This window comes from Hypanus sabinus, chromosome 14 (assembly GCF_030144855.1).
Source record: "Hypanus sabinus isolate sHypSab1 chromosome 14, sHypSab1.hap1, whole genome shotgun sequence".
Classification (NCBI taxonomy): domain Eukaryota; kingdom Metazoa; phylum Chordata; class Chondrichthyes; order Myliobatiformes; family Dasyatidae; genus Hypanus; species Hypanus sabinus.
In genome coordinates, this window is record NC_082719.1 from 21,200,342 (window position 1) to 21,272,061 (window position 71,720).

Below are 71,720 nucleotides of genomic sequence, written 5' to 3' on the forward strand. Positions count from 1 at the left end.
CTAAGATTGTCACAGAGAGAGTACTGTGGGATGGAATCAAAGTCACTTCTACAAAGACATAGTTGTAATTAAGGAGGTCTTTAAATGGCATAATTTCTTTGTCCTTCATAAGCTTTCCTTTATTTTTTTGCCTCTCAGCGGAGGTAGGTTTGGTCCATAAATAATCATAGTGAAGAATCCATGCTAATTTTTGGATCATCTGTGCTCTTTCCAGATACAATCTGCTTTTTAGGTCAAAGGTTTATTTTGGATCTTGGCCTTGGCTGCCTTTAGATCTATAGATTTTTTCCCCTGAGATGTGATCATGTTTCCAATCCAAGAACACCTTGCATTTAGAATTAATTAGTTAATGGATTTCCTGGACTGTTCTCATGAAGACATTTCTGATGTTCTCTGGTGGATGATAATTACAGTGGTCCTCAGGGCAGACCAGGCAGCACTGTGGAGACATTGTAGCTTGTTTAGGTTGAAAGTTATTCGGTTGTGTGTGAGGGACTGATAAGGCTGAGTTTTCTGCATTAACATTTTTAGTGTCATCACCTAGTGGCAGGTTGATGAATGGTGACCAGTTCTGCAGTCATTTCCACTTTGAATAATGTGGACGTCATTATGCTCCCTCAGTCTCACGATGATGATAAGTTAATTGGCTACTGCAAATTGTCCCTAGAATAGATGGCTTGTAGGAGAATAGAAGGATTTTACGAGAGAAAAGCATATTGGGAAATAAGTGGGAGGATAAGTTTAATGGGTTTGTTTTGAAAACCAGCATGGACACGATAAGCCAAATAGTCTCCTCTGTGTCATAATCATTGAGAAATGTGAGAAATAATAATCTAGCTATTGCCATTTCTTGGATATTGGGTATTGCTATCAAGCATTACATTTATTTATATGACAAATTAGGCAATTGTTTTTGACAAAACAATGTTCTGGATTTGGTGTTGGCAAGGATTGCTGAAATCAGAGTCCTTGGTCATTCCTGTCACCTGTTGCTTAAGGTGTTAGAACATTTATAATGATGGCTCACCTAGAGTGAACTGGATTTCTAGAGGTGATTGTGCCTCCTACTAGGGGAATTGCTGAGGTAGCAAGCTTCTCAATTCTTGACTGAGAAAGCAACCTCAGAGGTCTGCATTCCTCTTGTCCTTTCAAAAGCTGTATCTGTCGTTTTGCACTTTGAACCAGCTGTCTTCTGCCCAGTATAGCCCCTTCAGGATGTCAATGTCCATATCCAAGCTCCCAGCATTGACTGAAGAGCCACACAGAGGGCCCTCATAGTCATGATTTTCCAGTTGCCAAGCTTCACTGCGAGCAATGGTTGTTACATGTCTGTGATTTCTTTTCATTCAGGGCCACTGTCAGACTCGTTGATGTCATGGAGTAACCTTGGCTCCTCTTTGTCATTCTTGCTCTAATGGTAAAGAATGCTAAGACAACAGAGTCAGGACTCTACTGCGCAGGTTAACATACTGACAATAGTGGATGCATGCACATGTGCCTACTGGTACTTGTACCATGCAGACTGACCTTGGCCACTCACAGACCCATTCCGACCACAAATGAACCCATTGTAGCCATACACAGGCCCAACTTGGATAAACATAAGCACATAAGATGACAGTAATGTTGTCAATTAAGCACAAGATAAAACATATCAGACAGTGACTTTGCTTAACAACTATACTTTATTAATCATGCTTGATTAAACCTACTCAAAGATTTACTAAGTCGTTATAACAAGAGTCATTAACTCTTCATTTTCACTACTATTTTAGTTACTTATCACAACTCTTTCATTTACTTTCACATCTTCCAAAAATGCTGAGTTTTAAAAGGTGTCAGCCAGAAACATTGACTGTTTATTTCCCTCCATAAAGCTGTCTGGCTTGCTGAGATCCTCCAGCAGTCTCTGTGTGTTGCTCAAGATTTCCAGAATCTCTTGTATTCCAAAACTCACTGCTTGTATTCAGGTACTACCCACTCTTGAAGAATCTGGTCAGGGTATGATCTTAGTGAGGTTTACTCTGAGTCTCTGACTTGGTCTTCCATGGTTGGTCTCTGGAATCACTGCTGCTGGCCATCTCGTTAAGTAACTTTGATACAACTCTTCACATAACTCCCAAAGCATCAATTCTGATCCTATCTATATGAGCTAGTGTTTTCCCAGCTTCTTCAGGTTGCCATTGGCGTTATCCATTTGTTTCCGAGATTACCAGACTGTTTATCTGTGATCAACAATATATCAAATGTCCCTTGCACCAGGAAGTCAGGTCCCAAACACTCTCATCTGCTTCCTCTGACTTCTAGATTGCTCACAGAGGAATGTTTACAATGGAGTAGTCCACAGAGCTGCAAAGCTGTCTCAGCTGTGATCACAGTGGAGACTGACCAGGTGTTGAAGACATGAGCATAAGGCATGGGTGGAGAATTAGGCCACTCAGCCCATCAAGCCTGCTCTGTCATTCATTATGGCTGATTTATTATCACTCTCAACCCCATTTTCCTACCATTCTACCATCTGGCTAAAGGAATTCCTCTGCATCTCTGTTCTAAATGTATGTCCCTCTATTCTGAGGCTGTACCCTCTGGTCCTGGACTCCCCCTCTATAGGAAACATCCTCTCCACATCCACTCTATCTTGGCCTTCAATATTTAATAGGTTTCAATAAGATCGCCCATCATTCTTCTAAACTTCGGTGCTTACAGGCTCAAAGCCACCAAATGATCCTCACACAGTACATTAACCCTTTCATTCCTGCAATCATTCTTGTGAACCTCCTCTGGACCCTCCTTCACTACACCTTTGTTCCATGGTCCTCAACAGCTCTTCCTGGCCAGCTCCTCTCATAGCTTGATAGGATATTTGTCATCGCTATGGTTGCTATGTTGGCCTGCTGACGATAGTCCACATTGCACTTTCAGAAACACTCAGCAAGTCAGACAGTGATGTTAATATTTCATCAGAACCCACAGTCAGCATGACAGAAACAGCTTTTCTCCTTTCTGCCATGAGATTCCTCAAAGGTCTTGTACATTACTGCTGCCACAAAACAACAGATTTCATGGCATCCTCTAGTCATTGATGGTTATCTTATTCTGAATAAGTTGAGTGTTTCCTGCTGTTTCTGGTTTTATTTCTGATTTCCAGCATCCACAGTATACTTTTGATTCACTTTCTGGGGAAAGATTGGAAGGGCTTGGATTTAGGGGAGGGTGGACAGGTCTTGGACATTGGCTAAAGAGCTGCTCTGGTATGAAGAAGCAGCGATGGGTGGAAGGTGCAGACTCACCTGGGGGGGGAGTAGATGACTGGCCTTTGGAGAATGAGGTGGGCCACATTCTGCGGGGAGAGTTTAGAGCTCATGCTGGGGGGAGAGTTCACGGCTGGCAGTTGCACAGTGAGGGATGGCATCCCTCCAGAAAAGAGTGCACAGCTAGCTACTGAAGAATAGGGATGGAAAGGGAGAGCAATTGGAAATGAAGACAGAAGAGGAATGCAAAAGGGAAGTGAGGAGAGAGAGTGTGAGGGAAATTGAGTTGGGGAGGCTGAGGTAGAGGGAGCAGACAACGACACGAGAGTGTGCAACTGTCTCCCACAGTGCTGCACTGGCAGTAGCTAGGCTTTGCTCAGGTCTCTGAAGTGGAGACCTGCAAGATAGATCAGATGAAAGGCTGATAGGAATTAACCAAACTTGAGCATTGTCTACACTGCAAAGCATCATCCAGTAGAAAAGGGCTTTCATTCTTGCATTTCATACAAAGCAGAGGTGGAATAATATAAAGAAAATTGAAACAAGTTGCTGAAGAGTGCATTAAAAATTAGACTAATTTTAGTCAAAACAGAGATTCAACAAAATGATTTCCCCCCCGTTTAGAGCACTGTTGCAGATGGTACCATGGCACAATGGGGAGGAGTGTTATACCCTCAGGTCAGGATCATACATCAGCTCCACCGCCAGCACAACATCTTCAGAACCTGCATATACAAAACAAAGGGTAACCTTCTTTAGACATTCACTCTCAAGCACAGTCAGTGATTTAAATGAATTGTAATGGTTATGCCTGTGCTCCTGTTTCTTATCATCTTGTCCTTGTGTTAAACAAACATTACTGTGCATTCCACTTCTTCCATCTGGGCTTTGCAAGCTGTATAATTCCTTTAAAATGCTCTTCTGCTTCCTTTCCTGTACAGTCAGAGAGTTGAATGTTGTTGTCATTCATTTGATTTGTTGTATCTGATTTCATGGCTGACTTGAGAGTAGCTCCAGCCAGGACTGACTATATAGTGCCTGTGATGTTTTCAGTGGAGGAGCTGCTTGTGAGGACTTTGCTAAGGAACCAGGAGTGGGAGGAGAAATGATAACAAGCTAAGAGAGGAAAACACTTCTGTGCTCAATTATGAACATGCGATTCTGCAGGTGCTGACACACTAAATCGGGGGTCGGCAACCCGCGGCTCCCGAGCCATTTGTGGCTCTTTCACCTCTGTGCTGCGGCTCCCTGTGGCTTTGGGAAATAATTGGTCAGTATTTAATTAAAATGTATTTTATGTTAGTTTGTTAGCTTTTGAAATGTAATTCTAAATTTGAAGATTATGGTGATCTTGTACAATCTAAGTGTGGCGACACATTTCCTGGCACATCCGAAACGGCTCACAATTAGCCAGCATTCCGGCTAAGGGAGATAACCTACGGGGGTTTGTGAGTACGCGTCTTTTGCAGCATCTGCGTCCATGGGGGCTGGGTTGAGGGAGGCTTAAAAGCAAGGCTGTTTAGTTCGAATAAATCTATCTTTGACTGCAGTTTACTGACTGCCTGTAGCACACCGCTACAACGTGTTTTTATCGCTGGCTGTCCAGAGGGGAGGTGCTGAAATGCTTTGTCGCGTGTCTGGAAGAAGTGAAAACTTTCCTGGGCAGCAAAGGGCTCACCTTTCCTGAGCTGGAACAGCCAGAGTGGCTGGAAAAGCTACACTTCATGGTAGACATGACAGCGCACCTGAACACACTGAAAACAGCTCTTCAGGGGTAAGGACTTACAGCCCTACACATGTTGGAGGATGTTTTGGCATTCGAGCGCAAGTTGACAGTGCTTGCCAGAGATTTACAGAAAGGCACATTGTCTCACTTCCCCAATTTGAGAGAGTTCAAACAAGGTCACGACATGATAAATTCGGAGTATTTACATTCTGCAATCATCGCAATGCAAACATCGTTTGGGAAACGCTTCTGTGAGTTCAGAGAGGAAAAAAACACATTATCCTTCCCGGTCACTCCCCTAAGCATCGATCCATCCCTACCGAATACGACTGCATTGTCAGGTGTGAGTCAACCTGACCAAGTATGATAAATATTTTAATTGCCTATTATTTTACGTATATTCATATGTTTTCATTGTTCAGTGAAATAGTCCTTTTATTTTTCAGGTTGACAGCTGGCTGACGTTATTTTTGGTTTGCTGCTGGCGGCAAATTTAAGTTTAGCGTTTTTCATAAACACAAGAAGGACTCAAATAGACGTTGAGTATTTTACTTAAAAGTAACCTTCAACCCAACATCTTATTTTCGGAGTTCAAAATGTTTTTGTTGCATGCAGAAATGTAATTTCGTTTTCTCTGCAGGAGCTCATCAATTTCATAAATGCAACACATTATAGTTTGTTTATACATAGCATAAAGGCAAAACAAAACGTTGTATGCAGTGTTATTTCATTTTAAATGTCAAACGGGTTTTGCGGCTCCCAGTGTTTTCTTTTCTGTGGGAAACGGGTCCAAGTGGCTCTTTCAGTGGTAAAGGTTGCTGACCCCTGCACTAAATGCTGGAGGAACTCAGCAGGTCAGGCAGCATTAATGGAAAGCAATAAATGGTCGACATTTCAGGCTGAGACCCTTCATCAGGTCTCAAAAGGGAGGGAGAAGAAGCCAGAATAAGAAAGTGGGGGGACGGGAGGGAGTACAAGCTAGAAGGTGATAGGTGAAACCAGGTGGGTGGGGAGGGAGGATGAAATGAGAAGCTGGGAGTTGATAAGTGGAAAAGGTACAGGGCTGGAGAAGAAGGAAGCTGATAGGAGATGAGAGAGGACCATGAGAGAAAGGGAAGGAGGACGGGCACAAGGGGAGCTGATAGGCAGGTGAGGAGGAGAGATAAGAGAGGCGCCAGAGTTGTTAAATGAAAAAGAGGGAAAGGGGAGGGGGAAGAATTACTGGACATCAGAGAAATTGATGCTCATGTCATCAGGTTGGAGGCTACCCAGTTGGAATATGAGGTGTTGCTCCTCCAGCCTGAGAGTGGCCTTGTTGTGGCACCAGAGGAGGCCATGGACCAACATGTTGGGAAGGGCATTGAAGTTACAATGGTTGACCATTGGAAAATCCTGCTTTTTGCAGACAGAGCAAAGGATGCATGATAAAGCAGTCCCCCAGCCTATGTCAGGTCTCACCAATGTAGAGGCCACATTGGGATACTGCAGACTACCCTTACAGATTTGTAGGTGAAGTGTTTCCTAACCTGGAAGGACTGTTTGAGCCCCAGAATGGAGGTGAGTGTGGAGGTATAGCACTTCTTCTGCTTGTAGGGGTAAGTGCCAGGAGGAAGATTAATGGGGAGGGATGAATGGATGTAGAAATCATGGAGGGAGCAGAAAACAATGAGCGTTGGAGAGATAATGATGTGCTTAGTGGTAGAATCCCATTGAAGATGATGGAAGATGCAGAGAATGATGTGCTGGGTGGTAGGTAAAGACAAGAGGAACTCTATTCCTGTTAAGGTGGCAGGAAGATGGGATGAAAGCGGGTGTCTGGGAAATGGAGCAGATGCGGGTGAGGGCAGCATCAATAGTAAAGGAAAGGAAATGCCTTTCTTTGAAGGAGGACGTCTTTGATGTTGTGGAAAGGAAACTTCATCCTGGGAACAGATGTGGTGTAGAGAAAGGAACTGAGAAAAGAAAATGGCATTTTTATAGGAGACAGTGTGGGAGTCGGAAGCTTTATAAAAGATATCAGCAGACAGTTTATCTCCAGAGATGGAGACAGAGAGATCAAAAAAGGGGAGAGCATGAATTTAGGGGCAGAGTGGAAGTTGGAGGCAAAGTTGATGAAATTGACCAGCTCAGAATGGGTGAATGAAGCAGCATTAATGCAGTTGTCAATGTTGCGCAGAAGGAGTTGGGGAGCATTACAAGCGAATGCTTAGAACATGGACTGTTCTACGTTGTCAACAAAAAGGCAGGCGCAGTTGGGGCCCATGCAAGTGCTCATGGCTACTCCTTGAGTTTGGAGAAAGTGTGAGAAGCCAAAGAAGGTATTGTTGAGGATGAGGACTGGTTCCGCCAGATGGAGGGGAATTGAGTTTGTCATCGATTAAGAAGCAGAGAGTTTTAAAGCTGCCTTGAACAGGAATAGAAGTGCGTAGGGGTTGGACGTCCATGGAGAAAACGAGGCAGTCAGAGCCAGGGGACTGAAAGTTGTTGAGGAGATTAAGAGCAGGTGAAGTGTCACGGATGTAAGTGGGAAGGGACTGAACCAAGGGGGAAATGGGATCAAGGTATGTGGACATGAGTTCAGTGGGACAGTGGGTTTACCTGGACAGTCCAATTTGTGGATCTTGGGTTGGAGGTAGAAATGAGCAGTGCGCCATGGTGGAGCAGGCTCGACGGGCCAGATGGCCTACTCCTGCTCCTATTTCTTATGATCTTATGAACTGCAAGGTTGGTGGCAGTGGATGGGAGATGTCCAGAGTTGATGAGGTTAGTGATGGTGTGGGAGACGATGGTCTGATGGTCCAGAGTGGGGACTTGTTGAAGGGGTAAGAAAGAGGAAATGTCTCAGTGTTGCCACCTGTCCTCAGCAAAGTCTGCCCTTTGCCAGTTAAAATCTTCTAAGCATATAATTGAGTTTTTATGGACACATACTGGAATGCAGAAGAGTAAAAAACTTTGTTTTGTATGCATTAGATAATTTCAAAATGTTACTATGTACAACGAATCGAGGTAGTACAGCGCAATGCAGAATATAGCTACAGTTATAGAGGAAGTGTGGTGCAGATAGACAATAAACCACAAGGCCATGGTGATGTATGTTGTCAGGTCAGGATTTCATCTTTATTGTAAAAGAAATCCATTCTGTAATCTTACAGTAATGGAATAGCATGCTTTTATATCTTCAGCCCAATGGAAAGAGAGAAAAGAGAGGATGCCCAAGTGAGTGAGGTCTTTGATTATATTGACTGTTTTTCCGAAGTATCAGAAAGTATAAACAAATTTAATGGGGGAGAGCCTGTTTTTTTTGTGATAGATTTAACTGTGTCCATAATTCTCTGAAATTGCTTGCAGTCTTGGGCAGAACAGTTACCATACCAAGTTGAGTTTCATAACAGGCTGAGTTCCACTTGTGACCTAGATCATCCACCAGGTCTGATAAACCCTAGCTATTAAGTATGACCAACTCTCAAAAAGCAGCTATACGTTTCCTGACAGCAAGGTTGCTTCTGTTTGTCAACTGTCTGGTCTTTCAATTTGAATGTGAGAAACAAAAAGCAGAGCTCCCACTGGGGAGGTCTGGCTATCAGTGCAAGCAGAACCATGTTCCATTAACGACTGCCCTGTAGGAACAGCAACACTATTTATAACTGAGGTGCACTTCAAGTACTGACTGAAGGTAATGTCGTTTTTGCTCTGTGTAAAGTCCAAGGAACGCTTGGAGATGGCTCCCCCAAAGCTCTTTGATATGTTATCAGACAAGCCAGACAATACAGCAGTTTCCACATTTATTCACAGAGGCTATAGCACACAATACAGTCCTCAATGTCTGCCATAGGATAGACTGGGAGCTATCATGTCAACTTCCATGTCGCTCTGTCCTAACTTAAGCCGGTTAGTGCCTCCACAGTGAATACACGTTTCATTTCTCGCTAGATTTGTTATGTTATTATTTTAGCTGGTGCTTGATGCTTTGGGTCTTCTTCCTCCTTCACCTTCTCCTTTGTGGAGTAATGTTCCTGCTCAGGAGGACTGGAGTTTAATGGGCTGGAAGGCTGAAGTGTCCTAAGGCACAGAGCATGCTCATTGTCAGTGTACTAAGGATCACTTGGGATTTCGTCATGGGTTACAGAATAATGTAGAGAGTGGTAGGAAGACTATAAGGCCAGAAGAGATGGGAGCTGAATTAGGCCATTTGGCCCATCAAGTCTGCTCCACCGTTCTATCAAAGCTGATTTATTTTTGCTGATCAACCCCATTCTCCTGTCTCTTCCCCGCAACCTTTGACACTGTTGCTATTGACTCCACATCTGGCCAAAGAAATTTCTGCTCATTCCATTCTAAAGAGATGTTCTTCCATTCTAAGACCATGCCCTCATGCCTAAGACTCTAACTATTGAGAGAGTCTTGGACCATCTCCATGTCCACTCTATCCAGTCCTTTCAATATTCAGTAAGTTTCAGTGAGATCCACCCACCCCATTCTTCTAAACTCACAAGTACCGGATCAGGCCCATCAAACGTTACTGATGTCAGTATTTTGGAAGGTGTTGGAGTCCATTAAGGATGAGGTTTCCGGATACTTGGAGGCACATGACAAAGTCAGCATGGTTTCCTTAAGGGATATATCTTGCCTGACAAATCTGTTGGAATTCTTTGAAGAAATAGCAGGCAGGATAGACAAAGGAGAGGCAATAGATGCTGCTTACTTGGATTTTCAGAAGGCCTTCAACAATGTGCTGTACATGAGGGTGTTAAACAAAATTAGAGGCTGTAGTATTCCAGGAAGGGTACCAAAATGGATAGAAGATTGGCTGACTGGCAGGAGGCAAAGAGTGGGAGTAAAGGGGGCTGCTGGTGACTAGTGGTGTTCCATGGGGGTCAGTGTTGGGACCACTCTTTTTTACGTTATATGTCAATGATTTGGATGGCTAAATTGATAGCTTTGTGCCTAAGTTTATGTATGATATAAAGATAGCTGGTGGGGCATGAAGTGTTGAGGAAGCTAGAACTTTGACAGATTAGGAAATCAGTCAAAGAAATGACTTATAGAATATAGTGTATAGAAGTATATGGTCACACACTTTGGTAGAAGGTGTTACGAACCCTGTAACTAGGTGTCTTACCAGCAAAGATAGGAGTGTCCGTTGGAGTCTGGTGATACTATTTTCAACAATATTTATTGGCAAAAATATACAAAATAATATCAATGCGAATATACAGAGAATATACGTTAGCAATACTAAACCTAAAAGTGTGGGTATAATAATAATCACTAATGAAACAAGCTCTATTGTTGTCTAGGGGATAATGAATTGTCAGATGGAAATATAAAGTTCAGTTTAGTTCATGCAGGCTGCGGTAGTTGTTTGTTGATGTGTTGCAATTGTGTGTGTGTGTGTGTGTGTGTGAGAGAGAGAGAATGTGTGAACAGTAACAGCTATTATCTTGCCAACCTTCCTTTATGATTTTGATCCGTTGATGCATTGTTGTTGTGGCCATTCATGTATGACCTCTCCATCCTTTAGCTAGACCATTTTTCCGTGGTGGACTTGTCACACACACAAGCCCCCATCAGTCTCGCTACATAACACTGTGAGTTAAAATTTACCGACCCTTCGTTCAGTCTCTGATCTCCCACCCTGTCTCATGGGGGTTCTGATGCTCACTAGCATTTCTCCTGGTGCATCTGAGGGGTGTTACCCCAGACCTCACTTTTATCCTCACTCACGGGGTCTCAGGTGCCAATCAGGTTGGGATGATGTAACCCATCAAACCAGCCCACTCTGGTTGCCCCCTGAGAGGTTTCAATGAATAGAACAGTACCAAGTAAACAATCCTTCTCCAAAAGACAATAGTAGGAGCCATTCCACCATGGGGTACCTTTTAGCTGTGTCTCTCTCTCATTCTCTTTCATGAGCTGTTATCAATAACAACTGCCCTGGCAGATTTCCTTTTGTCTCTCTTACTTCCTTCAAAATAGTAGCGATTTGCGATTCTCCAAAGGGGGGGGTATGGGCAACTCTGCAACCTTCTGCTCATCAGAGTTGTTCATCCTTCGTAACACCCCCATCCTTCTAAGGATTTTCACCAAAGGGGAAAATTAACTAATACAGAGTCTTACAGGATTACAGAATCTAACAAAATACAGAAGAGTTTTTTAACTACAGAGTAATACAGATATACATTCAACTTAGCATCTAAACAGTTAGCGATTACATTGTCACTTCCCTTTAATATCTTAATATCTTGTACCTTAATAAGTTCCTGTAGCATCAGACTCCAATTTAATAATCACCTATTTTTATTCCTTTTCTTCAGCAAAACAAAACTAAAGAGTTGTGATCTTAGCTTAAGTGTATATTACAAAATGTGAACCAATACATGTGTGATTATTCTGAGTGTTATGGATTTAAGCAACAATAAATATATGAGTTAGGCAGGGTTTTTTTTAATAACAAATAACACGTTTATTAAACACTGAAAACAAACCCCCAAAAGTAAACAAATCACTAACGTAACCAGAAATCAGCTGCTGTGCGGCTGCTTAAACAGTTCATAAAGCAAGGAAGCATAAATAGTTCTTAAAGCGATGTTGCAAAAACAGTTCTTCAAAGTAGTATTGCAAAAGTTCAAAATGCTCACACTCCATTTAAGGGAGAGACTTTTTAGGATGATTTAAATTCTCTTTCACATCGTGTTGCTTCAGTTCCCAAATCGAACTTTTCCCACAAAGAATTTACGTAGATGGACAAATGGAACAGCTTAAAGGCATTGACCTTTCCTTTATAGAACTGTTCCCAATCCTTTCTGCTATTTCACAGGGATTAACACGGGGACAGTCAACGAATTCCTTCCGAATGAGGATCAAACAAGGTTGAACCCGTTTCATTGTCGAAATTGATTCTCCTCAATCTTTTAACTCCCGAACTCTGATCTTCACTCTCCACTGATTCTCAACTAGCAGTGTTATAAAGAAACTGCTGGCAAATACCTTTTAAACTTTAGGCATTAAATAAAATTTCATCTTTCAACTAAACTGCGTCATAACGTTAAATCACGCAGTGGCATGAAGTCAACATGGCAAATCCAGCCATGAACTGCCCCTCCTCACAGGGAGGGGTCCTCCTTTTATACCCTGTAAAACAAACCTGTCACATGATCTCTACTGGCGGGAAAATGATGTCACTCCACCATCACAAGACCATTACCTCAAGTCCAGTATAGCTTCAACACCTGTCACGTGACAAGTACACCACTGTCACGTCACGGGTATGTAACACCTCCCTCCAAAAAAACATTTTTGGTCTGACAAGAACAAAAATTTTAACAATTATTTACAAGAAAAACAAATGTATAAATTTTATAACATACACAATATACAATACCATCATATAACATCTTACAACTCACAATACAGTAGGAGTGTTACAATTGTAAAAAAAAACCACTCCATAAAAAGAATTACATTGTACATTCAATATAGAGATAGACAATCAGCAACCACATTATCTTTACCTTTAATATGAGTTATCACAATATTGTACTCATGTAACATCTAACTCCAATTTAATAATCTTCTGTTTTTGTTTTTCATCTTAATCAGAAAAACTAATGGATTATGATCAGTGTAAACAATAAATGGTTTTTGAGTTGTACCAACACATACCTCAAAATATTCTAAAGCTAAAACAAGAGATAACAATTCCTTCTCTGTTGTCGAATAGTTTCTTTGATGCTTATTATATTTCTTAGAAAAGTAAGCTACTGGATGATCAACCTCATCACCCTCATTCCTTTGCATTAATACTGCTCCTGCAGCCTCATCACTAGCATCTACAGCTAATGAAAAAGGTTTTTCAAAGTCAGGTGCCTTGAGCACAGGTTGTTGACATATCATAGTTTTCAATTTTTGAAATGCTTCTTGACAAGGCACTGTCCACACAAACTTCACATTCTTCTGCAAAAGGTTAGTTAATGGAAGGGCAACATTAGCAAAATTCTTACAAAATTTTTGATAATATCCTACCATTCCCAAGGATCTCCTGAGAGTTTTTTTCCCCATTGGAGTGGGAATCTCTAAAATTGCCTGAACTTTTGCCTGAACAGGAGCTACCTCACCTTGACCTACAACATAACCAAGTTAAGTCACAGTGGTGTGTCCAAATTCACTCTTAGCTAAATTAATAGTTAAGTTAGCTTTTGAAAGCCTTTCAAACAATTTCTCCACTGCAATAATGTGTGCTTCCCAAGTATCATTTCCTGTCACTAAATCATCAATATAAGCATCAGTATCTTTCAATCCCTGAATCACAAAGTTAATCATCCTCTGGAAAGTACCTATGGCATTCTTCATCCCAAATGGAAGAACATTATATTCATATAGCCCAGATGGAGTTACAAATGCAGAATTCTCTCTACCTCTGTCCGTTAATGGAACACACCAATACCCTTTCAATAAATCAATCTTTGTAAGGAACTTTGCTTTTCCAACTTTATCTACACAAACACCTACTCTAGGAATTGGATATGCATCTGCTTTCGTTACAGCATTCTCCTTCCTATAGTCCATACAAAACCTAATACTACCATCTGGTTTTGGCACCATAACACAGGGTGAGCTCCAATTTGAGTTAGAATGTCTAATAATATTATTCTCTAACATATATTTAATTTCTTTCTTAGCGAGTTCACATTTTTCTATGTTCATCCTATATGGGTATTGTTTAATAGGTTTGGCATCTCCAACATCTACATCATGTGAAGCTATAGTAGTCCTTCTCGGAACATCTGGAAACAAATCCTTATATTTAAAAATTAATTCTTTCATCTGCTGTTTCTGCTCTAGCTGTAAATGTGCTAGTTTCTCATCAATATTTTCCAGAATGGTTGAATTTGGTAACCTGACAGAAACAATGTTGGATTTAGAATGAAATTCAGATGAATCATCTATCATGTTCCTCGTTAAATCAAACTCATTCTCCTTAACCACAACAGTCACAGTATCAGATTGTTTCCCAAAATATGTTTTTATCATATTTATATGGCAAAGTTGTGTTGACCTTCTACGATCTGGAGTTTTTATCACGTAATCCACATCATTGATTTTAGACACAATTTCATAAGGACCATGAAATCTAGCTTGTAAAGGATTCGTTTGCACTGGGAAAAGAACCAACACCTTATCTCCAGGCGTAAACATCCTCATCCTAGCTTCTTTATCATACCAGGTTTTCATTTTCTCCTGAGCCAATTTTAAATTTTCCTTGGCTAAGCTACAAGCTTTACGTAACCTGTCCTTAAATTTCGAAACATAGTCCAACAAATTAGTGTGTATTTCTTTACTAATCCACTGTTCTTTTAATAAAGCTAAAGGTCCTCTAACTCTATGCCCAAATACAAGTTCAAATGGACTAAAACCTAAAGATTCTTGTACCGATTCCAATGTATACCCTCATCCCAATCACTTTCATTTTCCACACAATATGTCCTAATCATATTCTTGAGGGTAGAATGAAACCTCTCCAAGGCACCTTGCGATTCCGGATGGTATGCAGACAAAGTGATTTGCTTAGCTCCCAATTTATAAACTATCTGTTGAAACAATCCAGACATAAAATTACTGCCTTAATCAGTTTGTATTTCCCTAGGTAATCCAAAATAAGTAAAGAATTTTATAAGGGTCTTTGTCACAGTTTTAGCTGTTATATTCCTAAGTGGTACTGCCTCTGGAAACCTCGATGAAGTACACATGATAGTCAACAAGTACTGATAACCAGTTTTTGTCTTTGGTAATGGACCAACACAATCTACAATAACTTTAGAAAACGGTTCACCAAATGCTGGAATAGGTTATAATGGAGCCACTGGTGTAACTTGATTTGGTTTACCCATAATTTGACAAGTATGGCACGTTTTACAAAACATCGCCACATCTTTTCTTAAACCAGGCCAGTAAAAATGTTTTAAAATCTTGTCCACAGTTTTCCTTACCCCTTGGTAAGGAACACTAAAGGCACACTATGAGCTAAAGTTAAAATCTCATTTCGACAAATTTTAGGGACAACTACCTGGTAAACAATATTCCATTCCTCACTTGCAGGAATTGTAGGCGATCTCCACTTCCTCATCAACACTCCTTTTTCCAAGTAATATCCTACTGGCACCTTCTCAATTTCACTATCTAGCAGAGCTTGTTCTCTTAATTCTATAATCTCAGGGTTTCTATTCTGCTCTGCTATCATCTCCTTCCGAGACAGAGATAAATCTTCACAGTCAGACTTACTCCAAGAATCTTGTTCAAACAACGAAGGTAAGAAAGTCTCTGACACATCCTCAAAACTCGAATCCTGAGTTGAACAGTCATGAGTAACAACCTCATTCTGCATATCAATCTTTTTAGCCATAGCTCTAGTCACAACACAGGAAGAATCTGTGTTAGAATTCATCTCCGGTTCCTCTGACTCCATTGTCAAATGCACTTCAGGAAAAACTTGTCCACCTGCCAAGTCATTACCTAACAATAAAGAAATATCCTTCATAGGTAAGCTCGCCTGTAATCCTACTTTAACAAATCCTGTAACTAACCCTGACTTTAAATTTACATTATACAAATGCACAGGCATAAAATCACTCCCAACACCTCTTATATAATTTACCTCATCAGAATCAGACTCTTCATTAAACTTCAACACACTGTCTAACATCAGTGATTGAGAAGCTCCAGTATCCCTAAGGATTTTTATTGGCACCAGAGTAGATCCTTCTTTCAAGGATACAAACTCTTCAGTTATAAAATGATCATATCCCTTTCTAACTTGGTCAGACTCTAACAAAACCTCATTTGTGTTTATCAAACCCTGTAATTTTACAGGTGCTTCAGCATGTTGCACACAAGCATCTGGAACTGCGTCCTTCTCTTTCTTTTTCAATCTGAAACAGTTAGCTATTATATGGCCAAGTTTCTTACAATAGTTACAAATAAGACCAACCTGTCTTTCCTTCGCAGCTTTTCCTTCCTCCTTACCTTTCTCATTAACTTCTGATTTAATTTCTGATTTACCTTGAGTCACCGTGTTATTCTTCCTCTTAAAAATTCTGCCCTGAGGAAATTTATTCTTCTGGATTAAAACATACTCATCAGCTAATCTAGCAGAGTCCTGCAATGTATTAGTATCCCTCTCATTTAAGTAGGTCCTTACTTCAACAGGGATGCTTCTTTTAAATTCCTCCATTAAAATCAGCTCTTTCAATGTATCATAGACCTCATTTACATTTTTAGAAGAAACCCATCTCTCAAAACACACAGCTTTATCATAGGCAAATTCCACATAAGTTTTTTCCACAGACTTCTTCAAACTTCTGAATCTTTCTCTATACGCTTCTGGGACTAATTCGCATGCTTTTAAAATATGCTTTTTCACAATATCATAATCAAGTGCTTGCCCAGCATTTAAAGCTGTATAAACTTCTTGCGCTTTGCCTTTAATTACACTTTGTAACAACACTGACCATTTATCTTTCGGCCACTCTGAAATCTGAGCAATCTTTTCAAAATGTTGGAAATATCTTTCCACTTCTGTTTCACTAAGTGGAGGGACCAATTTAATTCCTTGACTAGCAACAAACAGTTTTCTAGAACCAGAAGATTGATTCCCAGACCTTAATTCTGTCATCGCATATTCAAATTCCCTTTATTTCTGATCAACGCTCCAACTTCATTTGTTCGATTTGCAACTGTATCTCCAGATTACTTATTGGAAATGACTCTAAAGTTGATTCATCAAAATCACCCGAATCCACATACTGTGACGCTATTTTTCTCTGTATTAAAGCCTTTGATGTAGTCTTTAAAATACCTTTAAGTTGCAATCTACTAGTTATCTCAGACACCTCAGTTTTTTACACCTCCACTAACAATTCTGCATCTGGCGAAGCCAGAAACTCAGCAATATTAATTGTTGCTGAATACCACTCACAAGCCAATCAAACAAAAGAATCAAGTAAACCCCATTTCCAAAACACCGATTCAAAATTTAACAAGCATATAAACTCAAATGATCCAATCCGGACGCAACCCCCATATTTATGTTACGGATTCAAGCAACAATAAATATATGAGTTAGGCAGGGGTTTTTATAACAAATAACATGTTTATTAAACACTGAAAACAAATCCCCCAAAAGTAAACAAATCACTAACGTAACCAGAAATCAGCTGCTGTGCGGCAGCTTAGACAGTTCTTAAAGCAAGGAAGCATAAACAGTTCTTAAAGCGATGTTGCAAAAACAGTTCTTCAAAGTAGTACTGCAAAAGTTCAAAATGCTCCCAGTCCATTTAAGGGAGAGACTTTTTAGGATGATTTAAATTCTCTTTCATGTCGTGTTGCTTCAGTTCCCAAATCGAACTTTTCCCACAAAGAATTTACGTAGATGGACAAATGGAACAGCTTAAAGGCATTGACCTTTCCTTTATAGAACTGTTCCCAATCCTTTCTGCTATTTCACAGGGATTAACACGGGGACAGTCAACGAATTCCTTCCGAATGAGGATCAAACAAGGTCGAACCTGTTTCACCATCGAAATCGATTCTCCTCGATCTTTTAACTCCCAAACTCCGATCTTCACTCTCCACTGATTCTCAGATAGCAGTGTTGTAAAGAAACAGCTGGCAAATACCTTTTAAACTTTAGGCATTAAATAAAACTTCATCTTTCAACTAAACTGCGTCATAACGTTAAATCACACAGTGGCATGAAGTCAACATGGCAAATCCAGCCACGAACTGCCCCTCCTCACAGGGAGGGGTCCTCCTTTTATACCCTGTAAAAAAAACATGTCACATGACCTCTACAGGCGGGAAAATGATGTCACTCCACCATCACAAGACCATTACCTCAAGTCCAGTATAGCTTCAACACCTGTCACGTGACAAGTACACCACTGTCACGTCACGGGTACGTAACAGTAGTACATTACAAAAGTTTATACAAATACTAATCTTTATTTTACTTTTAAACTCAACAGTCAATCTTCCATGGTGTTGTCTTTATTATTTACATGCTTTGTCGAAATCCCTCAAAACCAGATCCTGTTATTTAAAGTGGCATTTTGTCAACCTTTGCCTCTTTTCCATTTAACTCTCACGTGGTTAGCTTGCTCACCAGTGTGGAATAGGCTTTCACAAACTCCTTTCATAGGAGTTATTTTATCAGCAATGTTTTCCAAACTTAGCCCATCTTTTGAACTTCCACACAATTCTTTATTTTTAAGCAAGTCATTAGTTTTATCTTCAGGACCCTTCATTCTATTAGTTTGCAGTTTAACATCTGCAAGTTGTTTACCTTTAAGTTCCAAAACAAACTGTAATTGATTCACAGGCACCTTGTTAACAAGTCATTGTTCCTTCAGCCTGGTTACTGCTTCTGAAACCAATCCAGACTTTAAATTTTCTTTATTCAATTTAAGAACTACACTTTTCCCTTCTCCTTCAATAATAATATTCACATCACCAGCTCCCATCTCCTCACTAACTTTTAACACACCTTCTAGCACAAACAACTGAGAATTCTCACTTCCCACCAGTACTAAGGTTAACCCTTTCTTCACTGAACTGAGTCCATCTGACCCAATAGGACTGCATTCCTTTTCAACTAAATCAGATACCTCAGACTTTTCCTGAGTTTCAATACTAGGTTCAGTACCATGTGCATCCACATCTTGAACACACTCAAACAGGACATCTACCTCTTCCAGGCTTTTCATCCCAGTCCCTTTTTCAAATTCTAAGTTCCCCTGATCCTCCCAGTTACTCTCTGGGCAACTCCCATCTGGACTAAACTCAACCCTGCGGGTTAAAACAACTTCATCTGCCAACCCAGCAGACTCCTTCAAGGTAACAGCATCCTTTTCATCTAGGACTGCCCTTATATCATTATCAGGAACGCATTTCAATTTTTCCACTTCTTCAAACAGTTTCGTCAAGCCAGACAGATCATCCATGTCCAACCCTGGACCTTCTAAATGTCTCATCTGTTTCTCATCTTTACTCTGTGCCTCTATAAATTCCCTCCTGGCTAAGGGTAGGTCTACCTCCTCTCCTTTACTCTCTTTCACCTCCCTATTCTCCGTTTTACCATCCCAATCCCTCTTGGTACAGGGTCGGTAAAAACGTCTCAGTCAAATCGACATTGGAATGGTTTAAACTGGTCTCTTTCTCAGCTGCCTTTCTCGACATGCTGTGAGTGATTGCGCATGCGGGATAGAGCTTGGAATCTAGGGGCGGATCCTCAACACTTACAGGCTTGTTCGTCAGCTTCACGGTTGAACACACCTCACCCCCGCTAAATCATTGCCAAGGATGTCCACGCCGTCTCTCAGTAATTCTGACCGTACCCCTATTTCAACTGATCCAGATACCAGATCACAATTTATAATGATCCCATGCAAAGGTAAAGCTTCTGTCCCTTTTCCTATGCCTCTCAAAACTACCTCTCCAGTCTCAGGACCAAAATCTAGTACCTTACCGAGAATCAATGACTGCTCAGCTCCAGTATCTCTCCAGATCCGCACTGGAACTGGTGTTTCTTCCTCTTTCACAGACACGGTCCCTTCTGAAATAAATTTCTCACACCCCTCTCGTATTTTATGTACCTGGGCCTTTCTCGTCGATTTGCTGATTGACTCAATACAGCCTGTAGGGACTGCTGCTTTCCCTTTTCCTGTCTCCTTCCTCGGAGCAAAGCACTTAGATGCAATATGACCAACCTTTCCACAGTTAAAACAGGAACCCTCCTGCCAGCCTGCCTTTCTTCCTCTAGCTCCTGGCTTATTTTCTACCTCAGCCGGCGGGCTTTCTCTACCATCCCTACGGTCTTTCTGGTAACTCTTACTTGAGGAAAACTTTGTCTTGTGGGTTAGGGCATATTCATCTGCGAACCTGGCAAATTCTGATATAGACTTATTTGGCTTCTCATTCAAATACGTCCGGATATCACCAAAACACAACCTTTAAATTCCTCAATCAGAATTAACTCTGAAATGCTGGAAATCCTCCTCCACCTTTTCTGCTGCACACCAACGATCCAAGAGCACACCCTTCTCATAGGCAAACTCTGCATACGTCTGATTCCACACTTTCTTTAAATCTCTGAACTTTTGTCTATATGCTTCAGGGATTAAATCATAGATCCGAAGGATGGCTCGCTTTATTTCCTCATAATCTGCAGACACGTCCATGGACAACGCCGCATATGCCCGTTGAGCCTTTCCTTTTAACACAATTTGTAACAACGCCACCCACTGATCTCTGGGCCACTTCTGATTCACTGCCACCTTTTCAAAATGCAAGAAATAACTATCAACATCTGTCTCCTCTAATGGAGGTACTAATCTAAACTCCCTACTAACATTAAACTTCTCCTCTTGATCTGCCCCTTGGACTCTTCCCTCTTGCTTTAACTTCCCCATTTCCAGCTCATGCTGCCTCTGTTTGTCCTTCTCCTCATACTTCCTCTGTGTTTCAGCTCTTTCCTTCTCCCTTTCAGCTCTTCTCTCTTTTCACCTCTAACTCCTTTAGCTGGAGCTCATACTCCCTTTTCTTCTGTTCTGCGTCCAGCCTCAATTTTTCCAACTCTACCTGAACCATCCCAATAGCTGGTACCTTTTCAGGGATATGTTCCAATACCTCAGCTGAAAACACATCCTTCTCAATATAATACTGAGCTATGGCCCTCCGCATCTCCCACTTTTTCATTGACGACTTCACCTCTGTGAGATTTAATCCTTTTGCAATATTTACCAAGTCCGTCTTTGTGGCATCCTCTAGCGCCTTCAAAGTCGGGTTTTGTGTAAATTCGTCTACGTCCATCTTTGCTGGTTTCCCACACAACCAGATCCAAGTCTGGACTTATAGCCTGATTCACTGGCCCTCCAATTTGGTATCAAATCCCTGATGAGGCCCCAATTTGTTACGTACCCCGTAACTGGGTGTCTTACCAACAAAGATAGGAGTGTCCGTTGGAGTCTGGTGATACTATTTTCAACAATATTTATTAGCAAAAATATACAAAATAATATCAATGCGAATATACAAAGAATATACGTTAGCAATACTAAACCTAAAAGTGCGGGTTTAATAATAATCACTAATGAAACAAGCTCTATCGTTGTCTACGGGATAATGATTTGTCAGATGGAAATATAAAGTTCAGTTTAGTTCATGCAGGCTGCGGTAGTTGTTTGTCGATGTGTTGCAATTGTTGGAGAGAGAGAGAGAGAGAGAGAGAGAGAGAAAATGTGTGAACAGTAACAGCTATTATCTTGCCAACCTTCCTTTACGATTTTGATCCGTCGATGCGTTGTTGTTGTGGCCAGTCACATATGACCTCTCCGTCCTTTAGCTAGACCGTTCTTCCATGGTGGACTCGTCACCCAGGTAAGGGTGGACACACACACAAGCCCCCATTGGTCTCGCTACATAACACAGTGAGTTAAAATTTACCGACCCTTCGTTCGGTCTCCGATCTCCCACCCTGTCTCAAGGGGGTTCTGATGCTCACTAGCATTTCTCCTGGTGCATCTGAGGGGTGTTACCCCAGACCTCACTTTTATCCCCTCTCATGGGGTCTCAGGTGTCAATCAGGTTGGGATGATGTAACCCATCAAACCAGCCCACTCTGGTTGCCCCCTGAGAGGTTTCAATGAATAGAACAGTACCAGGTAAACAATCCTTCTCCAAAAGACAATAGCAGTAATCTATGGTTCCGCTCCTCTTTTGTTGGTAGGAGCCATTCCACCATGGGGTACCTTTTAGCTGTGTCTCTCTCTCATTCTCCTTCATGAGCTGTTATCAATAACAACTGCCCTGGCAGCTTTCCTTTGTCTCTCTTACTTCCTTGTTATCAGCATCGAAATAGTAGCGATTTGCGATTCTCCAAAAGGGGGAGGGGCATGGGCGACTCAGCACTCTTCTGCCCATCCTTCGTAACAAAGGAATAAAGGCATATACTATTTTCTAAATGGGGAGAAAAATAAGAAATCATTGGTGGAAAGGGTCTTAGGAGTCTTCGTGCAGGGTTCCCGAAAGTTTAACTTGCAGATTGAGTCAGTGGAAAGGCAAATACAATGTTAGCATCTATTTTGAGAGTTCAATTTCAAATGTAATTGCCATTCAAACATATGTGTGAATATAGACAAATGAAACATCGTTCCTCTGAGGCCAAGATGCAAAAAACAGTACCCACAGTCTCACACAGCACATACAGTTATGATAAACAGTCACAAAAAAAATACAGCTCAAATTCCTAAGTATCATGGCTTGTAGATTTTTGGTGCATGGGATGTTGTCCTGGAGCCGTGTTTCTGCAAGAACAAGCAGGCAGCAGTTCCACATCTCGCTGTGGTGCAGCCGTAGATGTATGCGATCCAGCTTGTCATCCATTGAGCAAACACTGGAGGGCAGCACCAATGGGAGAGGTCTAGAATAGAAAAGTATGGATGTAATGCTGAGGCTTTAAAAGGTATTAGACTGCACTTCCAGCATTGTGAGCAGCTGGACCCCGTATCTAAGAAAGGATGTGCTGCATTGGAGGGGGTTCAGTGGAGGTTTGTGTGAATGATCCCAGGAATGAAATTAATGTATGAAGAACGTGTGATGGCTCTGAGTCTGTCCTCGCTGGAGTTGAGAACAAAAATGGTGTGTGGGGGGGGGGGGGGGGAAGGATCTGATCAAAATGTATTGAATATTGAAAGGCTAGATAGAGTGGATGTGGAGAGGTTGTTTCCTGTAGGAGGGGAGTGTCGGATCAGAAAGCATAACATCGGAATAGAAGAACATTTATTTAGAACAGGGATGAGGAGGAATTTCTTGTGCCAGAGGGTGGTGAATGTGTGGAATTCATTGCCACAGATGCCTGTGCAGACCAAGTCATTGGGTATATTTAAAATAGAGGTTAATAGGTTCTGTTAGTCAGGGCATCATAGATTATGGGCAGAAGGCAGGAGAATGGGGTTGAAGAGAATAATAAATCAGCCAGGATGAAATAGTGGAGCAGGTTCGATGAGCGGAATGTCTTAATTCTGCTACTAGATGTTATGGCCTCTTCATGCGTTAGCCCTGGTCCATCTCGTACCAGACATCAGACACCTTCAGCTAAGTTATTTTGTGACAATGTGACTGAAATCAAGGAAACTTACAGATATTTTGATGTTTAGCACATCAAGATGGTTATAGATGCATTTGAATCACAAACGAGAGAATCTGCAGATGCTGGAAATCCAAGGAACACACACAATATACTGGAGGAACTCAGCAGGCCAGGCAGCATCTATGGGAAAGAAGTACAGTCAACATTTCATGTTGAGACCCATCAAATATAATAGATGAATTGGTTCTGTTTCAGGTAGTCAACCCTCACCACACTTATTTTGGGTGTCTAGTTTCTCTTGTTTCCCTAAGTTTTCAATCATCCATGTGAATTGTCCCAGCAAAGGTTTTGAACATTGAAGGGTCTTGTCAGTTACATTGAACTCTTGTTATAAACATTCAATGGAACCATTTGTCAGACACAAAATGGTGAAATCAGCAATATCATTATAGCAATTGCATTGCATCACCTTATGAATTCAGAGACATTCTACTCAGAAGGTCTCCAAGAAAATACCTGCTTGTCATGAAGAATAAAGACTTTTGGCATCTGTCAGCTTTCATCTGCCAGTAAATTAGTCATGGTCAATAACTGAGAGCATGGTGTTGTTAGGTGAAGTTTTAAAAATATTTAGAACTGAGAAGGGGAAATAAAAAGGTAATTTTAAGTTTCAAAGTGGTGGGAGGGATGGATAGAACAAGGGAAATATTTGTGATTAGAAGTCAGGTCAAATGGGTTAATGGGGGTGATTATACCCACTATGTCTCTGTTATGTGTTGCTGATGCAGGGCTGTGGAATGTGCCCAAGCCAGAGAACAACTGAGCCAATGTGGTAGATGGATAACTTAACAGTGAAAATGGCACTGAGCCTCTATTCTTGTCAAACATAAGGAAATTAATGTAGCCAAAATGGAAACTTAATTTCCAAGATACAATATTCCATTTAAGGTTAAATTAGACTAAAATGGATTTGATTGAATTTTGTCTTATCATCAGTTCACCACAGCATCCACAATGAAAAAAGCACTAACAAATTAGAAATACAGAAAAATAGTAGTTATTCAAGAAAGGATAGAGAAAATAAATTACAGTGAAATTGGGCAGACATTCCGAAATCAGCGGCATCTTTCATGAGATCTGTTGTCTTTGTAGCAGCAGTACAATGTGATACATAATAGAAAAAGAACATGAATTACAGTAAATATAAATAAAATAAATAGTGCAAAAATAGAAATAAAAAATGCAGTGAGGTAGTGTTCATGGGTTCAATGTCCATTCAGAAATCAGATGGTAGAGAGGAAGAAGCTTTTCCTGAATCGTTGTGTGTGTTTTCAGGCTCCTGTACCTCCTTCCTGTTGGTAGCAATAAGAACAATCATGACCTGGGGAGTGGGGGTCCTTAATGATGGATGCCGCCTTTTTGAGGCATCGATCCTTGAAGTTGTTCTGGATACTAGGGAGGCTGGTGCCCATGATGGAGCTGACTGACTTTACATCTCTCTACAGCTCTTTTTGATCTTGTGCAGTAGCACCCCCCCCCCAACTACCATACCAGTTAGAATGCTCTCTATGGTACATCCGTAGAAATTTGAGAATATCTTTGGTGACATACCTCATCTCCTCAAACTCCTAATGAAATATAGCTGCTGTAGCAATATGTCAGGGTCCAGGACTGATCCTCAGATATTGACACCCAGGAACTTGAAATTGCTCACTCTCTCCACTTCTGATCCCTCTAGGAGGACTGGTATGTGTTCCCTCATCTTACCCTTTCTGAAGTCCACATTCTTTGGTGACGAGTGGAAGGTTGTTGCTGAGACACCACACAACTAGCTGATCTACCTCGCTGCTGTATGCCCTCTCTGAAATCCTGCCAACAATAGTGGTATCATCAGCAAATTTATAGAACGTATTTGAGCTGTGCCTAGTCACACAGTCATGGGTGAAGAGATTGTGGAGCAATGTGCTAAGTACACATCCCTGAGGTGCACCAGTGTTGTCAGTGAGGAGGAGATGTTATTTCCAATCCGCACAGATTGTGGTCTCCAGCGAGAAGGTCAAAGATCCAGTTGCAGAGAGTGGTGCAGAGGCCCAGGTTCTGGAGCTCTTTGATCAGAACTGTGAGAATAATAGTGTTAAACACTGAGCTGTAGTCAATAGACAGTGTCCTAACATAGATATTTGTATCATAAAGCCAGATGAAGAGCCAATAAGATCGCATCTGCGGCAATAGGCAAATTGCAACGAGGTCCTTATTGAGAGAGGAGTTAATTCTAGCCATAACCAACCTCTCAAAACACTTCACTGTAGATTTTACTGCAATCCATATAAAGATAATGATAAAAAAACTTAAAAAAGATAGTTTATGATTAAGCAGAGGATTATAAATTGTAGAAATCATCCCCCTCAGGGCACTCTGGCTACTCAATGCTGGTACAGATTGTTTTTTGGAATATCAGAAGTCAGAGTTGGAGTAAATGTCTAACTTTGGTATTATGAAACAGAACAAAACATGACTTCCTATATTATTAAGTGGAGGTACGAATTGTTAAGCGCCTTTAATTCAAACTTTAACACATAGACATCAACTTAATCTCTTAATTAAACAAGTCGAATCTGCATCTCCCTTGTCCACTCATTCCCAACCCCCCCATCCCAACCCACCGATCTCCCTCCTGGCACTTATCCTTGTAAACGGAACAAGTGCTACACCTGCCCATACACTTCCTCCCTCACCACCATTCAGGGCCCCAGATAGTCCTTCCAGGTGAGGCGACACTTCACCTGTGAGTCGGCTGGTGTGGTATACTGCGTCCGGTGCTCCCGGTGTGGCCTTTTATATATTGGTGAGACCCGACGCAGACTGGGAGACTGTTTCGCTGAACGCCTACGCTCAGTCCGCCAGAAAAAGCAGGATCTCCCAGAGGCCACACATTTTAATTCCACGTCCCATTCTGATATGTCTATCCATGGCCTCCGCTACTGTCAAAATGAATCCAAACTCATGTCGGAGGAACAACACCTTATATACCGGCTGGGTAGCCTCCAGCCTGATGGCATGAACATCGACTTCTCTAACTTCTGTTAATGTCCCTCCTCCCCTTCTTACCCCATGTTTGGTTGTTTGCCTGTTCTCCATCTCCCTCTGGTGCTTCCCCCCCTTTCTTTCTCCTGAGGCCTCCCGTCCCATGATCCTTTCCCTTCTCCAGCTCTGTATCACTTTCGCCAATCACCTTTCCAGCTCTTAGCTTCATTCCACCCCCTCCGTTCTTCTCCTATCATTTCGCATTTCCCCCTCCCCCCGCTACTTTCAAATCTCTTACTATCTTTCCTTTTGGTTAGTCCTGACGAAGGGTCTCGGCCCAAAACGTTGACAGTACTTCTCCTATAGATGCTGCCTGGCCTGCTGTGTTCCACCAGCATTTTGTGTGTGTTGCTGTTTGAATTTCCAGCATCTGCAGATTTCCTCGTGTCCGCGTCTTCATGTTCATCTGATTATAGTGACTGGTCGTTCTATACACCCAAAATGCCGGAGGAACACAACAGGCCAGGCAGCATTTGTGTGGACAAGAGTAGAGTCGATGTTTCGAGCCGAGGCCCTTCTTCAGGACTGGAAAATACACTGAAGAAGGGTCTTGATCCGAAACGTCGACTCTACTCTTTCCCACAGTTGTTGCCTGGCCTGCTGAGTCCCTCCATCATTTTGTGTGTGGCACTTTGGATTTCCAGCATTTCTCTTGTTTGTTCTATATACTCCACAGGTAGACAAGGGATGGGAGATCTGTCTATCCTCACCCAACGTCTGGGCTCTTTTTATTTGTCCTATGTAAAGATCCACTTTACTTTGCCTCTCTCATCTTACCTTCCGCCGCTTCCTCCTTCATCCTACCACCTTTCTACCCAACCCAATTCCCACTGCCTTGCATCGCGCTTGTACTCTCCTCAGATGGTCTCTCCCTCCATGTAATCACCCTCCCGCTAACCCCATCATCTCCGCCCTCGCCCAGCAGGCACCTTCAAATTGTATCGCTCGCCTCCCGCCTCCCGCCTCCCGCCTTCCGCCTTCCGCGCCCCGAGTTCCGAGCCTGCGCCCAAGCGGAGCGTGGATTGGGCGGCCTCGGTCACGTGGTCCATATAAGGCCCGGCACCCCACCCCTCCCCCTCCCGGACGGGTGCCTGGGTTTCTCCCCTTTCTTTGCCCTCGCCATTTTGTTGGTTGCGACTGCAAGCGGACCGGCGGCGGTGTGGGCACTTGAGTGTGAGCGATCCGGCTAAGCTGACGGCCTTGTGACAGTCAGTCCGCGGCACCTTCACCGTCCCAGTACCGGCGCCCGCGGAGGAGCCGAGCTCTTTTCCCTTGCCTCTGTTACTGCCGTGCGGGAGCAGCCCGGCGTCTGTCAGTCTCATGGAACAGCCCATGGCGGCCGTGGGCTCCGAGGAGTTTCCCGAAGGGGCCAAGATAAACGCCAGCAAGAACGAGGAGGACGAAGGGTGAGTGCGGTCGGCCGTGCATCGTGGGCGGGGTGGAGAAACAGGAGACGGCGTTCACCTGGGGGAGAGAGTGCGAGGTGCCCAGACAAAATGGTTCAGGAATTTAGCAGGCCAGGCAGGGTCTGAATGTCTACGCTTCAGGCCGAGACCCTTCATCAAGACTTTTCTGTGCATCTACTGTACTTAAAATTTTCAGCATCTGTAGAATTTCCGATGTGAAAGGCGCTCGGGGCCCGGTTGCTAGGGTAGGCTGGTTTCAAATTAACCCTGGGGCTAAACCCGAACTTTTCAGCATTGACCAGTGTGTATCTTGGTCTAGTCAAACGATTTGGGAAGATTGCGCTGGTTGTCCCTTTTTGTTTTAGATGTTGCTCCTTGTGTGTGACCTAGTTTTGGTATCCCCGCCCCACTTCCCTTCGGCCGCCTGCTTGCAGCTTTGGCTTTTACTTTGCATCCATGCCCGAATGAAATTAAAGCATCAATAAGTGAAAGTGTTTTTTCTCTTTCTGAAAGGCTTGCTGGAGTATATTTTTTGGCCTTCCTTCTCTCTTCCGCACCGCCCTCAGAGCATTGTATAGAGAATTGCACAAGTATTGTCTCAGCATGGTTTCAAGTAATCCGTTTCCTTGGATCTTCAATCTTAAAAAAGCAATTTGGTGGGAAAGTCAAACGATTTTTAAAATATTCCAATACATCCTAAGGAGCACTGAAGATATAAATACTATCCTCATCCCTCCCCCTCCTGAGCATGGAATCCAAGTGACTAATACTTAGTTAAAATAACTGTTAAAATATGTTAAAATAACTTGAATAAACATTATTTCATGTGTACAGTTGGATTATATTTTCAGTCTTAAACATGTCAAAATTTATAGCATGATTGTCATGATAACTATATGCATTTTTATTCGCAGAAAAATGTTCATTGGGGGTCTTAGCTGGGACACAAGCAAGAAGGATTTGACAGATTACTTGTCCAAGTTCGGTGAAGTTGTAGACTGTACCATAAAAATGGATGCAGTGACTGGTCGATCAAGAGGATTTGGTTTTGTACTATTCAGAGAACCTGCCAGTGTGGACAGGGTAAATTATATCCAAACTTCTAAACTGCTATGGATCATTTTGACAGTTGGTGTGTTTTCCTGTGTGTTTGTGGCTAAAAGATATTAGATGTTATTTAGAATTGTGTTATAAATGGATATCAATTCTTCAAAATTTGAATATCCAGTTGTGACATAAACACAAAGGGAGTTTTGTTTCTTTTCCCATTTCAAGCACAAAGTTAGATTGTTAGCTTCATAAATGTTTAGGATGTCCTTGTTGGAGCAAGTTTCTGGTTTGATATTTTTGTGCTACTCTGTAAGTAATAATAGCATTAATCTATTTGTGAGTTTGAGAAGAGGTGTAAAATTTGCCTCAACGCCATTTCTTCTGTGCTACTATTAAGAGAAATGGAGCATGGGATGTTCTATGCACAAATCAAGTTTGTCATGGGTGTGCGGAAGTTGGCTTGCAGATAGCTGACTGAAGTGAACCCATTTTGTATGTGTGATCTGTAGTTGAGAACTTTGTTGAAAACTCAATCCATTTTTGAAGATATTTGTTGTCAGCAGGGAATGATACCAAGAAGCGTGCACTTTGTGTTCTTGTGGCACTGATCTCTGCTTTTCACCCCAGCTCATGAATCTTATTGGCAGGAAGCTAGGTGAGTAAAGAGCGGATGTGATCATTTTAAGTACACAAATGTGCTTTTTGTTATTGATCCCCGCTGGGAAAAATATATTGGATTGAGGTAGGAGATTCTGTGCAACTGAATTTGAACTCTGCTGCAGAAGTTTAAACATCTTCTTGGCTTATTATACGAGAAATTAATTTAAATTGGGCAGCTGATTTGTTTCCATTTAATATGAATGGGGTGCAATTTGAATTCATGAATTTATCTGAAAATACAATTCGATCATAAGCTAATATCATTAATTTTTTATTGTAGAGCCAGATAAGTAACACAGCTAATATTTCTGCTTGTGTTGCAATTGACTAAATAGTACTGAGTTCATAGCTGGAATTTTAGCAGAACGGATAAACTTCAGAAATTAAGAGTTAATTTTCCTCTGCCTGCTTCACGCTTTGGTAATTAGTGTAAGCCTAAGTTTTTAAACATTATATTTAGTTTTCATTCAGCCTCAAACAAGTTTAGGTAGATTCCACAAACTTTTGTATAGAAACTTTTCTTCAACTCTTCTAGGTGTTGGAACTGAAGGAGCACAAGCTTGATGGGAGGCTTATTGACCCGAAAAGAGCAAAGGCAATAAAAGGCAAGGAGACGGCTAAGAAAGTGTTTGTTGGGGGCCTAAGTCCTGATGTACCAGAAGAAATGGTTAAGGACTACTTTGGAGCATATGGAGAGGTAAGTTGAACCCTGACATTAACTTTGAGGGACGCTGCTTTTAAGGTTCACAGGAATATTGTGCCTCTCTACTAATGCTGTAAAAATTTGGGTTTGTTATATTTACCATTTTAGAATGTGCCAGTGTAAAACCTACCTTTTCATTCAATTGCATACTAATTTTAAGATGAAGCATGCAGTGCTTAAGATATGGAATGAGTATTCCACTTTTAAGAATGATTCATTGCCCTGGATCTCCTGCCAATGTGTAAATGTAGGTGGAGGGAGGCCAGTTGGCCCTTGAGCTTGTACCACCTTTTAATAAGATGGCTGATTGAATCTTGGTCTCCCCATACCTGTCTAATTTCCTCCGTCTTAGACTCTGGAGTAGGAAAATTCTGGAGTCTGAAACCTCTGCCAGAAGACATTTCTCTTCATTGCTGTTATTTTGGATCACCCTTACTGGGAAATCATACTCTCAGCATTCGTTCTGTCAAACCCCCTCAGAATCTTCAATGTTTCAATACGAATTCCTTTCAGTCTTCTAAACTGTTTAAGTACAAGTTCAACCTCTGTGTGTGTCAACCCCTTCTTTCCAAAAGGTAACAAAATGAGCCTTTTTTTTTAATACAAATACCATACATCCTTGTTTGAAGATCAAAGCTATTTGCAATACTGCAGGTGTATCTCACCAGTAAAGCTCTGTATAAAGTTGCATCAAGCCATTATTTTTATACTCTTCTGGGAATAAATGTGATTTTTCAATTATTTTTTCTAATTGTTGTGTTTAAGACATACCTTTTGGTTCATGTACCAGGGCCCTAACATCTCTAAACAGTACATTTTGTACCTTTACTCCATTTAAATGTTTACCTTTATTGTAGAGGATAACCTATTTTTCTCTGCATTTACTTCTTCTGACAACTAGTTCAAAGTGAATTTATTATCAAAGTTACCAACTGATTTATCCAGACTGTTTTTGTAGTAGTCATCCAATTCTCTGTTCATACTAGTGTTACCTCTCTTCCAACACCCGCCCCCCCCCCCCCGCCCACTCCAACTGTGTGCACTTGCCTTGGGCAGAAACCTTTTGTATTGACACCTTACTAAATGCTTGATAGAATTCTAAATGCTCATCTACTGCTATCGTGCTTGTTTGTTGCATTTACAAAAAGCAACTTTTTCAGATGCTGTTTTAAGTCATGTTGTGCTTGATTTATACTTGACTTGTCACTAGGCTAGCATTTAAAAGCTTCAGTGGTTCCATTTAATAATCAGAGAATGTATGCAATATACATACAACCTGAAATTCTTGCTTTTTGCAGACATCCATGTAAAGAGGAGTACCCCAAAGAATGAGTGACAGTTTCAACATTATATAGCCCCCTTCTCACCCTCCTACGCACTAGGTAGCAAAGCATCAGCCCTCTTTCTTCACCCCCCCAAATCCACTTATTTCAGCAAAAAGCATCAGTGGCCACCATCCACCAAGCAAGCAATAGTTAAGCTATTGTATTTGATGTTATTCTTTTATCTAGCATGAAATTAGCACACCAGATTTGTATCCAGTGTATGTGGAAGTGTTCCTTGTGATTTATTTATTTATTGAGATACAGCATGGTACTTTGAATCACAGTGCCCAGCAATCCCTTGATTAAATCCTAGCTTAATGACGGGACAATTATAATGACTAATTAACCTACCATCTGGTACATCTTTGGACTGTGGGAGGAAACTGGAGCACCTGGAAGAAATCCATGTGGTCCCAGGGAAAATGTGCAAACTCCTTACAGGCAGTGGTGGGAATTGAACCTGTGTCACCTATACTGTCAAGTGTTGTGCTAACCACTGTGCTGCCCTTTTATTACTTGATATTTATTTCATAGTTACTTGTAAGTGTGTAGTTATTTTAATATAGTAGTGTTTAAAAGTTGATTTTATGTAGTAAATGGTATAGTTTCCAACTTTTTAGCACAAGACTGCAATTTCCTTAAAGTAAATTGAACAAGTTCTGTAAAAAGGCATGAATTATCTCCTAAACTGATTTTCATCTAGATTGAAGGCATTGAACTTCCAATTGACAACAAGACTAATGAGCGGAGAGGATTCTGCTTCATCACATTCAAGGAAGAAGAACCAGTGAAAAGGCTCTTGGAAAATAAGTATCATAATATAGGCTCTAGCAAGGTAGGTCCAGTAATACAATTTAAAGATAATAGTTTTGGGAAGAGCTCTCGTGTAATAACTAACAGTATTTGTATAAATCTTCAAGCAAAGGTAGAAAACTGCAGATGTTGGAATTGCTTTGTCGGTGGTTTCATTCAATGGCAAGAGAAATGGTTCATGCTTCAGTGTAAGAGCTCACAGAACTGAAGAGTTGTGAGATTTTTCCAGAGAAGTCACAGGGTTGTTGCGGAGGGGGGGGGGGGGGGAGGAATTCTGCAGAAATAACATACAATATTTTTGGAGACCAGGAAAGATTTTTTTGCACAAATCATGGAATAGACTTGCTGAAATAGTGTGACAAAGATCAATCGATCAATTAATGAAGTTTGGATTTAACAGTAAGGGGATAAGGGTGAAGGGTAAAATAAAACTAAAGATGTAAGCAAGGCTGGAATAGATGTTATCTGAAATCGTTGAATTCATTATTTGTTGTAGAAGCCAAAAATGTATTTAGTCAGAAATGAGCTGGGATGAGAAACTTGTGATGTTTGGCAGAATTCTGGTCTTGCCAGTGGTTCTGATTTCTTGGTCTCTGATACACAACAGATGGTTTGCAAGTACTGGCATCTTCTGCAACCTGCGTGGTTTGACTCCTGACCTGCCTGAATGCTTGACAGATAGTAGCTCTGTCTTTGCAGTTTCTGGGAATTTCAGAACAGCTCAAGTTCTTTAAAAAGGAGTTACCTGTAGGCGAGGACTGGGATGAGTTCTAGCTGTAGACTGGAGGCAAGACATTGCTGCAGTGATGTTTGAGGGTATAATTGATGGGTACCTGGGAACTTGTCTGACATAGGTGGATAATCTGAGTACTGGTGCAGACCCAGCTCTAGATACTGCTGTACCTGCAGTGGTGGGTACAGATGTCATCAAAGCTGGGTTACAAAATTGGGCTTACCCTGAGACAAACTACAATTCCAAAGAATTTTGTTTTCTGAAATAAGCTGCTGCTTGCATAATGTGATGCAAGTATCTTTGAATTGCCATCCCTGCCATGTTCTGCTCACAAACCATTCTGATAAAGACAGGCATTTTTTTACTCAAAGTGCAGTGGTTATTGAGTGAGGACAAGGGAGTAAATGGCTCAGCATCCTGACCTAGAGGATTGGAACATGTTTACTTTGTGAGGATGGTGTAAACAGCTGCTCTTAAAAAAAATAAAACTCAGTAGCAGTACAAGCAGGCTTAGCCTACTCTGTGGTCTGACTTAGATGCATTTCTGAAGCACTTCAGCTTGTTTTCCTTGGTCCAGGTGGTAGATGCTTCACTGATTAGAGTTTTTGGCAAGTGGGTGGGGGATTGGGCATGAAGGTCTTGAATAGAGGAAAGGTGATTGTTGTATCTCATACAACTGCAGAAGTTTTAATTGCAAATTGGATGTGTAATTACAAAATTAAAGTTTGTTTTGTGGTTATTTTGATATGAGTAACCATAGAAAGCAGAAGTAGGCCCCAAAATCTTTCTCTGCCATGGCTCATAACATAAGAACATAAGAAATAGGAGCAGGAGTAGGCCATCCGGTCCATCAAGCCTGCCCCACCATTCAATAAGATTGTGGCTGATCTGTCTGTAAACTCAGCTCTAAGTGACTGTTAGTGAAGAAGCCTCAACTGCTTTCCTGGGCAGAGAATTCCACAGATTCACCACTCTGGGAAAAACAGTTTCTCCTCATCGCTGTCCTAAGTCTTCTCCCCTGAATCTTGAGGCAATGTCCCCTAGTTGTAGTCTCACCTATCAATGGAAACAACTTTCCTACTTCTATCTTACCTATCCCTTTCAAAATTTTGTATGTTTCTATAAGATCCCTTCTCATTCTTCTGAACTCCAGAGAGTATAGTCCCAGGTGCCTCAATATCTCCTCATAGGTTAACCCCTTCATCCCTGGAATCAGCCTGATGAACCTCTGCACTGCCTCCAAAGCCAGTATATTCTTCCTCAAGTTATTTCAAGCCCCTGGAAGTCTTCTGCATCCCAAAGATTATCTATCTGTGATTGTCTTAATCTCTACAGCCCTCTGACTGCTCAACTCAGTTTCTAAATATTTTCTGTGAACTGAGATTACCCTGTCATACTGGGCACTGCAGTCAGTGGAATCATCCTGCCGGCAAATTGTCTGTTTACCCTGCCCAAAGTTTTGTATGCTTCAGATTCAAGATGCGTTGTTTGTGTCAAATCAAATCAGCAAGGGGGGTGCTGGACAGCCCACAAGTATCGCCACTACCAGTGCCAACATAGTTTGTCCACAACTTACTAACGCTAATCATATGTCTTTGAAAACCAGAGCACACAAAGGAACCCCACACAGTTGTGGAGAAAATGTACAGACTTCTTAAAGACATTGGTGGGAATTGAACCTCAGTCTTACAGCTGGTCCTGTAATAGTGTTAAGCTAATAGTTATGCTGCTGTGCTGCCCCTGTTTCATTTAGACTCCCTCTACTATTAGCACAAACCCAATCTCTCCTTTTATGGCAGCCTTGTCATCCTAGAATCAATCTGCTAGCAAGTATATTTTGTGGTAAGGACACCAAAACTGCACACAATATAATACTGTAGTCTCAGTGAGCTATTATAACTGTACTTGCATCATCTTGCTACTGATCAGTTGCCACCTGAATTGCTTCTGCATATTTAAAATGATGGGTATCTGAGTCTCTTTTTACATCAACACCTTGCAATCTATTATCTATGTTGAGCTATGTAAGCTTAAACTCTCTACCTATTTTTGAATCTCTGATTATTTCCTTCCTATCTGAAATCTCTTCCAGTTCTGCTATCTTGTTGTGCTGCTGCCTAAAATCTTAATTCAGTGTATCATCTGTGGGTTTCCATACCTCCCCAAACCTGATCTCAGCAATTTCTCAAATCTTCCCGAATGCTTACCGCTTTTGTAGCTGTCTCTTCATAGTGGCCACTTTCTATGACTTTCCACTTTTAAATGTTGATACCACTTATTAAAAATTAGTTCCATATCTACACTGCTTTTTGCCACTTCCCCTGATATATTAGTTTAATATGAACTGTCTGGGTGCTTAGATTTATTTGATTGAAGAATTTTAATTGGCGGTCATTTTGAAGAATACACAAACAAATCAGAGTAATGATGATCAGTTACTGAGCTCGGTGTTTTTCTTTGCATTTAAATATGGCATAAATATATAGACTGATACACTTTAGCTAATTGGTGTTTGTTTCATTTGGCCTTATTTGCCTGTGCCTACTGTCTGCCTTTGTAATCAAATGCTTTCTGCTACATTTTCTAACATTTGATCTGACCCATTGTCCCATTTAGGGCAGCACAGGAGTGTGCACATTATTTTCTGTGACTGAATGGGTTCCCTCTGTGTGCACTGGCTTTCTGTACATCCCAAGGAGATGAGGGTTGGTGGATTAGCCACTGCAAATTACCTTTTTATTTCACTGGTAGAATTTGGGGGGAAGGTGGGAATTAATGATTGTGAGGAAGAATTAAAATAGGCTTATTATTGGTGTTTGAAGGTTGGCAAGTGGGTCAAAAGACTTACTTCCGTATTGTATGATCCAACTTCACAATTTTGCCTTCACTTATTACTTGTGGTAGTTTCCATGAGATGAGATTCTAATACCAGCTAACACTTTCCTAAGCCGTGATGTCAGTTGAGTTATTTCACTGATATGCCATTGTTAATAGATGTTTGATGGATCCATCCTGAGTGGTTGATGGTTCTGTACTGACCGAACATCTTTTGACAGTCTGTATGTGGTCGTATTTTTTTTTACCTTGGGTGGTATCCTGTCCGAGCCTGATGGTAGAATTACAGGTATGGTGCAGGAAGCCCACATGCATTCTGGAGATGAATATCGCTTTCTATTTTTTTAATATAAATTTTTCTTATTGAATTTTCAAATAGTTACAGAAGGAGAAAAAAATTATCAACCCTTCCCCCCCTCCCCTTAACCCCTCCCCCTAACATATCCCTGTAGAAAGAGGAAAAAAAAGAGAGAAGAAAAAAGAAAGAAAGAGTGCCTGGATATCAGAAGATCCCCACATGCTCCACGAAGTTCATAATAGCTTTAGTATATATATTTATTTCTTTCCCCAAATAACCAATAATTTTATCATCGGAGCACCTATATATTTAATCCTATCTTTTGTAAATAAAGGCACCAAATTTTCAGAAATATTTCATATTTATCTCTTAAATTATAAGTAATTTTTTCAAGTGGAATGCAACTAAAAATTTCTTTCTTCCAATGATCTATACTTAAATATGAATCCGATTTCCAAGTAACTGAAATAGCCTTTTTGGCTACTGCCAATGCAATTTTTATGAATTCTTTCTGATATTTATTCAGTTTGGATTTCGGTTTTATCCCTTCAATATTGCCTAGTAAAAATAATGTTGGATTATGTGGAAGTTGTGTTCCAATAATTTGTTCCAATAAAACTCTTAAATTTGTCCAAAAAGGTTGAATTTTAAAACAAGACCAAGTAGAGTGTAAACAAGTACCAATTGCCTGATTACATCGGAAACATTGATCAGATAAATTTGGGTTTAATTTATTTAATTTTTGTGGTTTAGTATATAATTGATGTAAAAAATTATATTGCACTAATCTTAACTGGACATTTGTTGTATTTGTCATACTGTCAAGACATAGTCTTGACCAACTTGTTTCTTCAATTTTAATATTCAAATCACTTTCCCATTTTTGTCTTGACTTATGAATTCTTTGTTTAATTGCCTGATTTTGAATCAAACTATACATACAAGAAATAAATTTTTAAATTTTTCCTTTTTGAATTTAAGTTTCTATTTCATTAAGTTTCGGCAATAACATTGTTTGATCCAATTTATCTCTTAAATAAGCCCTTAATTGGAAATAAAAAAAGTGTTGTTTGATATTTTGTATTTATTCCTTAATTGATCAAATGACATTAATATACCTCCTTCAAAACAATCTCCTATATATCTAATCCCTTTCTGAAACCAATTATATAAAAGTTGGTTATCCATTGTAAAAGGAATAAGTTTATTTTGAATTAAAGGTCTCTTTGCTAATAAAGATTTCTTTATCTCATCATCAACATTTATCTTGTCCCATAAATCAATCAAATGTTTTAATATAGGAGATTCTTTCATTTCCTGTATCCATTTAGATTCCCACTTATATATAAAATCTTCTGGTATATTTTCTCCTATTTTATCTAATTCTATTCTAATCCACGGTGGTTTATCTTCATCAAAAAAAGATGCAATAAATCTAAGTTGATTTGCTTTATAATAATTATTAAAGTTTGTAAGTTGTAACCCTCTTAGGTCAAATTTCCATATCAATTTTTCCAGCGATATTCTTGACATCTTGCCTTTCCAAAGGAACTTCCTCACACATTTATTTGTCTCTTGAAAAAACTTCTGCGGTAATTGTATTGGTAGTGTTTGGAATAAATATTGTAATCTAGGGAATATATTCATTTTTACAGCATTTACTCTGCCTACTAATGTTAGTGGTAATGTAATCCATTTATCAAGATCTTGAATTTTTTTCAATAATGGTAAATAATTTATATAAATTCTTTATATCATTATCAACTCTTATACCTAAATATGTTATACCATTTATCGGCCATCTAAATTGAGTTATTAGTCGACATTGACTATAATCTCCTTTAGTAAGGGGTAGAATTTCACTTTTATCCCAATTTGTAACCTGATATTTTCCCATATTCTTCCAAGTCAGAAGATAATTTACGCAGTGAATACAATGGGTTTGATAAATAAAGCAAAACATCATCAGCAAATAAATTAATCTTGTATTCCTCCTGGTTAACTCTGAAACCCGTAATATCTGGGTCCGTTCTAATTAATTCAGCTAATGGTTCTATTGCCAACACAAATAAAGCAGGTGATAATGGACAACCTTGTCTAGTTAACCTTGTTAACTGAAATGATGTTGAAATTTGACCTTTTGTCACTACTTTAGCTTTGGGATTCGTATTTAAGGTTTTGATCCATTTTATAAAAGATGCATATTTTTTATAAAAATATATATTTTATAAAAATCCATATTTTTCCAATACCTTAAATAAAAAATCCCATTCCAATCTATCAAATGCTTTTTCTGCATCTAAGGCAACTGCCACACTCATTTCCTCCCTCTTTTGTGCCAAATGAATTATGCTAATTAACTGAGTTACATTATCTGCCGATTTGTCTATTTTTGATAAATCCTGTTTGATCCATATGTATTAATTTTGGTAAGTATTTAAATAATCTATTAGATAAATTTTTTGCTATTATCTTATAGTCAGTATTCAACAAAGAAATAGGTCTATATGATGGCTTTAAAAGATCTCTTTTTTTTGGCATTACTATTAAAATTGCTGTCAGAAAAGATTCTGGAAGTTTATGCATTCTTTCCGCTTGGTATATTAACTCCATAAAAGTAGGAATTAGTAAATCTTTAAACTTTTTATAAAATTTGGGCGGAAAACCATCCTCTCCTGGGGATTTATTACTCTGAAGTGATCCTAAAGCTTCTTTGACCTCTTTAAATGTAAAAGGCATATCTAATCCCTTCTGTTGTTCGTAATTCAATTTTGGAAGAGTTATTTGTGATTAAAAACCTTTCTATCTCAACATTATCATTTTGTGATTCTGATTGATACAATTCTGAATAAAAATTCTTAAAAGCTTCATTAATTTCTAAAGGTTTATAAGTAATTTTATTTACACTTGTTCTAATTGCATTTATCGTTTTGGAAATCTGCTCTGTTTTTAACTGCCAAGCAAGAATCTTGTGTGATCTTTCACCTAGTTCGTAATAACTCTGTTTAGTTCTCATAATTGCTTTTTCTGTTCAGTATGTCTGAAGTGTATTATATTGTAACTTCTTGTTAACAAGTTGTCTTCGTTTTTCTTCTGTTGTGGCGACCCATTTCCTAGCGTATCCGAACCGACTCACAATTAGATAGCCTACGGGGGTTTGCGAGCACAGAGCTTTGGAGCCTCTGCGCCATGGGGGGCCGGTTGACAGAGGCTTAAAAGTGAGGCTGAAGTTTTCGAATAAAGTTTTTTTCCTTCGACTGCAGTTACCGACTCCGTGTCGTAATTTTAGCGCTGCATGTAGCACACCGCTACACTGTCATATATCTTTGAAATTCTTTTTCTAATTTTGTAATCTCTTTTTCCAATTAATCTATTTCTACCATATATTCCTTCTTAATTTTAGAAGTGTAACTTATTATCTGGCCTCTCAAATATGCCTTCATTGCTTCCCATACAATAAATTTATCATCAACTGAATGTAAATTTGTATCTAAAAAAAACAATCTGCTTTTTCATGAAATCACAAAAATCTTGATGTTTTAATAATATTGAATTAAATCTCCATCTGTAAATCGATTACTCTTTATCCATCATTATCATTGTCAAGGGGGAATGATCTGACAATATTCTTGGTTTATATTCCATATTTTTCACTCTGTCTTGAATATTTGTTGATAATAGGAAAAAATCTATCCTTGAATAAGTTTTATGTCTATTTGAATAAAATGAGTAATCTCTTTTGGATTAATTCTTTTCCATATATCAATCAAATTTAAGTCTTTCATCAATGATAAAGTTAATTTTGCTACTTTTGATTTTGTAAGTACCTTTGATCTATCTAAAACTGGGTCGAGACAAAAATTAAAATCTCCACCTATTAATATTTTGTCATGTGCGTCAGCCAAATTCAAAAAGGCCTCTTGTATAAATGTTACATCATTTTCATTTGGTGCATAAATATTCATAAGAGTCCATAGTTATGAAAAAATTTGACAATGTGTAATTACATATCTCCCCGCAGAAGTAATTAATACATTTTGTATTTTAATTGGTAATGTTTTACCAAAATTGCAACTCCCCTCGCCTTTGAATTAAATGAAGCTGCAATAACATTTCCGACCCAATCTTCTCTTTAATTTCTGATGTTCTATCTCTGTTAAGTGTGTTAATTGTTTAAAAAAAAGCTATTACCTATTTTCATTTTCTTAATGTATGTTAAAATTCTTTTTCTTTTCACTTGTCCATCAAGCCCATTATTTAAAAAATTCAGTAAATTAGTCATTATTTTTATCAGGGTTATACCAGTCTATAGTAATAACTAACTTTTCAACTTTCGTAGTACTTTGGGGAATCTTTTTAAAATTCTCCGTGTTGCTATGTGTCCTCCCCCCCCCCCCCCCCCCCCGATTGTCCAGGCAAAGTAAGAAAGATTAAAGAAAAATAGATTATAACTAAAAGAAACAAAATACCCCCTACTAATGTTGTGAATAAAAAAAAACACATTAACCCCCCTCCGTTGTACGGGATTACACACGTGAATCCTGTAGCAATCGATCCAAAATTCCCCCAGCTCCCCCATAACATAAAAAAGTATATATAAGAGAAGAAAAAAATGATATCACTACTCTCAATTAATATTTCTCAATTTTTTACCTTTCTCCCCCTGTATCATATAATTAAGAATATATTTAAATATTCTTCTGTCCTTAAACATCCATCAACTCCATTCACTGTCTCTGTCTTCATTTCTAATCCGTTTCACTTTTAAATTTTTGGCTGTGATTAGCGAATATTTGGGAGTTCTTGTGCAAATTCTTCGGCATCCTGATAATCAGTTAAAAAATCTTCTTTTTCCGTCATCCAAAAAAATAATCAGGGTTGCCAGGTGGCGCAATATAAATTTATAACCCTTTTCCCATAAAACTTTTTTCACTGGGTTAAATTCCTTCTTTCTCTTCAAAAGGTCATAACTTGTATCAGGATAGAAAAGAACTGCTTTCCCTTCTATCATTAATGGCCCGTTTCTCTTTCTGGCATGTTGGGCAGCCGCCTTCAGGATCTTTTCTTTATCTTGATATCTTAAGCATTTTATCAAGATTGATCGTGGGTTTTGATCAACTTGAGGTCTTGATCTTAAGGCTCTGTGAGCCCTTTCAATTTCAATTAACTGGGCTCCTTCTTCCATTTCCAAAATTTCTGGAATCCATTTTTGAAAAAAAATTATTGGATCCTCTCCCTCTATACCTTTAAGTCCAACAATCTTATTTAATTTGCTAAAATTTTCAAGTACATCCACTTTTTCCAACAACCGTTTTCTTTCTGATATCCAGGCAGAAATATTATCTTCCATTTTATTCACCCTATCAATGGTGTCTCCCATTGTTTCTTCCAAGTTTTTAATTTTCTTCATTTTGTCCTGTCTTCATCATTTTATCAAACATAATCTTCAAATTTTTAATATATTTTTTTTATTGCTTTTAATGCTTTTAATTCATGCATTATTTGCACTAAAGATTTTTTTGTCTCCATTATCACCTCCGACCTCTTCCTGTTGCTCTTCTTTATTTGTCTCTTCATCTTTGTCTGAATTATCCAGAGAATCTGATTCCACCTCATAGTCACTTTCACTTTCAGTTCCACTCATAGCTGGGATTTGTAGTTTGTATTGCTCGTGTTTGCGCATGCCCCTTCCTTCACGCATGCGCAATTCCTGTTGCTCTTTTTTTTGGAGACGGTTGATGTTGCCGCAGTTTCCTGTTCTGTATCGCCGGAGGTAAAATGCACTGAGCCCGAGGTTCTTTGATGGCGGCCGGCCTTGATTCTTTTCCAACTTGAGTTGTCTTCAAAGTAGTAGTTTTCTTCTGCTTCTGTTTAGGAGACTTATTTTAAGACAATCCTGAGTAGTTTATAAGTAATTTTTAAAAAAAAAAATAATTTACTAACTTTCCTTCACTTAAACATTATTTTACTGGTTTTTTACGGGAGAGCTGGATTTCCACGTCTCGATCCTACGTCATCACGTGACGTCCCCGAATATCACTTTCCAGTGCCCAATTTGTTGCCTTCTAGGCTATGAGACATCTGGTGTGTTCATCCTTTAAGTTTCACTTGCATGTAGTGTGATGAGATGAATATCTGCTGATGTCATTTAACCTGTCAAGGCTGAGGACTGACTTTTGGTATGTTAATGCAAATCTTTGCTGAGAGTATTGCAAGCTTTAATTTCTCCAGAGGTGAACCAGTGGCCTGGGGTTGGGGTAGAGTGGCTGCCCTGGAGTTGAGATTGGTCCAAAATTACTGTTCATATTTATAATTGCATTGTTCTGTCTTTGTGGGTCTGGTGAATCTGTCAATGATGCTGCTTTGCTGACTGGGGAAAAAGGTGGAAGGTGTACACATTCTACACTAATACATGCATCTGTGAAGAGAAAAACACTCATTTGTGGCGACCCATTTCCTAGCACACTCGAACCGGTTCACAATTAGCCAGCGTGTGGGCACAAAGGCTAGGTCCACAACAAAGGGTGAAAAGCCTGGGGGGGGGGGGGGTGTTTGTGAGTACATGTTTCTTGGAGTGTCCTTGCCCGGGGAGGGCGGGATGAGGGAGACTTTAAAAGCAAGGCTGTAAAGTTCGAATAAAATTATCTTTGACTGCAGTTTCCCAACTCCGTGTCGTTATTTTAGCGCTGCGTGTAGCACACCGCTACACATTGGTAATTATTAGAAGAATCTGTTTTCATTGAACTCTGGTCTCATTACTCTCCTGAGCTTTATCATGATATTAAAGTTAACTTGTGTTCACTGGAGTGTCTTGCTCTTGAGATGAACATAAATTTGGGCCCCTCACGAAGTATCTTAGTTGAAATCTAAGATTACAAGGCAGTGCTGAGAAAGTACTACCGCCAGAGCTGCTCTTGATGAGATTATAAACCCAAGCTGCATTTCTGTTCAGCTGGTTGTGCAAGATAGCATGGTGCAAACCACCACCAGCTAGCACTGAGTGCCAGAAGTTAGTGGGTTAAAGAAATCCTTTTTGGGTTTGCTGCTGGTGACTAGTGGAGTTTGGCAAGAGACTGCAACTATTCTCTTTATATATTAATGATCTGGATGAAGAAGCTGATGGCTTTATGGCCAGGTTTACGGATGGAGGAACAATAGATGGATGAGCTAGATGGAGGAACAGGTAGTGCTGCAGAGGCAAAAAAATTGGACAGGAGTTGGGGGGAGGGAAATGCAATATAGAGAATTGTGAGGTATGTACTTTGGCAGGAACAATAAAGGTGTCGACCATTTTCTATATGGGGATAAAATTCAAACTTGGAGTTGCATTGGAGCTTGGATGCCCTTATTCAGGATTCCTAAAGATTAACTTACAGGTTGAATCAGTAATAACAAAGATAATTATAATACTAGTTTTCATTTTGAATGGTCTAGAATATAAAACCCAGGATATTCTGAGCAGTTTCTGGCCCCATTTCAAAGGAAGGATGTGTTTGCCTTGGAGTGGAGGTTTACAAGGATGAACCCAGGAGTGAGAGGCTAAACATGAATATTTTGATATCTCTGGATGTGTACTTGAAATTCAGAAGGATGATGGATGAATCTCATAGGACAACATTAGATCCATTCTCAGCAAGACCAAGGAATTGACTGTGAACATTAGGAAGGGGAAGTCAGGAGACCATGCACCAAGCCTGATTGAGGGTGTCAGCACTGAAAAATGTGAGCAACTTCAAGTTCCTGGGTGTCAACATTTATGAAAAGTAGGTTCTATACATAGATGTAATCACAAAGAAGGCACACCAGTTGTTCTACTTCATAATTCATCTGAGTGTCACCAAAGACACTAACAAATTTCTATTGCTGTATAGTGGAGAGGATTCTGACTGCTTGTATCAATGTCTGGTATGGAGGCTTCAGTGCACAGGGTTGCAAGTGGCAGCAGAGGGCTGTAAACTTGGCCAGGTCACATCAATCACTAAGGACCTCACCATCTGGGACATGCCCTCTTCTCATCACTATCATCAGGGAGGAAGTACAGGAGCGTGAAAGACTTGCACACACTGATTCAGAAGCAATTTCTTTTCTGCCATCAGATTTTTGAACGGTCTGAACCCTAACTCATCATTCCTTTTTTACACTTATAATTTCTATTTTTGAATGCACTTCTACTGTAAACCAACAAATTTCATATCAAGACCAGGATAGTAAGCCTGATACGGAAAGGCCTGGATAGAATGAATGCAGATAAGATGTCTCTATTAATAGGCAGTCTAAGATTTGAGGGCACTGTCTTAAAATAAAGGGGCATCCCTTTAAAATTGAGATGAGGAGTTTCATCAGCCAGAGTTGTGAATCTATGGAATTTGTTGCCACAGAAAGCTGAGGAAGCCAATTTATTCAATGCATTCAAGGCAGAGATAGGTTTGTAATTGGTAAGAAGATTAAGGGTTATGGGTTGAATGGGATTGAGAAAAAGCAGCCAATATGAAAGCTGGAGCAGACTTGGAGGCGAATGGTCTAGTTCTGCTCCTGTATTTTATGGTCTTATAGCTGTAGTTCAAAAAGTTTGCCCACATAGCAATAGTACCTTCACCAAACTGCTTTAGTCTAAGAAAGGTGGAAGGGTTTGTGCCCAGAATTCATGGAGACATGAGAAGTATTTTGTAAATACCCTGTTCCTTTTGTTTGTCAATAACATTAAGTGAATACAATAAAATCTTGATTGTTTTTACAGAACCATAATAACTGTTTGGATTATTGTTAATGTTGTGCTTCTTAAAAGGCAATGATTTTTTTCTGACTCTGTTTAGGCTGAGGCTTTATAAAACATCGGTTATACCGTACGGTGTATTGTGAGCAGTTTTGGGACCTTTATCTAAGAAAGAATGTGCTTGAATTGGAGAGGGTCCCAAGGAGGTTCACAGGAATGATCCCAGGAATGAAAGGGTTAATGTATGAGGAGCATTTGATGGCTCTGGGCCTGTACTTGCTGGAGTTTAGAAGAATGAGAGGGATTTTGTTGATACCTACCAAATATTGAAAGGCCGAGATAGAATGGACATGGAGATCCAAGCTGGAAATCCCAGCAACACACACACACAATGCTGGAGGAACTCAGCAGGTCTGGCAGTATCTATGGAAAAGAGTATCGTCGAAACTTTGGGCTGAGACCCTTCAGCAGGACTGGAGGGAAAAAAGCTGAGTAGATTTAAAATGTGAGTGAAGGGGAGGGAGAAGCACAAGGTGTTGAGTGAAACCAGGAGGGGGAGGAGTGAAGTAAAGCTGGGAAGTTGATCAGTGAAAGAAATACAGGGCTGGAGAAGGGGAGGTCTGACAGAAAAGAACAGAAGGCCATGAAAGAAAGAAAAGGGGAAAGAATAACCAAAGGAAGGGGATGGGGAAATGGCGGGGGGGTAAGGAGGTTCAGAATGGGAAGTTCTATTGTTCAGCATCTATGCTCAAGTCGCCAGAAAAAAAAACAGGATTTCCTAGTGACCATATATTATTCCACTTCACATTCCGCGTATGTCTTTCCATAGCCTCCTCCACTGTCGTGATGAGGCCACACTTAGATTGGCGAAACAACACCTTGTATTCCATCAGACTTCTGGTAATGCAACCCCCCCCTACCCCCACCATCACCATTCCCCACCCCTTTTCCCCTCTCTCTCAACTTATCTCCATGCCCGCCCATCCCCTCATTCTGGTGCTCCTCTCCCTTTTCTTTCTTCTATGGCCTTCTGGCCTCTTCTATCAAACTTCCTTCTCCAGCCCTCTCTCTCTTTCACTGAACAATTTCCCAGCTCTTTACTTCATCCCTTTCCAAGCACGTTTTAAATCTGCTCCACAGCTTTTTCTCTCCAGTCCTGATGAAGGATTTTGGCCTGAAATGACACCTGTACTCTTTTCTATAGATTCTGCTTGGCCTGCTGAGTTCCTCCATCATTTTGTCTGTGTTGTGTTGATAGGTTCTTGAGTGATAAGAGTGTCAGAGATTACTGGGGATGAGGGGGAGAGTCAGGAGAATGGGATTGCGAGGGATAATAAATCGCCCATGATGGAATGGTGGAACAGACTCGAAATGAATAGCTGAATTCTTCTCCTATGTCATATGGTCTTAGCTGCAGTCTTGTATGTCTGGATGGTGTGTTAAAGTAAATCCAGAATTTATGAACACAGATCTCTAATTGACAATTGGAGCAAGTGTCCTGTAAGAACCAAACCTTTCTCTATAGTTATATTTGCAATGCTTCCAAATGTTTCATAGTAAAATCCTGTGTTTGAGTTTTATGCAGCTAAGTTTTAGTGTGCAATTTGCGAGTGCTTTAATCTGTGCTTCTGAATTTTTTAATAGTGTGAAATTAAAGTGGCGCAGCCCAAGGAAATCTACAGACAACAACAGCAACGAGGAGGCAGAGGTGGAGGTGGGTTTGGTGGAAGAGGTCGTGGTAGAGGGGGTAAGTTAATTTCCTGACGAGTGGGTTTTGATCGTGAAATTATTTCTTTACTGGAACGGTAAAGAAATGCATCGCTAGGTAATTATCTGGCTAACCCCACCCCACTTGTTCCATGGGAGATTGTGTGCTTCTATTATTAGTTGGGAAAGGCTTTGAGTTGTATGTTTTGAGGGAGAATAGTTTTAGATATTTGAGTAAATGTGTGTTGATCTTTATCCTTAAATTTGATTTGTTTCAGTAGCATAGTAACAAATTTGCAGTTAGTGAAAGTCTATCAAAAGATGTTGTCCACATATCAAATCTTGTTTTCAGATCTTATGTTTACGAGGAACAAGCTAAATTAACATTTGATATTAAGATTATCCTTTCCTTATAGTAATGGAGAAAGTTTGGATTGCCACTTGGAGGATGATGCTGATAGCAGTTGCCTTTGTCTGTTAATTTGACTTATAGTGATAATACTTCCATATAATCCAAGGCTGCATCTAGTTTTTCTCTTTTTACACTTTAGTTGGTGGACAGTGGTGTACTTAAAATGTAATAGTGGCATTCTTGAAGCTGTGGAGTTACTTTTGAATAAGAAAATTATTTTAGAAGTTAGTGTTCTTGATATATTTCTAATTAAAGCAAACATTCTCCATAGTTCCAATGTCAAGTTATACATTGTCATTTTAAACTTTAGGTACAGAGATTGTTCGAATTTTCCAAAATTGGTACTCCACATGTGTTTGTTATTAAGGGAATTAATTAGCTGTTTGTCATTAAGGGACACGTCTTCAAATGTAGATATCCTGATAAGCGATGCTCCTCTGAGAACAATATGGTTTTAACTGGCGTATTGACACTGTTGTTGGAGTCCTTGTTTGAGTTTTCTATTTCCTTTTGGTAGCAGAGATCTTCTCTGGGGGCTTGCTAGGTTTTGGCAGAGCACATGATCAGTATTTTGGCTTTTCTGAGAACTTTAAATTTCCTCTGAATATTTTGGATTATCTTGTTTTTTTAGAAGAAACTGCGAAGTTGTTTTTTTGCTATCTTTTAGGACAAAATCAGAACTGGAACCAGGGATACAACAGCTACTGGAATCAAGGTTATAGTAGTTACAACAATGGCTATAGCAATCCAGGTTACAATGGATATGGAGGTTATGATTACTCTGGGTATAACTACAACAACTACGGATATGCTCCAGCATATGATACCTACAATAGTAAGTTACAGCATTTGGCTAATTGGATGGTAATAGACTCTTGTAAAGTGGCACAATTTTGGAGAAATGTTAATTAACTGACAAAAGACTTCTATGTATTTATTTGCTGGAAGTATTGACCAAAAAAAAATCAAACCTTAGTGAAACTTCAATGAGAGGGATATTAAGGCTTTATAAGCCATGTGATGTTTCTTGAGTTTCCATTGGTGCTGTTGGCTACCATTTTAGCCTTGCTTAACCAAGTGTATTATTACTTATGACACCACAATGGTGTCTTTCAAAGTACTTCATCTGTAGATAGATTTGAATTGGTCAGTAAACTTTTCTCACTAAATTTCTATAAAGAATTCTATAAGGTAGTGAAATTAGCTTGTTTTAAGTTTGGAGGCTTTTTGTTGTTACCCTTGATAAGGGGAGTATTTAGTTAGCTTTTGTCCAGGTAACACAACATTCCATCTTGGAGAGGAGAGAAAACTAACATTGCTCATATCTCCTCTTAGCAAATGTGCCTCCTGATGGTCAATCAAGGAACGGCATTGATGGTCGTGGAGAAGTCTGCGGCCTGGACTGCCTCACCCTCTCTGCTGAAGGAGGCCAGGTGGGTGAAAGAAGAGAATAGGATAAACCATAAATCAAAATTAGCTTTAGCCCATTTTCTGCAACCAGCAGAGAAACAGAGTTGGAACTGGAATTATTTTTTTTTTGTCCAGGTTTTACTGAGTTAGGTCAAAGATATTACTGCAAATTTGATAATGGCCACTTTGGTATGTTTTTAAAATTGTGTAAATGTGGATATACATGTTAAACTTGTGAAATTCAATTGCTTTAACAGGTCAGCAGAGCAGCTACGGAAAGGCATCTAGAGGAGCAGGCAGTCACCAGAATAACTACCAACCATACTAAAGAAAAAATTATCTAGTTATTTCATTGCAGGTATGTGTTTGCATCTTATTGCAGCTAATGGAAAGAGCACAAATAAAATTCCAGTGTACATTTTTAATAATGTAAAGTGTCAGGCTTTATTTAAATTTTGCTTTAAGCATTGAACATCAGGTACCTTAGTTTTCACTTCAAGTGATTTGTGGCTTTTGTAACAGGAGGTGTTAAGGTCTGAGAGATTAACACTTTTTTTAAACAAATTTGTAAATTTAACAGGTAAAGTACTGCTAATGGGTACAAATAAAGGACCCAGCAAGACAAAAGAAAAAGTTGCCTTCTAACTCTGACATTATACCTTGTTTGTACCCGCCAGCGGGAACTTCATTGCAGGACACGTGTCACCCTGACCACACGATTCTCTTGGGGCCGCGCATTGCGGACAGAACGTGAGGTGTGCTCGTGAAAATGCTGCCCTGTGGTATGGTCTCTTCCAACATGTATCAACGTTAAAGATAAACTGGAAAACTTCAGACTTTGTCTTCAGTCTTCTTTGTGTATATATCATATATAACATTGGATAAACATTTCTTACAGGCATTTGTTTTTTAATGGATAATGACTTACTGCATAATTAATTCAGTATTCTTTATTTGGTAACATCTTGTATTTCAGTTATGGATCTTCAGTGTGGTAATTTTATTTAAAAATATATTCAATGCTTTTTTTTTTGTTTTGTTTTGTTTCTTCATAGCTCTGTGATACAAATAACCAAACAACATCAAGCAAGCTGTAATATATTTTGGTTTGTCTGGGTTAAATGTGTCAGACTTGATAATTCAGGTCTGATGTCTCTTGATCTGCTGCAGTAAAATGCTTTCCTGTGCAGCACCATGAAGTATTGCCAAGTGTGTGTTATAGTATGTGAAACTGTGCAAACTACTTTCTTATTCTAAAACATTTGTACTTTCTCCTAGGTGGAGAATTGGAAGTATAAACATCAGTATAACAGAAGATAATGTCAAGAGAAAATGTTAAACCTGAGAGCATCAGTGTTTTCCTTTGGGACTTTTGTACCACATGAAATCTGAAGTTGACATATTTTGTGCCCCAAATGTATATAGCATCTAAACGTTTTTAAGTCATATAGTTACTTTGCTTTGTACGACTTGAGAACTGCATTCCTTAACATCTGTGTATTGTGATAGTATATAATGTTGCTACTAACTGGTGTGATGGAACACATGTTTGTTGCTGTACCCTGTTGTATCTGCTGAATGGCATCTGTTGCTGAAATAAATGAGTGTGAATGCTCAAATGTCAAGTGGTTTATTGGGTTGAGAAAAATTGGCTTTTTGATATGATTGTGCAAAGGTGCCCTTTAGTTACAGATACAGTAGACTGTATTCATTTCTGAGCGCTAGGAGTTGTATTTAGGCTGATGTCTGAGAGGAAACAGGTTTTCCTGTTTACATTGATGCTACTAATATGTTATCTAAATTTATATTGTGCACTAGATCTGCAAATGAATTAGTTCTTGCTGCTTTCTTCCATTTCCAACTGCACCCTCCCAAAGTGATTTTTTTTTGTTAAACAATTTAAAACTTTTGCCCTTCCTGGTGTCAGGTTTCTTGAATAACTCTTCATCTGTATGTTGACTTCAATTATAACTTCTTTTGTGTGTTGTATTGCCAATTTCATCTCCGCATCTTGGAGATATTATCTTAGTGTTCAGTTTCATTAAACTTCAATGATATATATTTATTGACGAGGAAGTCATAATTAATTTACAATGGTTTTGCATTCTGTTAAAGTAACATTACATAGGCTTGAATTTTACCTAGTGAGTAATCTTCTGAAAGGGAGACAAAGCATAATGAAGATTTAAACAAATAGGCTTTTGCAGAGTTCATCCTCATGAGTAATACTTTGGGATAGTTTATAATTAGTAAGAAATATTTCACTAAGGCCCCATAAAGGTGACTTTGCTACCATTTATTTATTTTAAAAAGGTTTGAGCAGAAGGTATGTAATGTCTTCAGTTGGAGAAAATGCTTGAAGCTATAATTAAGGAAGAAATTAGACATCTGGATAGGAGTAGTTCTATCAGGTAAATGCAGCCTGGATTGAGGAAGGGCAGGTCCTGTTTAACAAACTTTATTGGAGTTCTTTGAGGATGTAACAAAAACTGTGGATACAGGGAGTTTGTCCAGAATTGAAGGATGCATAGAATTGGGTAATGTATTGGCATGGATAGAGTATTGGTTAGCCAGTTGTTAAGGTAGAAATGGTATAAATCAGTGTTTCTCTGGTTGGCAGTCAGTGGTAAGCAGGGTGCCCTGTGTGTCAGAACTGCACACACAACTGTTGATGACATACATTTCCAATTTAGATAAGGGGACTGACGGTAAAGCATCCAAGTTTGCTAATGACACTAAAATGGGTGGAAAAGCAAATCGCACAAAGGCACGGAAGAGGGAGGGGAAAGATTTAGCATGGAGATGAGTGGGAAGCAATCCTGTGGAATTCTCTACCCCGGGAAGCAGTCGAGACTACGTCATTAAATACATTTAAGAATTTTGCATAGTTGGGGAATTGAGGGCTGAGGGGAAATGGCAAGTAGGTGGAAATGAGTCCATGGGCAGATCAGGCATGGCCTTCAGTAGTGGAGCAGGCTTGATGGGCCAATTGGACTCTTCCTTCTCCTGATTCTTGTGTTCTTAAGATCAATATAAAAAAGAGTTATCTAAGGGCATTAAGTATCTCATTTCAGGCTTTCAGATATAAAACTAGGTGGGACTGAATAGGGAGGAGGATATAAAAGAGCTTCAAGAAAATATAGACCAGGATAAGTTTAGACAAGAACACAATAGATGAAATGTAGAAAAATACAAAATTACCATTTACAGTTGCAAGAAAATGTTTGTGAACCCTTTGCAATTATCTGCATTAATTACTCAAAATATAGTCTGATCTTCATCTAAGTTGCAATAATAGACAATCTGTCTAAACTAGTGACACACAAGCAATTGCACTTCTCTTGTTTTTATTGAATACATTGTTTAATCATTCACAGTCCAGGCTGAAGAAAGTGTGTAAACCCTTTTATTTAATAACTGGTGGAACTTCCTTTAGCAGCAATAATCTCCACCAAATGTTTCCTGTAGTTGATGATTAGACTTGCACAATGGTGAGGAAGAATTTTAAACAATTCTTCCATGCAAACCTATTTCAGTTCATTAATATTTCTGGGATACCTTGCATGAACAGCCCTCTTCAAGTCATGCCACACCATCACGCTTGGCCATTCTAAAACACAAATTTTCTTTTTAGCACATTCTGTTGTTGATTTACTCGTTTCAGATCATTGTTGCATCATCCAACTTCTATTAAGATTCAGGTGACAGACTGCTACTCTGACATTCTGTAAAATGACTTGATACAATTTTGAATTCATTGTTCCCTTAACAATTGCAAGCTGTCCAAAGCCCTGAGGCAGCCAAGCAGCCCCAAACCATGAAGCTCCTTCCACCATGCTTCACAGTTGGGGTGAGGTTTTGGTGTTGGTATGCAGTGCCCTCCACCAAACAGCAATGTACATTTCTGCCAAAAAGTTCAACTTTATTCTCACTTCTGTCCATAGAAGCATTGCAAAACATCCAGGTGTTTTTTTTGTGAATTTGAGACATGCTTATTTTTTTTGGGGGTGGGGGGTGGAGAGACAGCATTGTTCTTCTGTGGTGCCTTTCCATGAACAGGGACTTTAGCAAGTTCTAGAGATTTCAGCAGATCTTTTGCTGTTACCCTTGGGTTCTTTTTCACCTCCTTCAGCATTGCAGATTGTGATCTTTGCATTACGCCTACTCCTAGGGAGAGTAGCAACAGTACTAAATTTCCTCCATTTGTAGACAATTTCTCTTACTGTGGACTGATGAACACTCAGGTCTTTAGAAATGCTTTTGTAGCCTTTTCCAGCTTCATGCATCTCTACTATTCTATTAAGGTCCTCCTGAAAGTTGTTCTGATACACACACAGCACCTCTACAACCCACACCTCCAATCTCATTGATTGCAACACCTGACTCAAATTGCTTTTGTAGAAGGCATTACCCCAGAGATTCACATTAAGTAGTGTACTCAGTATTGAAGTACAGTTCTGTGTTATTTATTTAGGCAGATTGTGTTTGTCTATTATTTTGACTTAGATGAAGATCAGACCACATTTTATGCAGAAAACCAGGTAACTGCAAAGGGTTCACAAACTTATTCTTGCAACTGTAGGTGCACAGAGCAATTTTCTGAATAGTGAAAAATTGTGTAATGTTCAAAGAAACCCAGTGTGTTCTGTCTTTCACACAAATCGGCAAAAGCCAGTCTACGGATTATGTCCATTAAGAAGGTATATTGCTTTAGTTGGTGCTCTGATTATGGGAATAAGGATGACTTCAATTATACCTGAAATGGTAACTGGAATATTGTGTCTGACATTGCTCTCCTAAATTTAAAATGTACATAGCATTAAAATACTATTGAAATACAAAATCTAGCTGTTGATTTTAATGCTATATGGGATCATTGTTAAAGAAATAGTGGAAGGTTAATGCTTCACTGAATTGCTCTAAAGAGGAAATGGTATCCACAGGAGTAAGTGCAAATGTGCCTTACCCTGCATTGTTGCAGTAAAACCTGTCCTGGGATAATCAGAAACTCTGTGAAAGTTCAATGGAAATGTAAATTAGTGGGTGCATAGCTGGAATCTTATAAACCTGCACTTAGAGTTGTTTGATCTATGCTGCTGTACTGAAGAGTAGGTGCTTAATTCTGTCCAATAGTGGCTACAGGAAATAAGTACAGCAGTGAGTAGTAAAAAGGGCAAAAAGTTTTTTTTTTGGTTTAAAAGTTAATTTTTAAACAAGATTTGAACAAATAAAATTAATGATTGCACAGTAACAGATTGATAACTACTGTTTTAACAAAGTGCATTTAATTTCACCTGTGAAATTGTTTGTGCCTTGTTTCAAAGGTAAAGTAGGCAGATAGTTTTTATGTATAGAATATAATGGATCATCTGGATTTTGATATTTTAACTGCATCTTAAGTTGCATTGATTTTAACCAATGCTAGATCTGATACACTTTCTCACTGAACTATCAAACCTTGAATCTACCAAGTTCTGTGCTGGAACGGGACTGTTAACAGGATACATGGGAATTTGAACAATCTTTTATGTCCACGCTAGAACCAAGGAGAGTATAATTATTCAAACTAATTCGTAGGCAATGCTTGTTTAGGTGCACCTTTGTAGACCAAGTTTCAAATCATCAACTTGTTGACAGCATGCAGTAAAAGTATACAAATGTCCTGTCAGCCTGCCTCTGCTATATAATGTGTATATAGTGTATCTGGTTGGGCTTTGAAAACTTGTGCCAACCAACTGGTGGGAATGTTCAGGGGCATCTTCAGTCTCTCACACTTCAGTCAGAAGTTCCCACCTGCTTCAAAAGGGTGACAATCATACCAGAGCTCAAGAGGAGCAGGGTGAGGTGCCTCTAAAACAAACCCCCAGTGGCACTCTCATCTACTGTGATGAATGCTTTGAGAAGTTGGTCATGGCTAGAATCATCTGTCTAAGCACAGGCCTGGACTCACTGCAATTTGCTTATCACCACAATAGGTCTACAGTGGATGCAATCTTGCTGGCTCTCTACTCTGCCTTGGATCACTTGGACAATAGTAACTATGTCAGGCTGCTGTTTATTGATTACAGTTCAGTGTTTAACACAATCATACTCTCAATTCTAATCAACAAACTCCATAAACTGAGCCTCTGTACCTGCCTCTGCAATTGGATCTTAGAATTCCTCACCAAGAAACCACAGTCTGTGCAGATTGGAAATAACAGTCAACACTGGTGTATCTCAAGGATGTATGCTTAGTCCACTGCTGTACACTCTCTCTACACCCACGATGGTGTGGCTAGATGCCATCTGAATTTGCCAATGACACATCAGTTGGCTGAATTTCAAATAGTGACAAAGGCATACAGGAGTGAGTTATATCACCTGGTTGAGTGGTGTGGCAGTACGCCCAAGAAATTGATTGTGGATTTCAGAAAGGGGAAATTGAGGGAATGCACACCAGTACTCAGCGAGTGATCAGCAGTGGAAGGGGTGAGCAGTTTCAAGGTCCTGGGTATCAAAATCTGAAGATTTATCCTGAGCCCAACATATTGATGCAATTACAAAGAAGGCATGACAGTAGCTATACTTCAATATGAGTTCAAGGAGACTTCTATTGTCATCAAAGACACTCACAAGTAATTACAGGGGGTCCTTTTGCAAGTACAAAGCTTGTATGTGCCTGTCAGAATAAAGGGCAAGGATAACAGGTTTAGGGAACTTTGGTTTTTGAGTGATATTGAAAGAAAAGGAGGTACATATCAAGTATAGGCAGGTAGAAACAAATGAGGGACTTGAGGAACGCAAAAGATTGGGAAGGTTAAAAAGACATGATGTTGCTTTAGCAGGCAAGGGATTCTACAAATATGTAAGAGCAAAAGGATTGCAAGGGACAAAATTGGTCCTCTGGAAGATCAGAATGGTTATCTGTGGAGACAAAAGAGAAGGGGAAAGATCTTAAATGGATTTTTTGCATCTGTATTTAGTTGGGAAATGGACAGAGTCTAGAAATGAGGCAAAGCAGCGGTGAGGTCATGGACTCTATACAGATTACAGAAGAGGTGTTTGCTGTCTTCAGGCAAATTAGGTAGGACAATTTCCACAGGGCCTTATAAGGTTATCCCTCGGACTCTGGGGGAGGTAAGTAAATAAATTTCAGGGGCCCAGGCAGATATATTTAAATCATCCTTAGTGACAAGTGAGGTATTGGAGGATAGGTAATGTTCTTCCACTGTTCAAGAAAGGCTCAATGCCCCACTCTGGTTTTTTCTCATATTTTACCTCTTCTCACTTGCTGATCAACTCCTGGGTCGTCGTCGTCATCCCCACCCCGCTTCCCTTTCTCCTATGGTCCACTCTCCTTATCAGATTCCTTCTCTAGCCCTTGACCTTTCCCACCCACTTGGCTTCACCTATCACCTTCCAGCTAGCCCCTCTTTCCCCACATCCCTAAATTTTTATTCTGGAGTCTTCTCCCATCCATTTTAGGCCCAAAGAAGGGTCACTGACCAAAACGTTGACTGTTCATCATTACCATAGATGCTGCCTGACCTGCTGAGTTCTTCCAGCATTTTGTGTGTGTTGCTTTGGATTTCCAGCATCTGCAGACTTACTTGTGTTTTTTGATATTTATGTATTTATACATGTTTTATTCCTTAGTACTTTAACCTCTAAGTTTATTTTTATATCACTATTTATTCTTATAATCGTTGATTGTTGTTGCTTTTTGTTTTATGTTGTGCCAACACACCAAAGCAAATTCCCAATACATGTAAAGGTATATGGTGAATAAAGTTGATCCTTGATCAGGTGTATCAGATTTGTGCCAGCTCTTAAAACAATCCCATTTACATTGCCTGGGTTGCTGGAGATGAGGAACTACCTGCAATATCATTCTGACAGGAAAGTTCAAAGTAAATGTTATTATCAAAGTACATGTATGTCACCATAAACAACCTTGAGGTTCATCTTCTTGTGGACATATTCAACAAATCTATAGAATAGTAACTAACAGGATCAATGAAAGACTGTCCAACTAGGGTGTTCAACCAGCGTGCAGAAGATAACAGACTGCAAAAGCAAATAATAAATAACATGAACATGAGATGAAGAGTCCTTGAAGGTGAGTCCACAGGTTGTGGGAACACTTAAATGATGAGGAAGGTGAAATTGAGTGGTTATCCCCTTTCTTTCAAGAGCCTGACGGTTGAGGGGCAGTAACAGTTTTAGAACCTGGTGGTGCAAGTCCTGAGGCTCTTTTACCTTCTACCTGATGGCAGCAGCGAGAAGAAAGCATGACCTGTGTGGTGGGGATTCCTGATGATGGATATTGTTTACCTATGTCAGAGTTTCATGTAGATGTCCTCAAGGGTTGGGAGAGCTTTACCCATGATGCACTGGGCCAAATCCACTACTTTTTGCAGGATGTTTTGTTCAAGGGCATTGATGTTTTCATTTCAGGCTGTGATGCTGCCAGTCAATATACTCTCCACTACACATCTATAGAAGTTTGTCAAACTTTTGGATGTCATTTGAATCCTTGTAAACTCTGGGCCCAGGACAGGTCCTCTGAAATAGTAGCACCTGGGAAATTAAAGTTACTAGCCCTCTCTACCTCTGATCCATCAATGAGGACTGGCTCATGGATCTCTGATTTCCCTTTCTTGAGGTCTACAATCACTTCCTTAATCTTGCTGACATTGAGTGAGAGGTTGTTGTTATGACATCACTCAGCCAAATTTTCAATCTCCCTCCTGTATACTGATTCATCACCACCTTTGATTCGGCCTATAACAGTGGTGTCATCAGCAAACTTGAAGATGCTGTTGGAGCTGTGCTTAGCCACACATTCATAAAATGATTACAGTAGGGGGCTAAGCACATAGCCTTGTTTGTTGTGCACATGTGTTGATGCAGATTGTAGAGGAGGTGTGTTACCAATCCAAACTGACTGGGGTCTACAAGTGAGGAAATCCAGGATCCTATTGCTCCAGGAGGTATTGTGGCCAAGGTTTTGGAGTTTATTGATTAGTTTTGAGGGGATGATGGTATTGAGTGCTGAGTTGTATTTGATAAAGAGCGTCCTGATGTTTGCATCTTTACTGTCCAGATGTTCCAGCGTTGAGTGAAGAATCAATGAGGTGGCATCTGCTGTAGACCTATTACACTGGTAGGAAAATTGGAACAGATCCAAGTCGTCACTCAGGCAGGAGCTGATATGTTTTGTCAGCAACCTCTCAGAACACTTCATCACTGATTTAAGTGCAACTGGGCGTCAACTCAGTGAGGCAGCTCACCATGCTCTGCTTGGGCACCAGTGTAATTGAAGCCTGCTTGAAGCAGGCAGATGCCACACGCTGCCGAAGTGAGAGGTTGAAGATCTCAGTAAACACATCAACCAGATGATCAGCACAAGTCTTTAGTACATGGTCCGGTACCCTGGCTGGTCCAGGTGATTTCGTGGGTTCACCCTCCTGAAGGCAGCCTGCAGGTCAGCTTCAGAGACTGAAATCATAGGATCATTGGGGAATGTGAGAATTCACTGTAGTTCCCCCATGTTCTGACAATCAAAGCCAGGATAGAAGGCATCGAGCTTGTCTGGAAGCGAAGCCCTGCTGTCTCCCATGTTGTTTGATTTAACTTTATAAAAGGTGATAGAATTCAAATCCTGCCACAGCTGTTGAGCATCCCTCAAATCAGCAGAGAATTCCCCTCAAAATGCATTAAATGGACATCATTTAAAAGTAGCAATACTGCTGATACATTAGACTTAGAAAAATACACTTGCCGTGTCACCTCACACAATCTCTGACTGAATCTGATTTTGAAATATAAAGGGGACTAAGGAGTTGAATCTATTTTGATAGTGTGACCATTGAGCTGAGGTCTGTGTACGGAATTATCCCAGACCATTGCTGCATAACAGCCAGCCATATCTTCCCCTAAGATCTGGGATTCTCTCTGAAACTCTAAACCTCTATCTCTGGCTCTTCACTTAACATCCTTTAAACTGACGTCTTGGGCCATGTTTATTACATCACTTCATAATTGCTCAATGCTAGATGTTATTTGCTGATGTTCCTGTGGTGCTGTTTTATGGCATTAAAAAGGCTAAGTAATTACGGTGTGGTAGAATCATATAGGGTGGAAACCGGCCCTTTGGCCCATCTCACCCATAGTGAGTGTGTTGCCCAGTGGATTAACCCCATCTATCGGTGTTTGGATCCTATCCCTCTAAGCCTCTCCTATTCATCTATTTGGCTTTGAAATGTTGCAACTGTGCCCATCTCAGCCATTATTTCTGGCACCTCATGCATTGTGGTTGTAATTCATACCCATTTAATTAATTTTACCTTGCTATTTTACTTTGTGATAAAATTGTGTATAACCACAACTAATAAACCAGTATTTCGACAAGGATACTGGTTTCACCTAGATTTAGCCAAACTACCCAGGATAATAGTATTTGAATGTTGTTGCCTAACATTAGACAGCTACTGATGAACTAGGAATGTTCTTGTTAACTGCATTATTGTTTAAATGAAAGAAGAAAGCAGACCCCAGGTTTGGCTGATTGCAATACTTATTGGCAATGGCATATGAACTGTGCAGTTTAAGTAATCATATGAAGTGAAAAGTGAAGAGTTTTTGCTCATTATAAGACTCCCTGTTGATTACCAAATATCACCATTCATTTGCCTCATTCCTCTCTGAGATACTTTGCTGTGGAAACTAGTTGCGAACTTTGTCCATAACATGGAATTATTGGGATATTTTAGAGCATGAAAGTTAAAATAAAATTACTTTTTTTTACAAGAATGTAATTTTGCTTTCCTAATAGTCTTGCCATTATTTACTGAATAATGCCAATCAATTTTGCCCCATTTGCTCTCATAGAGATGAGTATTAGAATTAAATAACAACATGGAAGAACCAACAAAGCCCAAGAGATGGCAGTGTCTCAACAATGCAACTGTTTGACTTCCCTGTCAACTCAGTCAAAAAGAAATTATCTTCATGCAGCCGCTTGGAGTTGCTACGTCTTGGCTAAAACTCTGGAAAAACAATGCAACGATCTCTTGAGTTTCTCGTGGGCTTTCATCAAAACCATCTGTGCATCTTAAAAAAATTAATAGGAGTCTCATTCTACCCTGAATATACAGACTGCTACCCATGCTAAACAGATTATTTGTTAACACTGTCCAAGAACAAGATGAGACATCCCGCCAGTAATGGAACAGCCTACCGCCGACATACATTCTAAACTGGTATCCGGAAACAGTAGCAGAAAGCCATTAAGCTCAAGACCAAAAATACATTGTTTTCCTTCTGAGATGAATGGGAAAACATATTAGGAATCAGAATCTGGTTTAATATCACCGGCATATGTTGTGAGATTTGTCTGCTGCAGTAGGATACATTACACGAGGAATTAAAGCAAGTATATATATACCTTAAAGAGTTAAATTAAGCACTGCAAAACTAAAAAAAATAAAAGACGTAGCGAGGTGGTGTTCAATGTCCATTCAGAAATGGGATGGCAGAGGGGAAGAAGCTGTTCCTGATAATACAGGTAACGTAAATGCCAGATTAAGCAGGTAATAATCTGCTGGAGGAACTCAGTGGGAGGAGAGGAAATTGTTGACATTCCAGGTGGAAACACTGCTTCAGGAATTCTAATGCAGAGTTTTAACCCGAAATGTCCACAATCCCTTTCTTCCCATGCTCGGCCTGCTGGGGTTTCTCCAGCAGATTGGTGCTTCAGATTCCAGACTGCCATCCAAGGGAAATTTTTTTTTTGAAAATATTGTTTAGCCTGGTTGAAGTGAAAATACACCTCATTTCTGATAGGGAAAGTTCGAATGGAATTCTGTGCACCTAATCTGCATTGACATTGGAGGGCAACGCTGACAAAGGCCCACTTCAGCATCTCATCTGAAGGATGAAATTGAAAATTTTTTTCCACGTTGGCGTGGTTCAAGGGAATTTAAATTTCCATAGCACTGTTGGAAGAAGAGGGGTGGGAGCAGGGTGGTTTGAAATCACTCCCCCTCCCAACCCCAGTAAAGAATATTACTACCAAATTACCTCACACAATAATAGGCACCGTGTCTCAGAAGTATTTCGCCCTGAGATCTATTGTCATCTAACTATATGCATACACTTGACGCATATAAACCATACAACGTTTATAGAAACGAACCGACGTTTCTCTGAAGCAGGACGTACAGCACGGTAGTTAGTACACGTAACACACATAACACGTAACTTATGGAATCTACAGGTGAATCACGCATACATAACAAACCAAAGCGCACATATTAAACATTGTAAGGCACGGAGCAGTTTAACCAGTGATTATTCGAAGGCGATGTGTCTTAAATCACTCAAACATTGGCATCTAAAATTCAGTTTTATTGGAAAGGCTGTGAGAATGCAAAATGCGCCGTAGTCCGTACATACATGCATGTTATTTTAAACTTGCAGATATGGAAAAAAAAACTATTTTGAGCACTCATTTGAAGACGAATCTACAGTCTGCAATTCTCAGAGACGAGGTGAAAGGTTGACTAACCTATGAGACTGAAATCGAGGGTCTGCGGTTTCTGAGCAGGGTAAAGATGCAGCTGTGATCGTAACTGCACTGGGTTTATCATCTCAGAAGTACCATCGTAGTGGGTGGGAAGGCAGACGTTTGCAATCGGTGGAAGTAAATGTACAGTGTGCAAACTATTTTTTGGATAAATAATTTATTTATCTGTAGCTAATCTGCTGGCTGTAGGAAGACGTTGGTGCTAATTGTCTAAGTGAGAATCCTTCTTACTTCATGCCCCTCCCCCATCACCTCACTCGGTTTCAACTATCACTTCCTCACCTCCCCCCCCCCCCCCTTCCTAGTCCGGACGAAAACTCTCGGCCTGAAATATCTGTTTGTCCTTATCCATAGATGCTGCCCGACTTGCTGAATCCCTCTGCTCAAGATTTCCAGCATCTGCAGAATCCCTTGCATTTATGCTGTTGATAAGGGGTACATTGCGTCTAGCACTCCAGCCTGACTGGACTTCCAATATCGCCAAAAAGAAGAGGTGCCTAAAACCTTTTCCCCGGTTTATATGATGCTATTGGTAAGGCTCGGGGTAGTGATATTGGAAACTTACACCACGGACAACTCCACAATTGTCAATTGGTAAAAAAAAATATGCCTTAGCCCAACAGCTACGTGAAGGGAAGCGGGGGGAGGGCACACACAAAGCTATCAGCTCGCCTCGGCCGCCACGACCTGCAGGAGGACTCTACACGCCAAAACAATGCCGACTTTGGTCCTCCCCGCCAGTCGGCGCCGTCGCCTTTCCCGTTCCCGGCAGGCCGGGGTTAGCTCTTGACCACGGAGCCAGCTGAGCTGACAGCTCAGGTAACATTCCAGCCCATCTCGTCTCCCCAGCCGGCGCCGGCTTCGGCTCCTTCCGAGCTCCCATTGGCTGCTGCCGTGGCCCACGTGATCCGTCTCTGGGCCTTGGTCCTGGTCGAGGCGGCCATTTTGTGGAGACACCATTATTTAAAGAGAAGAGCGGCGGCGGCCACTTCCCCTCTTCGGCCCCGCCAGTCGGCTCGACAGCTCCCCGGTTCCACCGCACACTCCCCTTCATTGTCCGCTCCTGCCACCCGGTGTGGCTTGTGTGTCCAGTGCATTCCCCCCACCCCTTTGATCAGGGCAGCGGCAGCGGCGGCGGCGGCGGCGGGTTCCCGGGTGTGCCCAGCGATGTCGGAGGCGGTGCAGTTCTCCGAGGCCGAGGCTACGGAACAAGGCCTGGGAGCGGTGGCGGCGGCCGCCGAGTCGGCGGCGGTGGGCCTGAGCGATGCGGCGCCGGAGGCCAAGGGCGGCGACAGCTCGGCCGCGGTCATCGAGACGGAAGGGGCCAAGATCGACGCGAGCAAGACGGAGGAGGACGAAGGGTGAGTAATTGGCGGCGCCCTGAGGAAGGCCGGCGCGTCCTTTCCCCCGCCCCAGCAGTCTGGCAGTGTTGCTGTAGATGCCGCCCGAGCGCTGGTCCCTACTGGGCGGCAGTGGGGGGATTACTGGCCCCCAGGCCCGGTCTCGGCTCCTGATTGTGATCGGAGGCCCCAGACGCAGGGCCGGGCGGAGAGCCATTGTGTGTGGATGGCGGGAGGGGGCGGAGGTCGCGATGGTGGCCTAGCCCGCAGGCAGTCTTCATTTCATTTCCGCGTTCAGCACTGCAATTTTCCGCCTGAACTCTCCCCCACCCCCATGTGCTCTTGTCCTTCCCGCGGATGCTGTTGTCATGGCCAGAGGCAGGAATCGAGCTGCTCTTCAAGTTTATCTATTTTAAATTGTAACTCCCGTTGGAGAAGACAAATTTGGCAACGTGTACGCCTTTTTGTACAAAAAAACCTCTTGTTTTTTTTATTGTCTCTAGTACAGCCATCACACAATTTGAAGGCCATGTCCTTTGAAGGTAACATGTAACATTGGTTGTACGGTAATAAAAAGTCTTTTTGCTTGCTGTATTTTTTGCAGGTTTGTTACTTGGAGCATTTTTTGGGGGGGTGGGTTAACTATCATTCTGCCAATTTCAGGATACTGAGTTGAATGGTGCGTCAAGTCCTGTCCGTTGTGGATAGTAGGTCAATATATGATCTTGCACATTTTGCATTCCAGCGCGTTTATTTGGTGGCTAATTTCAAACGCAAACAGAATCGGAGTTATTTGTAATGTCTTGGTCAGTTTTGGACGTTATCTGTGATCTGTTTCTGAAATGTTTCTTGTATATAGCAGTCAGCAATGGAATTATTCTGGTTTGTATAGTGTGCTTGACAGTACAGAAATAATGTCTCAAAATGTATTAATTAGAAAAGAAAAAAAATGGTATTTGAGTATCCTCCTTGTCTCTGATTTTCAACTCTTGGCAAAAACTTCAGTCCACCTTAAATCTTGGGAATTAAGCTTCCATTGGGACCAAGAGGCATTGTTCCAATTTCTACAAAGCTGAAATAGCAGTGGTCACATACCTGATGTTTGAGTTACAAGTGACAATTTTGGTAAGTCTTCTCAAACAGAGCAGTGGGTTGTGTGTTCCATTTGGTTCTGTTTGAAGAGTGACGAAATCAGCCACCATTTAGATTCTTGAGCTGTGTTTCCTGTTGGCCTGACCAAATGCTTAAAGTCAGGAATGTCATACTCATAAAATATTAGTATTCTCTGTAAAGCTTGAATGTCAGGGAATGGTTGATGGGGCAGGAGCATTTACCCAGGAATAGATTGATTTTTAAAGAGAAAATTAAAGTCAGGTTTATTTTTTCTGCTCAAAAATTTCTCCTGTTACCATTATTGTGGACAGCTTCTGGCCAGAACCATCATCAACATTTTTTGGCAGAAATGGGTGCAGAGCTGCATGTAACAGTTTTCAGGTGTGCATTTGTGTTGCTACTAAGCCCAAGGTCTAGAATTGTTGGCAATTAAACCTTACTGTCCAGTGTATGTACTTCATGTTCGTTATTTTTGATCTGATTCAGTAAACTTGTTTTTTAAAAAAAGTGATTTTTGTTTTCTGCATATTTACAGCATGTATCTTGGTAACTTTTAAGGCCGTATTGCTCATGTCACTTTTGATTAGTTTTGCTGTTACTGTACTTTGAGATTCACTTCACTCAGCAAGGAAAGCTGTCTTGGTTGAAACTAGAAAATTGTATCCCTTGAAGTTCTGACCTATTCAATGTTTCAGAGGAAGCTGTGTAAAAGATTGAATGAGTCCATTGTGGCCAGGAATTAATACTATAAGAATGATTTTGGAAGTCTTGAGGCAGGTAAACTATACATTGTAGGGTGCTGGTATAAATTAGACTTCTTGCTAGGAGAAATTCCAGGACTTTTGGCTGTAGATCAGTCTCATTTATGTTTTGTATAGACTTGTATCTTGATTTGTTTTGGATTACTCCACAGTGAAATACAAGGCCCTAATCTATTTAAACAATTGCTTAATTAATCTTTCTTGTGCATCCACTATCATGTCTCTGCTTAATGGGGTTTTGCATGTACTGTTGATGAAGGTGACCAGGGTACATGGTTACTGTGTGAGGCAGCTTAAGTTTTGATTTGGCTACTGATGTGTGTATACTTCACTGTTTCTGCAGAAAAATGTTTGTGGGTGGCCTCAGCTGGGATACCACAAAGAAAGATCTGAAGGACTATTTCTCTAAATTTGGAGAGGTGGTAGATTGCACATTAAAGTTGGATCCCATTACAGGGCGTTCAAGAGGATTTGGATTCGTCCTGTTTAAAGAGGCTGACAGTGTGGATAAGGTATTTGATCATAAAACCTTGGGCTTAAAAAGTGGGTTCAGAAGATAATGGAAATGAAATATTTGTTTTCTTTGTGTGATGTTTGGAATTTCTTGTTCCATTTCCATATAGGTTATGGAACAGAAGGAGCATAAATTGAATGGCAAAGTGATTGATCCAAAAAAAGCCAAGGCAATGAAAAAAGAACCTGTAAAGAAAATTTTTGTAGGCGGTCTTTCACCAGATACAGCTGAAGAGAAGATCAGAGAATACTTTGGAGCTTTTGGGGAGGTATGTGTTTTGCACCTTATATCTTCCAAGTTTAATGTCTCTTGGTTCAGATTGATGGGTTTGAAAGTGTGGGGTGGAGGGAGGGATCAGTGAGATGGTTGAATTCATAGTTTACCAGAATGCACAGGCCTCCTTTATTGCTTTTGCCTTTCCCAGCTTTGGTGGGCCATCTACTCAACTAACTTTACCTCAAGACCATAAGACATAGGAGCAGAATTAGGACATTTGGCCCATTGAGTCTGCTCAGCCATTCAAATTGTGGCTGATTTATTATCACATTCAACTCTCCACTGAGTTGACCCTCAGTCCCTCCCCATCCACTCTGTAATTTTACTGGCATCTAACAACTCATGTTTTAGAAATTATGTTGTAATTTTTTAATGTGGTGGGAGTGGGGTGTGTATCTGCCACTTTGGCTCCACTAGTGCATGGGCATGGAATGCTAATGGTGTCACATTAAATTTAGGTGGAATCAATAGAGCTTCCTATGGACAACAAAACAAATAAGAGGCGTGGCTTCTGTTTCATAACTTTCAAGGAAGAGGACCCGGTGAAAAAGATTCTTGAAAAGAAGTTCCATAATGTTGGACTTAGCAAGGTATGACTTGGCAGTATGGAATGTTAGCTTGAGTGAGATTAGGTTAATTGGTTGCAATTGCCTCAATCTGCTGTTAGATTTTCACCATGTAAAAATCTAACAGCATAATTGAGTGTTTTTGGTTAATACTATTTTGGGTCCTTGAATTTCTCTGTGCCCTGTGGACTGCATATTTGCAAAGTATGCATATGATTGTTTGAGTTGACCCTTGTAGATCCCTGAGGGTTAATATTTTATTTCTAAATTTAGAAGAGCCTTGTTGTCTTGCATAGGTGAAATGTTGAAATTGTTTCTTATTTGGCAGTGTGAGATCAAGGTGGCAATGTCAAAGGAAGTCTATCAACAGCAACAGCAGTGGGGAGTTGGTCGAGGCACTTTTGCAGGTCGAGGCCGTGGGAGAGGTGGAGGGACAGGTGCTGGAGGTAACGTACATTTTTGATGCTCTGTGGAGTTGAATTGCAATTTCCAGTTGATGAAAATCTTCATTGCACTTTTCAGCCCCAAGCCAGAACTGGAACCAAGGATATAACAACTACTGGAATCAAGGCTATGGCAGCTATAACTATGGCTACAATAGCCAAGGATATGGAGGTTATGGTGGCTATGATTATCCTGCTTATAATAACTACTATGGATATGGTGACTATGGCAGTAAGTGCTTGTTCAACTTTTTCAAATATAATTGCATGAAATGAAATCTTAATTTTCACTTTAGATTGTTAAGTTGTTTGTTGAGCACTGCATGACCCAAAAATCAAATTTGCATGATATGCAAAAGGCTGGACTACTGCATGTTCCATCTTAATTTTCTGCTGCTTCTCCCTTCCACGCTTTTTTCTTGCAAAGAGGGTGGGGCAATCATTGAAGGGGTTGGGGGCCTCTGGTCCGCTGATAAGGATGTGCGCTCCTGTGGGATGGAACTGGCCTACTCGTTCCTGCTGTGGGCCCTGTTTTCCCATTGTGGCAGGAGTGCTCTATTAGTGCACTGTTCCCACTTGTGGCCTGACCAATAACCTAACACTGAATATGAAATTTTAAAATTTAAACCAAATATTGGATGTCTAAAATAAAAAGTTAAAATCAACAGGTCAGTGGTGTTTTAGATAGGTGGATATTTTCAGATGTGTGCCTTTGGAAAAACCTAATAAAACAAAGGGTTAGATGCAGATCCCATAATCAATGATATAGATAGTGCGTGATCTTAATGATCTGTTTAAAATAAGCCCCATAACCTAAGTGGACTATAAGTAACTGTTCATCTAAAACCTGGTGAGGATGAAAATCTTTTTTGATGAGGTTTTTTTTTTAAAAAAAGAAGATTTCCAGGGTACATTTGTGATTTTTTTTTTGATTGACTGTGAAGTGGATCATTGAGCATCTTGTGTAAATGCTAAAAATGTTACAGATCAACAGAGTGGTTATGGGAAAGCGCCACGACGTGGAGGCCATCAGAATAGCTACAAACCATACTAAGATTTGTCCCTGCAGCCCATTGGAAGCAGGTATGTTAGCTATTCATTTAAATTTCATTTTAACATTATTTAACTTTTGTTAAAATTATATTTATAATTAATTTACATATTTTAAAATTTTACAGCACTCAAGTGCTTTTTTTTAAAAACGTAGACACTCGGAGTTTTGTAATGCAGATGCTGTAAGAAGCTTTATGGCTTTTGCCCTTTTTTTTACAAGTTGTAAATTTAAACAGGTAAAGTACTGCTAATGGGTACAAATAAAGGACACTTCAAGACAAAAAGAAAACCATTGTCTGCTAACTGACATTATACCTTGTTTGTACCCGCCAGCGGGAACTTCATTGCAGGCCATGTGTCACCCTGACCACACGATTCTCACAGGCCCGCTCAATGCGGACAGAGTACGAGACGCTCGCGCTCTCGAATGCTGCCGTTTGGTATGGTCTCTTCCAACATCCTGTATCAGCATTAAAATAAAATGGATACTTCAAGCTTTGCCTTCACTTATTTCTTGCTTATTATATTAATGTAATTTAATGCATTTTTTACAGGCCCCAGTAATGGTTAAATACGACTGCTTACAGAATAATTCATTCTTCTATGGATACAGCTTGTCTTTGGACTTTCCAAGTGTATTAATATATATTTCTAAATCCAGTTTATTAAATGCTTGCTTTCCTCCCTCCCCCATTTTAATAGTCCTGTAGTTGTAATTGCAAATAGTCCATGTGCTAAAGCCAGATAATTCCTGAGACTGACATGTTTTATTAGCTTGTCACGTGTAGAAATTTGTATTTCTGCACAGTGCATTCAGTGTACTGCTGGGAGGTTTTTATAAAGTGGCTAACATTATTGTTTGGTTTGACAAGTGAATAATGGGTATGGGAACACAATTTGGGGTACAAGTTTTCAAGTTTCTCTGGAATTTTAGTTCATGGACTATTAAGCATTTATAGATTTTATGTAGTAAATATTTGGTGGTTGAATTAACTTGAATTTAAAGCTCTAGGTTTATAAGGGTGGGTATTTGAGTATTGTAAGACTTTTACTTGATTTGATGATCATTTAATCTGTTGAATCTGACCATCTCCAACATCCATTCTCTGTTTGATTTCTTTTAGGTGAAGCAACAGTATTTTACTCCAGATAGAAGATTCATAGGAAGTGGTGTTTAGGCCTCTCTAAAGCAGCATTTAACTGTTCAGTACTTTTTTTTGGTATCATTTACCAACTCCTATCCCAACCCCCCCCCCCCCCCCGCCATCTGCACAAGAATCGCTGCCTCCTGTCCCATCTCATTGAATTCGGCTTTGATTTAAAAAAAAATAGCTTTTATTATTTTTACCTGATAGATGTGTTCTCTGTGACCAACCTTTTTTTTATACATTTTCTCCCCATATGGATTGTTACATTGGATGCATATGTGTTCAATTCATTGTGACGTCATTTAGATATGGTACAAGTACCCTATTGGATTGTTGGTTTTTTAATAAAACTTTTTTTGTATAATGTGTGTTTCTTGTCTCTTCTATGGCTTTAATTTTTCAATGCTTGGATTGGCCTAGTATTGTCACATACAGTGAAAAGCTCGTCTTGCACGCCATTCATACATATTCATTACACAGTGCATTGAGGTAGTACAAAAGTAACAAATACAGAATGAAGTGCAGTTGTAGGTAAACATCAAGGTCCTGATCATAAAGATGTAGATTGAGATCAAGGGTTCATTTTATTGTCCTAGGGAGCCATTTACGAGTCTTATAACAGCAAGGTAGAAACTGTTCTTGAGCTCGGTGGTATGTACTTTCAGATGGACAAGGTAAGAAGAGAATGTCTGGGATGGGTGCAGTCTTTGATCATGCTCACTGCCTTGGAGGCAGTGATAGTATAAGAAGGGCGGGGGGGGGGGCTGCTGATCTTTGATGTTCTGGGCAGTTTATAACTGCAAACTTTTCTGGTTGCAGGCAGAGGAGTAGTTGTGCCAAACCATGATGCTTTCCTATGGTGTACCAATAAAAATTGGTAAACAGGTTATGTCAAATTTCTTAAGCCTTGGAGTTTATTTGAAGGACAAGTAGAATGTTTAATTGTTCACTTGTGTACTTGATAGAGAAGGTGGATAAATTTCCGCTTTGCAACAATATTTACTCATAAATTGAATTCTTAGGCAAGAAAGTTAATGGAGTGCGATTTTCACTGTCTGCATTTTCTTAAAGCATTTGTATTTTTTTGATGGCCTGTCTACATAGTCTCCACAGACTAAAAGTGCTGGAATCTAAAACAAATGCTAAAAGAACTCAGCAGATAAAGCAGCATCTGTGGAGGCAAAAGATAATGCAGGATCTGAACCTGACAGTTGATTTGAAGCTCTTGGCCTCCACAGAAGCTGTAAAGAGCAGGTCTGTTTCTCCAAGACCCAATAGTGCCATTGGTGAAAGTTTTGCATTGTCATTCTGTCAATAGCTAGATTAATTTCACTGATTTTTACATAACTGGTATTTTTGCATTTGTCACCCTCATAACACCCCCTAGACAAGCTACGGCATTTTCAAGTAGATTTAACCTTACCAGCAATAACAATGTGTCTCAGCATTGATGTTGCTGATCAGAATTCCTTTCCCAGAATGAAAATAATGTAAGATGAATTACATGTTGACATTACCTGTTGACCTCATGCCAGTCACTTGGCAGAAAGGAGCATTAGCATCTTGCATGCTGTAATCTCCAAAAGCAAAATGTTTTCTGTTAAAATTGATTTGTAACCTGATGCCCTGTGTGTGTGTGTGTGCGCGCCTGTGCCTGCTGTTGGAACTTCTGGGTGTCAATAGTTGCTCACAATGAGGATTACCATCAGATTGCTTGTTCAATGCTTCATCCCCAAGAAGACTTAGAAATTTGTGACTGGCCTTGCACATTTCACCAATACGGAGAAGAAACTTAAGTTCTGAGATGAGCTAAACCGGAGTAATACTGTTTGAGAAACCTTGGAATACTGGCCTATTGATAAGTGTTGTGGGAGGTCTAATGTATCTCATGGATACAGAGTACTTCGAGGTGGGCCACGTTGGCCTCAAAACTAATTCATACTATTCCATTTTCCTTCCAGCAGTAAGCCATGCACAATAGTGGATTTTCATTGGCTAGTAGCTTAACATGTTGGCACATGGTCTAGTGGGCAAGGCATCAGACTAGTAACCTGAAGGTCACTGGTTTGAGCCTCAGCTGAGACAGCGTGTTTGTGTCCTTGAGCAAGGCACTTAACAACACATTGCTCTGTGCCGTCACCAGTGCCGAGCTGCATGGCACTTGGACAACATCGGTGGCATGGAGAGGGGAAGGCCTGCAGCTTGGGCAACTGCCGGTCTCTCATACAACCCTGCGCCCTGGAAACTCCAGGCGCAGATCCATGGTCTCTCGAGACCGACGGATGCCGCCTAGAGCTTAACATGTTCTCTAGCTCACATTTCGTGAGTGCTCATCTATGTGCTGCTGTGATATTAACCTGTTTTTACAGGTGTTTGTCCCTTGGGATTAAGGAGAAAGATAAGAAATATCCCTGAGAGAGATGGAAGGGAATCCCAGGATATCATGGCCGAAGTGGGTAAAGAAGCACCTCAGATTATATTGACTGCTCTGTTGTGAATAGAGCCAAGTGAGTGTCCACAAATTGTAACCTGCCAGGAGATGATGACTCCAGGTCAAGTGGGCTCTTGTTTTTGATAAGCTTTGTATGCCTGTGTGAATATTCCTGAAAGAGTGCACGAGTGAAAATGTGTACCAGTTTCAGTATGAGAAGCTGCAAAAGAAGAGTACAAAATAAAAGGTTTTATAAAAATCTGTTTAGAACTCTAATCAAATAGGTCTTGGTGGACTATTAGTTAAATGAGTGTTTAAGTGGTGAAGACAAACCTTTAGAAACATACACAAAAGGCCACTTTTATTCCCTTGGCAACTGGCCTCTTCCAGAGTTCTGCCAATGGCTTAGTTCACACAAGTTCACCCCTCAGCCCATTAACTGACAAAACAGACCTTGTAGTTCACATCCTGAAACCGAAGCTCCTTGGTCCAAATGCTCAGATGACAACATTGTGGACCTGTGATCACAGCCAGTGAAACTGAAGTTGGGATTTGCCTTAGGGCAAAGGACTTGATACAACCCTTGGCCTTTGGTTATGTGTAAAAGAATGATCAAGATTCCAAGCACTACAGAAGTGAGCCAGCAAGTGCATGATGTGGCCACTGGTTGGCTGGGATCATAGCTAGCTGGCTAGTTGAATGTATGTTCTCATGTTTCTGAACAGCACAGGTACTGTCTGCTACTTTGGGCAAGCTAAAAGGGTCAATGGTAATGACCAACAAGCCAGGAAGTAGACTCCTATGCCCCATAGGGTGAGAATCTTGTTTTTCACTGGAAGTCCAAGAAAAGCAGCCAGGGAAATGTGTCAGCTCCCAATCATGATCAAGCAGGTTCTGCTTGACCTGTGATAAAATCTTGCATTGGTCTTGTTGGGTAACTTGCAGCCCAAGGGTCATCCTCAAACCACGGTCACTGCATGACACCAGCTACTGCTTTAAAGTCCTACCCTCAATTTCAAATCTACACAATCTTGTCAACTGCATTGACATTCAACATCTGTTTTTCAGAATATCTGCTTTTCTAACTCTTCATCCTCAAATGTAAGTGCTTTTGCTAGAGTAGCTGTACCCTCTAGATTCTGCTCCCTCTTTGGATTTTACCAGCCACTTTAATCTACGAATCTAACCCAGTTGATTGTCTTTTCAAGAGACCTAGTGATGCCCATGTCATTTAAGGAC

The 71,720-nt window shown here is 40.3% G+C and overlaps 2 protein-coding genes and 1 long non-coding RNA gene across 9 annotated transcripts; 2 read left to right on the forward strand and 1 right to left on the reverse strand.

Moving 5' to 3' along the window:
• Positions 1–20,982: 20,982 nt before the first annotated feature.
• On the reverse strand, positions 20,983–26,402 carry LOC132404599 (uncharacterized). The gene is made up of 3 exons (XR_009515593.1): positions 25,900–26,402; positions 23,166–23,296; positions 20,983–22,447 (listed from the first exon to the last, which is right to left on the reverse strand). It is a non-coding gene; the product is annotated as an uncharacterized LOC132404599 (long non-coding RNA).
• Positions 26,403–27,246: 844 nt separating this feature from the next.
• On the forward strand, positions 27,247–50,324 carry hnrnpdl (heterogeneous nuclear ribonucleoprotein D-like). Of its 5 annotated transcripts, XR_009515591.1 has the most exons (10): positions 27,247–27,606; positions 28,521–28,689; positions 29,852–30,013; positions 32,048–32,179; positions 46,381–46,483; positions 47,523–47,690; positions 48,191–48,288; positions 48,523–48,623; positions 48,943–49,047; positions 49,544–50,324. XR_009515591.1 is itself a non-coding variant. In XM_059988870.1 (9 exons), the coding sequence occupies exons 1-8, from the start codon at positions 27,521–27,523 to the stop codon at positions 48,607–48,609; spliced, it is 1,005 nt and encodes a 334-aa protein (XP_059844853.1). In that variant the 5' UTR covers positions 27,248–27,520; the 3' UTR covers positions 48,610–48,623; positions 49,544–50,324. The 5 variants fall into 5 exon arrangements, 3 of the variants coding, with proteins under 3 accessions (XP_059844853.1, XP_059844855.1, XP_059844854.1); XR_009515592.1 differs by lacking the exon at positions 48,191–48,288 and having other exon boundaries at positions 27,248–27,606; XM_059988870.1 differs by lacking the exon at positions 48,943–49,047 and having other exon boundaries at positions 27,248–27,606.
• An 11,453-nt stretch (positions 50,325–61,777) lies between these two features.
• Positions 61,778–68,414, forward strand: hnrnpd (heterogeneous nuclear ribonucleoprotein D). 3 transcript variants are annotated; one of them, XM_059988875.1, is made up of 8 exons: positions 61,779–62,197; positions 64,394–64,562; positions 64,674–64,832; positions 65,299–65,430; positions 65,735–65,852; positions 65,929–66,081; positions 66,836–66,932; positions 67,236–68,414. In XM_059988875.1, the coding sequence occupies exons 1-7, from the start codon at positions 62,004–62,006 to the stop codon at positions 66,901–66,903; spliced, it is 993 nt and encodes a 330-aa protein (XP_059844858.1). In that variant the 5' UTR covers positions 61,779–62,003; the 3' UTR covers positions 66,904–66,932; positions 67,236–68,414. The 3 variants fall into 3 exon arrangements, with proteins under 3 accessions (XP_059844859.1, XP_059844858.1, XP_059844857.1); XM_059988874.1 differs by having other exon boundaries at positions 68,027–68,414; XM_059988876.1 differs by lacking the exon at positions 66,836–66,932 and having other exon boundaries at positions 61,778–62,197; positions 68,027–68,414.
• The last annotated feature ends 3,306 nt before the right edge of the window (positions 68,415–71,720 follow it).

What these genes read in the sequence shown, in the direction of transcription:
- hnrnpdl (XM_059988870.1), top strand. Translation starts at nt 27,521, where the DNA reads ATGGAACAGCCCATGGCGGCCGTGGGCTCCGAGGAGTTTCCCGAAGGG. An exon ending in AGCATATGATACCTACAATA is followed by an intron (nt 47,691 to 48,190) that starts GTAAGTTACAGC and finishes ATCTCCTCTTAG; the next exon opens with CAAATGTGCCTCCTGATGGT. An exon ending in TCTCTGCTGAAGGAGGCCAG is followed by an intron (nt 48,289 to 48,522) that starts GTGGGTGAAAGA and finishes TTGCTTTAACAG; the next exon opens with GTCAGCAGAGCAGCTACGGA.
- hnrnpd (XM_059988875.1), top strand. Translation starts at nt 62,004, where the DNA reads ATGTCGGAGGCGGTGCAGTTCTCCGAGGCCGAGGCTACGGAACAAGGC. An exon ending in AGGCTGACAGTGTGGATAAG is followed by an intron (nt 64,563 to 64,673) that starts GTATTTGATCAT and finishes ATTTCCATATAG; the next exon opens with GTTATGGAACAGAAGGAGCA. An exon ending in ACTTTGGAGCTTTTGGGGAG is followed by an intron (nt 64,833 to 65,298) that starts GTATGTGTTTTG and finishes CATTAAATTTAG; the next exon opens with GTGGAATCAATAGAGCTTCC.